At 48.0% G+C, this 72,089-nt stretch overlaps 1 long non-coding RNA gene across 1 annotated transcript; it reads left to right on the forward strand.

Annotated features, from left to right (window-relative positions):
* The first annotated feature begins 26,946 nt into the window (after nucleotides 1-26,946).
* On the forward strand, nucleotides 26,947-33,754 carry LOC134966825 (uncharacterized). Its single transcript, XR_010188718.1, has 2 exons — nucleotides 26,947-28,646; nucleotides 31,274-33,754. It is a non-coding gene; the product is annotated as an uncharacterized LOC134966825 (long non-coding RNA).
* The last annotated feature ends 38,335 nt before the right edge of the window (nucleotides 33,755-72,089 follow it).

A 72,089-nucleotide genomic window follows, 5' to 3' on the forward strand; every position in this document is an offset into this window, starting at 1 on the left:
CAGGTATCCCCATTTTATACAGTGCGGCAGGTATCCCCTTTTTATACAGTGCGGCAGGTGCCCCCGTTTTACACAGTGCGGCAGGTATCCCAATTTTATACAGTGCGGCAGGTATCCCCATTTTATACAGTACGGCAGGTATCCCCATTTTATACAGTGCGGCAGGTATCCCCATTTTATACAGTGCGGCAGGTATCCCCATTTTATACAGTGCGGCAGGTGCCCCCATTTTACACAGTGCGGCAGGTATCCCCATTTTACACAGTGCGGCAGGTGCCCCCATTTTACACAGTGCGGCAGGTATCCCCATTTTATACAGTGCGGCAGGTATCCCCATTTTATACAGTGCGGCAGGTATCCCCATTTTATACAGTGCGGCAGGTATCCCCATTTTACACAGTGCGGCAGGTGTCCCCATTTTACACAGTGCGGCAGGTGTCCCCATTTTACACAGTGCGGCAGGTGCCCCCATTTTACACAGTGCGGCAGGTGTCCCCATTTTACACAGTGCAGCAGGTATCCCCATTTTATACAGTGCGGCAGGTGCCCCCATTTTACACAGTGCGGCAGGTATCCCCATTTTATACAGTGCGGCAGGTGCCCCCATTTTACACAGTGCGGCAGGTGCCCCCATTTTACACAGTGCGGCAGGTATCCCTATTTTACACAGTGCGGCAGGTATCCCCATTTTACACAGTGCGGCAGGTGTCAAGTGGGGAGGGAGAGAGAGAGAGAGAGAGAGAGAGAGAGAATACTTACAACTTGCCGCTCTTCGGGTCCCGCGCGCCGGCCGCCTCCTCCGTCGATGGTTATCTTCTCCAGTCCTCTCCTCCCTCTCTCTTCCACCCGAGCGCTCCTGCTCGGGGGGCGGGGCTTCGCGGAATGACGCGCTTGCGTCGTGACGTCACGACGCAAACGCGTCATTCCGCGAAGCCACGCCCCCCGAGCAGGAGCGCTCGGGGGGAGAGAGAGGGAGGAGAGGAGTAGTCACGAAGTGCCGCGGCGGGAGCCCCGTTCGGTTGCACGGCTCGCCCGCCGCTAGAAACGGCACTGACCACCATGCCTCCTGCATCCTCAGTAAGGATCCAAGGGAAGAGCACTATCTACACCAGTAGAAATCTGGCCTAATGTCCTGACTTACCACACCACCACCATGCCTCCTCCATCCTCAGTAAGGATCCAAGGGAAGAGCCCTCCCTACATCAGTAGAAATCTGGCCCAATATCCTGACTTACCACACCACCACCATGCCTCCTCCATCCTCAGTAAGGATCCAAGGGAAGAGCACTACCTACATCAGTAGCATTCTGGCCTAATGTCCTGACTTACCACACCACCACCATGCCTCCTCCATCCACAGTAAGGATCCAAGGGAAGAGCACTCCCTACATCAGCAGCAATCTGGCCTAATGTCCCGAGTTACCACACCACCACCATGCCTCCTCCATCCTCAGTCAGGATCCAAGGGAAGAGCACTACCTACATCAGTAGCATTCTGGCCTAATGTCCTGACTTACCACACCACTACCATGCCTCCCCCATCCTCAGTAAGGATCCAAGGGAAGAGCACTACCTACATCAGCAGCAATCTGGCCTAATGTCCCGAGTTACCACACCACCACCATGCCTCCTCCATCCACAGTAAGGATCCAAGGGAAGAGCACTACCTACATCAGTAGCAATCTGGCCCAATGTCCTGACTTCCCACACCACCACCATGCCTCCTCCATCCACAGTAAGGATCCAAGGGAAGAGCACTACCTACATCAGTAGCAATCTGCCCCGATGTCCTGACTTCCCACACCACCACCATGCCTCCTGCATCCTCAGTAAGGATCCAAGAGAAGAGCACTACCTACATCAGTAGAAATCTGCCCCGATGTCCTGACTTATCACATCACCACCATGCCTCCTCCATCCTCAGTAAGGATCCAAGAGAAGAGCACTATCTACATCAGTAGAAATCTGCCCCGATGTCCTGACTTATCACACCACCACCATGCCTCCTCCATCCTCAGTAAGGATCCAAGGGAAGAGCACTACCTACATCAGTAGCAATCTGGCCTAATGTCCTGACTTACCACACCACCACCATGCCTCCTCCATCCTCAGTAAGGATCCAAGGGAAGAGCACTACCTACATCAGTAGCATTCTGGCCTAATGTCCTGACTTACCACAGCACCACCATGCCTCCTCCATCCACAGTAAGGATCCAAGGGAAGAGCACTACCTATATCAGTAGCAATCTGCCCCGATGTCCTGACTTACCACAGCACCACCATGCCTCCTCCATCCTCAGTCATTTGCAAATCATATTACTGCCTGGAAACAATAGTTATGAAGCCATGTTAAGGTTGTACTTTAAGGCACATTGGTTCCTCTGGGATAGGGCCCCTGTTGCTGCCGGGACATATGGCATAGACCGCTGTGGCTATAGTTAAATCATTGGGTACATTATAAAAGGCTTGTCTCCCCACAGCCAATAATAACCGAGGTGCTACATGGGAAACTGATGTAGTAGGTGCTGGCAGTAACGGATTGGACTGCCAACAACTATCCGCCAACATCCCCCAGCCATCACCCACTCAGATCATCCTGCCAGTCTGTGATGCCCGCTACGGGGAAATCTGTTGTCTGCCTCTAAGTCACCTCATAATGTGTCGCCTCACATGCAATGGCATCTGCCACATTAGACGGCAATGAGTGATACCTCCAATATACATGAACCAGGTCAACAAATTCCGCTGTGTGGAGCACTGCACAAAGTGTTCCTCTATCAGCCGCGCGACAATTCTACAATCAGCGATGGAACGCCCCTGTGAACGGAGGCATATACAGCACTGACCATCTAGCATCCCCGGTACACTGCCACACTTGTACTTATCTATTCCCTGTTCAAGACCTATTGGGTCTTTGTACAGTAAGAGGCAGACTCAGTAATGTTTTACAATACACGGACTGGACAAGACCTTATCATGTAAAGGTTTATAGTAACGTAGCCAGCAAGAACGCCCATACGTGGATTTCCAGCTCTTTACAGCAGCTTAGCACAAACAGGAAGCACTGTGGGGGTCATTCAGACCTGATCGCACACTAGGTGTTTTCGCTGCGCTGCGATCAGGTCACAACTGCGCATGCGTAAGCACCACAATGCGCAGGCGCATCACACGGGTACAAAGCGGATCGTTGCTGAGCGATGGATTTAAAGAAGAATCCATTCACACAGCCGAACGCTAGGAGAGTGACAGGAAGAAGGCGTTTGTGGGTGGCAACTGACCGTTTTCTGGGAGCGTTTGAGAAAACGCAGGCGTGTCCAAGCGTTTGCAGGGTGGGTGTCTCACGTGAATTCCGGCCACGAACAGGCTGATGTGATCGCAGCGGCTGAGTAAGTTTTGGGCAACTCAGAAAATACACTCCCCTATGGGCGGCGACTATCTGATCGCAGCGCTGAAAAAATAGCTAGCGAGCGATCAGTTCTGAAATAGAACCTTTGTTACTGATATAAACTGTGCAAAGAACCAAAAGGGGAATAGGAATAGTCAGCATCTAGAACACTGCGCAGGTACATCAGCAGGACACCTGTGAGAACACTGCGCAGGTACATCAGCAGGACACCTGTGAGGACACTGCGCAGGTACATCAGCAGGACACCTGTGAGAACACTGTGCAGGTACATCAGCAGGACACCTGTGAGAACACTGCGCAGGTACATCATCAGCAGGACACATGTGAGAACACTGCGCAGGTACATCAGCAGGACACATGTGAGAACACTGCGCAGGTACATCAGCAGGACACCTGTGAGAACACTGCGCAGGTACATCAGCAGGACACATGTGAGGACACTGCGCAGGTACATCAGCAGGACACCTGTGAGGACACTGCACAGGTACACCAGCAGGACACCTGTGAGAACACTGCGCAGGTACATCAGCAGGACACCTGTGAGAACACTGCGCAGGTACATCAGCAGGACACCTGTGAGGACACTGCGCAGGTACATCAGCAGCAGGACACCTGTGAGAACACTGCGCAGGTACATCAGCAGGACACCTGTGAGAACACTGCGCAGGTACATCAGCAGGACACCTGTGAGAACACTGCGCAGGTACATCAGCAGGACACCTGTGAGAACACTGCGCAGGTACATCAGCAGGACACCTGTGAGAACACTGCGCAGGTACATCAGCAGGACACCTGTGAGGACACTGCGCAGGTACATCATCAGCAGGACACCTGTGAGAACACTGCGCAGGTACATCAGCAGGACACCTGTGAGAACACTGCGCAGGTACATCAGCAGGACACCTGTGAGAACACTGCGCAGGTACATCAGCAGGACACCTGTGAGAACACTGCGCAGGTACATCAGCAGGACACATGTGAGAACACTGCGCAGGTACATCAGCAGGACACATGTGAGGACACTGCTCAGGTACATCAGCAGGACACCTGTGAGAACACTGCGCAGGTACATCAGCAGGACACATGTGAGAACACTGCGCAGGTACATCAGCAGGACACATGTGAGAACACTACGCAGGTACATCAGCAGGACACCTGTGAGGACACTGCGCAGGTACATCAGCAGGACACCTGTGAGGACACTGCGCAGGTACATCAGCAGGACACCTGTGAGAACACTGCTCAGGTACATCAGCAGGACACCTGTGAGGATACTGCGCAGGTACATCAGCAGCAGGACACCTGTGAGGACACTGCTCAGGTACATCAGCAGGACACATGTGAGAACACTGCGCAGGTACATCAGCAGCAGGACACCTGTGAGGACACTGCTCAGGTACATCAGCAGGACACATGTGAGAACACTGCGCAGGTACATCAGCAGGACACCTGTGAGAACACTGCGCAGGTACATCAGCAGGACACCTGTGAGAACACTGCGCAGGTACATCAGCAGGACACCTGTGAGGACACTGCGCAGGTACATCAGCAGGACACCTGTGAGAACACTGCGCAGGTACATCAGCAGGACACCTGTGAGAACACTGCGCAGGTACATCAGCAGGACACCTGTGAGGACACTGCGCAGGTACACCAGCAGGACACCTGTGAGAACACTGCGCAGGTACACCAGCAGGACACCTGTGAGGACACTGCGCAGGTACATCAGCAGGACACCTGTGAGGACACTGCGCAGGTACATCAGCAGGACACCTGTGAGAACACTGCGCAGGTACATCAGCAGGACACCTGTGAGAACACTGCGCAGGTACATCAGCAGGACACCTGTGAGAACACTGTGCAGGTACATCAGCAGGACACCTGTGAGAACACTGTGCAGGTACATCAGCAGGACACCTGTGAGAACACTGCGCAGGTACATCAGCAGGACACCTGTGAGAACACTGCGCAGGTACACCAGCAGGACACCTGTGAGAACACTGCGCAGGTACATCAGCAGGACACCTGTGAGAACACTGCGCAGGTACATCAGCAGCAGGACACCTGTGAGAACACTGCGCAGGTACATCAGCAGGACACCTGTGAGAACACTGCGCAGGTACACCAGCAGGACACCTGTGAGAACACTGCGCAGGTACACCAGCAGGACACCTGTGAGAACACTGTGCAGGTACATCAGCAGGACACCTGTGAGAACACTGCGCAGGTACATCAGCAGGACACCTGTGAGAACACTGCGCAGGTACATCAGCAGGACACCTGTGAGAACACTGCGCAGGTACATCAGCAGGACACCTGTGAGAACACTGTGCAGGTACATCAGCAGGACACCTGTGAGAACACTGCGCAGGTACATCAGCAGGACACCTGTGAGAACACTGCGCAGGTACACCAGCAGGACACCTGTGAGAACACTGTGCAGGTACATCAGCAGGACACCTGTGAGAACACTGCGCAGGTACACCAGCAGGACACCTGTGAGAACACTGCGCAGGTACACCAGCAGGACACCTGTGAGAACACTGTGCAGGTACATCAGCAGGACACCTGTGAGAACACTGCGCAGGTACACCAGCAGGACACCTGTGAGAACACTGTGCAGGTACATCAGCAGGACACCTGTGAGAACACTGCGCAGGTACATCAGCAGGACACCTGTGAGAACACTGCGCAGGTACATCAGCAGGACACCTGTGAGAACACTGCGCAGGTACACCAGCAGGACACCTGTGAGGACACTGCGCAGGTACATCAGCAGGACACCTGTGAGAACACTGTGCAGGTACATCAGCAGGACACCTGTGAGGACACTGCGCAGGTACATCAGCAGGACACCTGTGAGAACACTGCGCAGGTACATCAGCAGGACACCTGTGAGAACACTGCGCAGGTACATCAGCAGGACACCTGTGAGAACACAGTGCAGGTACATCAGCAGGACACCTGTGAGAACACTGTGCAGGTACACCAGCAGCAGGACACCTGTGAGAACACTGCGCAGGTACATCATCAGGACACCTGTGAGAACACTGCGCAGGTACACCAGCAGGACACCTGTGAGAACACTGCGCAGGTACATCAGCAGGACACATGTGAGAACACTGCACAGGTACATCAGCAGGACACCTGTGAGAACACTGCGCAGGTACATCAGCAGGACACCTGTGAGAACACTGCGCAGGTACATCAGCAGGACACCTGTGAGGACACTGCGCAGGTACATCAGCAGGACACCTGTGAGAACACTGCGCAGGTACATCAGCAGGACACCTGTGAGAACACTGCGCAGGTACATCAGCAGGACACCTCTGAGAACACTGCGCAGGTACATCAGCAGGACACCTGTGAGAACACTGCGCAGGTACATCAGCAGGACACCTGTGAGGACACTGCGCAGGTACATCAGCAGGACACCTGTGAGAACACTGGACACTGCGCAGGTACATCAGCAGGACACCTGTGAGAACACTGCGCAGTTACATCAGCAGGACACCTGTGAGGACACTGCGCAGGTACATCAGCAGGACACCTGTGAGAACACTGCGCAGGTACATCAGCAGGACACCTGTGAGAACACTGCGCAGGTACATCAGCAGGACACCTGTGAGAACACTTGCGCAGGTACATCAGCAGGACACCTGTGAGAACACTGGACACTGCGCAGGTACATCAGCAGGACACCTGTGAGAACACTGCGCAGTTACATCAGCAGGACACCTGTGAGGACACTGCGCAGGTACATCAGCAGGACACCTGTGAGAACACTGCGCAGGTACATCAGCAGGACACCTGTGAGAACACTGCGCAGGTACATCAGCAGGACACCTGTGAGAACACAGCGCAGGTACATCAGCAGGACACCTGTGAGAACACTGTGCAGGTACACCAGCAGCAGGACACCTGTGAGAACACTGCGCAGGTACATCAGCAGGACACCTGTGAGAACACTGCGCAGGTACATCAGCAGGACACCTGTGAGAACACTGCGCAGGTACATCAGCAGGACACCTGTGAGAACACTGCGCAGGTACATCAGCAGGGCACCTGTGAGGACACTGCGCAGGTACATCAGCAGGACACCTGTGAGAACACTGCGCAGGTACATCAGCAGGACACCTGTGAGAACACTGCGCAGGTACATCAGCAGGACACCTGTGAGAACACTGCGCAGGTACATCATCAGGACACCTGTGAGAACACTTGCGCAGGTACATCAGCAGGACACCTGTGAGAACACTGGACACTGCGCAGGTACATCAGCAGGACACCTGTGAGAACACTGCGCAGGTACATCAGCAGGACACATGTGAGAACACTGCGCAGGTACATCAGCAGGACACCTGTGAGAACACTTGCGCAGGTACATCAGCAGGACACCTGTGAGAACACTGGACACTGCGCAGGTACATCAGCAGGACACCTGTGAGAACACTGCGCAGGTACATCAGCAGGACACCTGTGAGAACACTGCGCAGGTACATCAGCAGGACACCTGTGAGAACACTGCGCAGGTACATCAGCAGGACACCTGTGAGAACACTGCGCAGGTACATCAGCAGGACACCTGTGAGAACACTGCGCAGGTACATCAGCAGGACACCTGTGAGAACACTGCGCAGTTACATCAGCAGGACACCTGTGAGGACACTGCGCAGGTACATCAGCAGGACACCTGTGAGAACACTGCGCAGGTACATCAGCAGGACACCTGTGAGGACACTGCGCAGGTACATCAGCAGGACACCTGTGAGAACACTGCGCAGGTACATCAGCAGGACACCTGTGAGAACACTGCGCAGGTACATCAGCAGGACACCTGTGAGGACACTGCGCAGGTACATCAGCAGGACACCTGTGAGAACACTGCGCAGGTACATCAGCAGGACACCTGTGAGAACACTGCGCAGGTACATCAGCAGGACACCTGTGAGGACACTGCGCAGGTACACCAGCAGGACACCTGTGAGAACACTGCGCAGGTACACCAGCAGGACACCTGTGAGGACACTGCGCAGGTACATCAGCAGGACACCTGTGAGAACACTGCGCAGGTACATCAGCAGGACACCTGTGAGAACACTGCGCAGGTACATCAGCAGGACACCTGTGAGGACACTGCGCAGGTACATCAGCAGGACACCTGTGAGAACACTGCGCAGGTACATCAGCAGGACACCTGTGAGAACACTGCGCAGGTACATCAGCAGGACACCTGTGAGAACACTGCGCAGGTACATCAGCAGGACACCTGTGAGAACACTGCGCAGGTACATCAGCAGCAGGACACCTGTGAGAACACTGCGCAGGTACATCAGCAGCAGGACACCTGTGAGAACACTGCGCAGGTAAATCAGCAGGACACCTGTGAGGACACTGCGCAGGTACATCAGCAGGACACCTGTGAGAACACTGCGCAGGTACACCAGCAGGACACCTGTGAGAACACTGCGCAGGTACACCAGCAGGACACCTGTGAGAACACTGCGCAGGTACATCAGCAGGACACCTGTGAGAACACTGCGCAGGTACATCAGCAGGACACCTGTGAGAACACTGCGCAGGTACATCAGCAGCAGGACACCTGTGAGAACACTGCGCAGGTACATCAGCAGGACACCTGTGAGAACACTGCGCAGGTACATCAGCAGGACACCTGTGAGAACACTGCGCAGGTACATCAGCAGGACACCTGTGAGGACACTGCGCAGGTACATCAGCAGGACACCTGTGAGAACACTGCGCAGGTACATCAGCAGGACACCTGTGAGGACACTGCGCAGGTACATCAGCAGGACACCTGTGAGAACACTGCGCAGGTACATCAGCAGGACACATGTAAGAACACTGCGCAGGTACATCAGCAGGACACCTGTGAGAACACTGCGCAGGTACATCAGCAGGACACCTGTGAGAACACTGCGCAGGTACATCAGCAGGACACATGTGAGAACACTGCGCAGGTACATCAGCAGGACACATGTGAGAACACTGCGCAGGTACATCAGCAGGACACCTGTGAGAACACTGCGCAGGTACATCAGCAGGACACCTGTGAGAACACTGCGCAGGTACATCAGCAGGACACCTGTAAGAACACTGCGCAGGTACATCAGCAGGACACCTGTGAGGACACTGCGCAGGTACATCAGCAGCAGGACACCTGTGAGAACACTGCGCAGGTAAATCAGCAGGACACCTGTGAGGACACTGCGCAGGTACATCAGCAGGACACCTGTGAGAACACTGCGCAGGTACACCAGCAGGACACCTGTGAGAACACTGCGCAGGTACACCAGCAGGACACCTGTGAGAACACTGCGCAGGTACATCAGCAGGACACCTGTGAGAACACTGCGCAGGTACATCAGCAGCAGGACACCTGTGAGAACACTGCGCAGGTAAATCAGCAGGACACCTGTGAGGACACTGCGCAGGTACATCAGCAGGACACCTGTGAGAACACTGCGCAGGTACACCAGCAGGACACCTGTGAGAACACTGCGCAGGTACACCAGCAGGACACCTGTGAGAACACTGCGCAGGTACATCAGCAGGACACCTGTGAGAACACTGCGCAGGTACATCAGCAGGACACCTGTGAGAACACTGCGCAGGTACATCAGCAGCAGGACACCTGTGAGAACACTGCGCAGGTACATCAGCAGGACACCTGTGAGAACACTGCGCAGGTACATCAGCAGGACACCTGTGAGAACACTGCGCAGGTACATCAGCAGGACACCTGTAAGAACACTGCGCAGGTACATCAGCAGGACACCTGTGAGGACACTGCGCAGGTACATCAGCAGCAGGACACCTGTGAGAACACTGCGCAGGTAAATCAGCAGGACACCTGTGAGGACACTGCGCAGGTACATCAGCAGGACACCTGTGAGAACACTGCGCAGGTACACCAGCAGGACACCTGTGAGAACACTGCGCAGGTACACCAGCAGGACACCTGTGAGAACACTGCGCAGGTACATCAGCAGGACACCTGTGAGAACACTGCGCAGGTACATCAGCAGCAGGACACCTGTGAGAACACTGCGCAGGTAAATCAGCAGGACACCTGTGAGGACACTGCGCAGGTACATCAGCAGGACACCTGTGAGAACACTGCGCAGGTACACCAGCAGGACACCTGTGAGAACACTGCGCAGGTACACCAGCAGGACACCTGTGAGAACACTGCGCAGGTACATCAGCAGGACACCTGTGAGAACACTGCGCAGGTACATCAGCAGCAGGACACCTGTGAGAACACTGCGCAGGTACATCAGCAGGACACCTGTGAGAACACTGCGCAGGTACATCAGCAGGACACCTGTGAGAACACTGCGCAGGTACATCAGCAGGACACCTGTGAGGACACTGCGCAGGTACATCAGCAGGACACCTGTGAGAACACTGCGCAGGTACATCAGCCGGACACCTGTGAGGACACTGCGCAGGTACATCAGCAGGACACCTGTGAGAACACTGCGCAGGTACATCAGCAGGACACCTGTGAGAACACTGCGCAGGTACATCAGCAGGACACATGTGAGAACACTGCGCAGGTACATCAGCAGCAGGACACCTGTGAGAACACTGCGCAGGTACATCAGCAGGACACCTGTGAGAACACTGCGCAGGTACATCAGCAGGACACCTGTGAGAACACAGCGCAGGTACATCATCAGCAGGACACCTGTGAGAACACTGCGCAGGTACATCAGCAGGACACCTGTGAGAACACTACGCAGGTACATCAGCAGGACACCTGTGAGGACACTGCGCAGGTACATCAGCAGGACACATGTGAGAACACTGCGCAGGTACATCAGCAGCAGGACACCTGTGAGAACACTGCGCAGGTACATCAGCAGGACACATGTGAGGACACTGCGCAGGTACATCAGCAGCAGGACACCTGTGAGAACACTGCGCAGGTACATCAGCAGGACACCTGTGAGAACACTGCGCAGGTACATCAGCAGGACACCTGTGAGAACACTGCGCAGGTACATCGGCAGGACACCTGTGAGAACACTGCGCAGGTACATCAGCAGGACACCTGTGAGAACACTGCGCAGGTACATCAGCAGGACACCTGTGAGAACACTGCGCAGGTACATCATCAGCAGGACACAAGTGAGAACACTGCGCAGGTACATCAGCAGGACACATGTGAGGACACTGCGCAGGTACATCAGCAGGACACCTGTGAGAACACTGCGCAGGTACATCAGCAGGACACCTGTGAGAACACTGCGCAGGTACATCAGCAGGACACCTGTGAGAACACTGCGCAGGTACATCAGCAGGACACCTGTGAGAACACTGCGCAGGTACATCAGCAGGACACCTGTGAGAACACTGCGCAGGTACATCAGCAGGACACCTGTGAGAACACTGCGCAGGTACATCAGCAGGACACCTGTGAGAACACTGCGCAGGTACATCAGCAGCAGGACACCTGTGAGAACACTGCGCAGGTACATCAGCAGGACACATGTGAGAACACTGCGCAGGTACATCAGCAGGACACCTGTGAGAACACTGCGCAGGTACATCAGCAGGACACCTGTGAGAACACTGCGCAGGTACATCAGCAGCAGGACACCTGTGAGAACACTGCGCAGGTACATCAGCAGCAGGACACATGTGAGAACACTGCGCAGGTACATCAGCAGGACACCTGTGAGAACACTGCGCAGGTACATCAGCAGGACACCTGTGAGAACACTGCGCAGGTACATCAGCAGGACACCTGTGAGAACACTGCGCAGGTACATCAGCAGGACACCTGTGAGAACACTGCGCAGGTACATCAGCAGCAGGACACCTGTGAGAACACAGCGCAGGTACATCAGCAGGACACCTGTGAGGACACTGCTCAGGTACATCAGCAGGACACCTGTGAGAACACTGCGCAGGTACATCAGCAGGACACCTGTGAGAACACTGCGCAGGTACACCAGCAGGACACCTGTGAGAACACTGCGCAGGTACACCAGCAGGACACCTGTGAGAACACTGCGCAGGTACATCAGCAGGACACCTGTGAGAACACTGCGCAGGTACATCAGCAGGACACCTGTGAGAACACTGCGCAGGTACATCAGCAGCAGGACACCTGTGAGAACACTGCGCAGGTACATCAGCAGGACACCTGTGAGAACACTGCGCAGGTACATCAGCAGGACACCTGTGAGAACACTGCGCAGGTACATCAGCAGGACACCTGTGAGGACACTGCGCAGGTACATCAGCAGGACACCTGTGAGAACACTGCGCAGGTACATCAGCAGGACACCTGTGAGGACACTGCGCAGGTACATCAGCAGGACACCTGTGAGAACACTGCGCAGGTACATCAGCAGGACACATGTGAGAACACTGCGCAGGTACATCAGCAGGACACCTGTGAGAACACTGCGCAGGTACAGCAGCAGGACACCTGTGAGAACACTGCGCAGGTACATCAGCAGGACACCTGTGAGAACACTGCGCAGGTACATCAGCAGGACACCTGTAAGAACACTGCGCAGGTACATCAGCAGGACACCTGTGAGGACACCTGCGCAGGTACATCAGCAGCAGGACACCTGTGAGAACACTGCGCAGGTAAATCAGCAGGACACCTGTGAGGACACTGCGCAGGTACATCAGCAGGACACCTGTGAGAACACTGCGCAGGTACACCAGCAGGACACCTGTGAGAACACTGCGCAGGTACACCAGCAGGACACCTGTGAGAACACTGCGCAGGTACATCAGCAGGACACCTGTGAGAACACTGCGCAGGTACATCAGCAGCAGGACACCTGTGAGAACACTGCGCAGGTAAATCAGCAGGACACCTGTGAGGACACTGCGCAGGTACATCAGCAGGACACCTGTGAGAACACTGCGCAGGTACACCAGCAGGACACCTGTGAGAACACTGCGCAGGTACACCAGCAGGACACCTGTGAGAACACTGCGCAGGTACATCAGCAGGACACCTGTGAGAACACTGCACAGGTACATCAGCAGGACACCTGTGAGAACACTGCGCAGGTACATCAGCAGCAGGACACCTGTGAGAACACTGCGCAGGTACATCAGCAGGACACCTGTGAGAACACTGCGCAGGTACATCAGCAGGACACCTGTGAGAACACTGCGCAGGTACATCAGCAGGACACCTGTAAGAACACTGCGCAGGTACATCAGCAGGACACCTGTGAGGACACTGCGCAGGTACATCAGCAGCAGGACACCTGTGAGAACACTGCGCAGGTAAATCAGCAGGACACCTGTGAGGACACTGCGCAGGTACATCAGCAGGACACCTGTGAGAACACTGCGCAGGTACACCAGCAGGACACCTGTGAGAACACTGCGCAGGTACACCAGCAGGACACCTGTGAGAACACTGCGCAGGTACATCAGCAGGACACCTGTGAGAACACTGCGCAGGTACATCAGCAGCAGGACACCTGTGAGAACACTGCGCAGGTAAATCAGCAGGACACCTGTGAGGACACTGCGCAGGTACATCAGCAGGACACCTGTGAGAACACTGCGCAGGTACACCAGCAGGACACCTGTGAGAACACTGCGCAGGTACACCAGCAGGACACCTGTGAGAACACTGCGCAGGTACATCAGCAGGACACCTGTGAGAACACTGCGCAGGTACATCAGCAGCAGGACACCTGTGAGAACACTGCGCAGGTACATCAGCAGGACACCTGTGAGAACACTGCGCAGGTACATCAGCAGGACACCTGTGAGAACACTGCGCAGGTACATCAGCAGGACACCTGTGAGGACACTGCGCAGGTACATCAGCAGGACACCTGTGAGAACACTGCGCAGGTACATCAGCCGGACACCTGTGAGGACACTGCGCAGGTACATCAGCAGGACACCTGTGAGAACACTGCGCAGGTACATCAGCAGGACACCTGTGAGAACACTGCGCAGGTACATCAGCAGGACACATGTGAGAACACTGCGCAGGTACATCAGCAGCAGGACACCTGTGAGAACACTGCGCAGGTACATCAGCAGGACACCTGTGAGAACACTGCCGCAGGTACATCAGCAGGACACCTGTGAGAACACAGCGCAGGTACATCATCAGCAGGACACCTGTGAGAACACTGCGCAGGTACATCAGCAGGACACCTGTGAGAACACTACGCAGGTACATCAGCAGGACACCTGTGAGAACACTGCGCAGGTACATCAGCAGCAGGACACCTGTGAGAACACTGCGCAGGTACATCAGCAGGACACATGTGAGGACACTGCGCAGGTACATCAGCAGCAGGACACCTGTGAGAACACTGCGCAGGTACATCAGCAGGACACCTGTGAGAACACTGCGCAGGTACATCAGCAGGACACCTGTGAGAACACTGCGCAGGTACATCGGCAGGACACCTGTGAGAACACTGCGCAGGTACATCAGCAGGACACCTGTGAGAACACTGCACAGGTACATCAGCAGGACACCTGTGAGAACACTGCGCAGGTACATCATCAGCAGGACACATGTGAGAACACTGCGCAGGTACATCAGCAGGACACATGTGAGGACACTGCGCAGGTACATCAGCAGGACACCTGTGAGAACACTGCGCAGGTACATCAGCAGGACACCTGTGAGAACACTGCGCAGGTACATCAGCAGGACACCTGTGAGAACACTGCGCAGGTACATCAGCAGGACACCTGTGAGAACACTGCGCAGGTACATCAGCAGGACACCTGTGAGAACACTGCGCAGGTACATCAGCAGGACACCTGTGAGAACACTGCGCAGGTACATCAGCAGGACACCTGTGAGAACACTGCGCAGGTACATCAGCAGGACACCTGTGAGAACACTGCGCAGGTACATCAGCAGCAGGACACCTGTGAGAACACTGCGCAGGTACATCAGCAGGACACATGTGAGAACACTGCGCAGGTACATCAGCAGGACACCTGTGAGAACACTGCGCAGGTACATCAGCAGGACACCTGTGAGAACACTGCGCAGGTACATCAGCAGCAGGACACCTGTGAGAACACTGCGCAGGTACATCAGCAGCAGGACACATGTGAGAACACTGCGCAGGTACATCAGCAGGACACCTGTGAGAACACTGCGCAGGTACATCAGCAGGACACCTGTGAGAACACTGCGCAGGTACATCAGCAGGACACCTGTGAGAACACTGCGCAGGTACATCAGCAGGACACCTGTGAGAACACTGCGCAGGTACATCAGCAGCAGGACACCTGTGAGAACACAGCGCAGGTACATCAGCAGGACACCTGTGAGGACACTGCTCAGGTACATCAGCAGGACACCTGTGAGAACACTGCGCAGGTACATCAGCAGGACACATGTGAGAACACTGCGCAGGTACATCAGCAGGACACCTGTGAGAACACAGCGCAGGTACATCAGCAGGACACCTGTGAGGACACTGCTCAGGTACATCAGCAGGACACCTGTGAGAACACTGCGCAGGTACATCAGCAGGACACATGTGAGGACACTGCTCAGGTACATCAGCAGGACACCTGTGAGAACACTGCGCAGGTACATCAGCAGGACACCTGTGAGAACACTGCGCAGGTACATCAGCAGGACCCCTGTGAGAACACTGCGCAAGTACATCAGCAGGACACCTGTGAGGACACTGCTCAGGTACATCAGCAGGACACCTGTGAGGACACTGCTCAGGTACATCAGCAGGACACCTGTGAGAACACTGCGCAGGTACATCAGCAGGACACCTGTGAGAACACTGCGCAGGTACATCAGCAGGACACCTGTGAGAACACTGCGCAGGTACATCAGCAGGACACCTGTGAGAACACTGCGCAGGTACATCAGCAGGACACCTGTGAGAACACTGCGCAGGTACATCAGCAGGACACCTGTGAGAACACTGCGCAGGTACATCAGCAGGACACCTGTGAGAACACTGCGCAGGTACATCAGGACACCTGTGAGAACACTGCGCAGGCACATCAGCAGGACACCTGTGAGAACACTGCGCAGGTACATCAGCAGGACACCTGTGAGAACACTGCGCAGGTACATCAGCAGGACACCTGTGAGAACACTGCGCAGGTACATCAGCAGGACACCTGTGAGAACACTGCGCAGGTACATCAGCAGGACACCTGTGAGAACACTGCGCAGGTACATCAGCAGGACACCTGTGAGAACACTGCGCAGGTACATCAGCAGGACACCTGTGAGAACACTGCGCAGGTACATCAGCAGGACACCTGTGAGAACACTGCGCAGGTACATCAGCAGGACACCTGTGAGAACACTGCGCAGGTACATCAGCAGCAGGACACCTGTGAGAACACTGCGCAGGTACATCAGCAGGACACATGTGAGAACACTGCGCAGGTACATCAGCAGGACACCTGTGAGAACACTGCGCAGGTACATCAGCAGGACACCTGTGAGAACACTGCGCAGGTACATCAGCAGGACACCTGTGAGAGTAATATCACCCAACAAAGAGCTAGCACATTAACTACACAGCAATACACTGTTCAACAAAGAAATACGTTTCATTTGTAGTGTTCCCGCTAGGTTTATAAGCGTGCAGGGAACAGGGATTGCGAGAGCAGTGCGTTCGTGCGATAAAAGGGGGCACAGCCCCAGCGGTATCACTATTGGAGGCAGGCAGGCCCCCTTGATGTCAGTCATGGGGATGTGCCCCAGCCGGCTGCGTCACTAATGGCAGCGTGGTGCTGGTGCTCTCCATTTAGTTGAATAGATGCCAGCTCTTCTGTTACCCAAGCCGCTATCTCATTATCCTGATATAATAGGCATTACAGAGACATGGTGGGACGATTCCCGCAACTGGGCGGCAAACATGGAGGTATACACCCTCTTCAACAGAGATAGGTCTAATAAAGAGGGGGTGTTTGTCTTTATGTTAAACCTTCCTTAAAACCGTATTTAAAAGAGGTCATTTACGAGGGGACTGGGGATAACGTGGAGTCATTATGGGTTGAGATTTCGAGTGGGGGGAAAGATACAAAAAAAAATCTAATAGGAACATGCTATAAACCGCCAGATATTAGTGTGTCTGACAAATTACTACTCTAGCGGCAAATCAAAAAAGCGGCCGGTATGGGGGACGTCATTATTGTTGGGGACTTTAATTACCCAGACATAAACTGGAACACCGAAACAGTAAATACAGCTAGGGGTAATAGGTTCTTAAACATGCTAAAAGATCATTACTTGTCCCAGGTAATCGAGGAACCAACTAGACTTAGGACTATACTTAGTACTAACTAATAATGAGGAGATAATATCAAATGCTAAAGTAGGGGAGACCCTAGGAAATAGTGATCATAATATGATCACATTCGATATCAGCTTCCAAAAACAACAATATAAGAGTCTAACTAAAACTTTTAACTCTAAAAAAGATAATTTCATATAGTTGAAACAAGCAATGAGGGACATCAATTGGGAAATTGTATTTTATGGTAAGAATACTCTGAAATGTGGGATGTTTTTACAGCTGCGCTCAATAAATACACTCATTTGTATATTCTCAAAGTCAACAAAAACAGAAGTAGGAAATCCAAACCAATGTGGCTTAATAAGAGGGTCGAGGAACAAATGGATAAAAAAAGGCGTGCTTTGAAAGCATTTAAGTCTGACGGAATGGTGGAATCATTCTAGTTCTACAAGGAATGTAACAAAAATGCAAAAAAGAAATCAGAGCAGAAAAAACAGAAAACGAAAAACAAATTGCAAAGGAGAGTATAACAAACCACAAAAAGTTATTTAAGTATATAAACGGTAAAAGGCTAAAAAGGGAGAATATTGGGCCTTTAAAGGGCGAGTTGGATGTCTTGATTAATGATGATAGGGAAAAAGCGGATTTATTTAATAAATTCTTTTCATCAATATTCATGAATGAGAAAAGGTTGACGAGAGTAGAGCATAACATAAGCCACAATAACGACCCGTTGCTAGGTACTTGGTTAAACGAGGAAGTAGTCCGGGAGAGACTAAATAAAATTAAGATAAATAAATCTCCTGGCCCGGATGGACTCCACCCCAGGGTTCTTATGGAACTTAATGTAGAGATATTGAGACCCCCATATTTGATTTTCAGAGAGTCAATTAGATCAGGAACGATACCAAAGGACTGGCGTATAGCAGAGGTAGTCCCAGTATTTAAAAAGGGTATCAAAACTCCCCCCGGTAACTATAGACTGGTAAGTTTGACATCTATAGTGGGGAAATTACTAGAAGGTATATTAAGGGGTAGCTTACTTGAGTACTTGGTTGCCTCCAAGGTTATTACTAGGAATCAACATGGTTTTGTGAAGGACAGGTCATGTCAAACTAACTTGATAAGCTTCTACGAGAAAGTGAGCGATAATATTGATCAGGGTCAAGCAGTGGATGTGATCTTTTGGGACTTCACTAAGGCCTTTAACAAAGTTCCACATAAGAGACTAATTCTCAAATTAAGGGAGCTTGGGGTAGGAGACACTATTTGTACTTGGGTGAATAATTGACTGTTCAATAGGAAACAGCGAGTGGGGATTGATGGGATGTACTCTGAATGGGCTTCAGTGCTCAGTGGAATACCACAGCATTTAATATATATATATATATATATATATATAATACAGGTTGAACTCAATGGACATTTGTCTTTTTTCAACCTCAACAACTATGTAACTATGTAACCTGGCGGAGTCGGTCGAAGTTTTCATCATTAAGAAGTTGGCGAATTTATGGACCTCCAAAGATTTCTTTCTTAACTTTAGCATCATTCAGAAGGTCAAATTTAAAAGTGGAGTTTTATGTATAAAGGGAGCGTAAGAATATTGCCAGGACTGTGATGGACAGAGTTTCCCCTGGTCACAGAGTTTCCGTTGAAGGCTAGACCTTTCTGTTGTAGTCTGATGACCTAGTCCCACTCACACAGGAAACAGCAGTACTTGGTGTATCCCAACTGCATGCCCATGCCCAGTAATGCAACCACCTTCAGGTCTCCACAGACCTGCCATTGGGGGACTATACAAGTAATATATTCGGATAAATTTCCTTCATATGGACAGCAAAGCCTATAGCAATCGAAGGGAGGGAATGCCATTGTGCAGGAACACCGCTTTTAAACTAAGCTCTGACGAGTCTATGAACAGCCTACAGTCCTGTGGGTTGTGCTCCATGTTCAATGCCAACATCAAACCATTGACATTACAGCAGGCAAAACGGTTATTTTCACTTTTAAAATGTGGAATCAAATCTTTTTGCCGACTCCTGTTACACAGACACTTTGACATCAGGTTGTAGAAGATTCCACATCTTGAGCCTTGATCCCAGAAGCTCTGCTTTGTGTTTCTTTAGGTCCAGGTCTCAAATTAGATGATTCAGCTCATCCTTGGGTGTTTCCTCCCTGACCCCATCTGCCTGCAGACCGTAATCTTCTGGAGGGTGAGATACAGGCACCATGTGGCACTAGTTGGATAGCTGACGGGATGTTGGGGTACTCCACATTCCCCCTCTTTTTCCATGACATTGCCATGCTAAAGAGGGCCTACTGTGCAGAAACAGCCGTTACCTATGTGACATGAAGGCTCCCTCCAAATCACTGGGACTCCAATAGACATTGAACATCCGTTTTTATTCAACCATCCACGTAGATCAGAACATGTACATAAGGTGCCTAGGGTTTGTCCTGTTCCCCTACCTTGCTGCCACAATAATTATAGCAGGCTGTCTTCACGAGTGGTGTAATTTGGTATTTCTGGGTGGAAAATGTCAGGGCCGAAGCTAGGATGGTCTGGCCAGTGCCGGCACACAGAGTGGAGGATGCTCTAGCGGTGGAAGCGGATACCGTTGCAATATACAGTTGCTGGCGCCGCCAGGATGTTGTTACAAGCAGTACGCCGCTAGTCTCCACTTCTCAGCACTCCAAGTCCAGAGGCTGGAGAGAACACCTGAACTCCACCTGTCTGTTGCAGCAATGTGTGTACAGAGCACGGAGGAGATGTTGGACAGCACAGCATGGAGGTAACTTGAAGCTTCTGCGGAGGAAGGGATGAAGATGACCAGGACCAGCAGTGAGTGACAGTGAGAAAGTGGCGGGCGGCCAGGTGAGTGACTGTGACTCACCCTACACAATCTACAAGCTTTCTGGAAACATTCAGCTCTGCTGAAATACAGAACATGATATATATGATGAAAAGCCTAAGTATTTTCTATTGGTGGGATATACTGCATTAACTTTCTCAGAAATGTATTTACATTTATGATAAACACATAACTTGTAGCAGCACCTGCCTCCTCAATTGGGAAACAAACAGCACATATGTTTAATTATGTAATGTATAATGTGCAAGGGGCATAATTTGTAAAGGATATGACTATGTGGCATAATGTGTAAGGGGCATAACTGTGTGGCATAATGTGTAAGGGGTATAACTGTGTGGCATAATGTGCAAGGGGCAAGAATGTGTGTTATAATGTGTAATAATGGGCACTACTACTGATTGGCATAATGTGTATAAGCGGTACTACTGTGTGGCGTAACATGTATAAGGGGCTCGACTGTGTGATGCAACGTGAATAAGGTAGCACTACTGTGTGGCTGAATTTGAACTGGTATTAACGTATGTCCACGCCCCTTTCCCGCAAGATCATGCCCCCTTTTTTTGAACACACGACTTTGTTTCTTGTGGTGTTCCTTCCTTAGAATATAGTGTTCCTTCTAGGATGATGAAGGGGCAGGGCGCCGGAGTTCGGGGGCACATTGGCACGCGCCGGAAACAGGGGCACGGCCATGCAAATTGGAGGGCTTGGCCACGCCGCCGTCATTTTAGTGGGGGGTGCGGCCCACAGACGCTGCTATAGAGGGCATCTGTGGCCGTCGACGTCACTGTTGGGGGCGTGCCCCGCACGCTTCCCCCAGCTCTCTCCCAATGCGTTAATGGAAGCTGCGCGCATGCGCACGGCATCTTTACACGCTGGGAGGGCAGGAAGCGGGCGGCTGTTCTAGCAGGGCGCCGCAAAAGGGGCAGGGCGGGTTTTGCCTTCTAAAAAACGGGCAGGGCGCGGCGCCCTGCTAAAACAGCCTACAGTGAACACTAGAATATAGGCGGAGGGGGGCACCAATGCATTTTATGGCACAGGACACCAAAATGTCTAGTTACAGCTCTGGAAAATGTCTCAACAGCACACATATAACAGATTGTCAGCAATGTGTTAACACATGTACGTGCCATGCCGGCTTTTAACATAAATTATAACCACAAATCTCAAACAAATGAGCAGAAAAACACATAAAACCTTCATCTGATGCAAGCTAGATGTGTCCTAAGAAATCTAGCCTCAATACGCCAGGTTGTGAGCTCACAGGTCCTGTGCAATATCGCTAGCGTCGTGCGTTTTTTCTTTGTAGAAAAAAACGCATCTTAGTCGCAACGCGATGCAGCAAGGATGCACCAGGATTCTATGCGTGACTGAGTCTGTGTGAGGAGAGCAACAAAACACAGAATGGGAAAAAATAGGATTTTAATACCTACCGGTAAATCCTTTTCTCTTAGTCCGTAGAGGATACTGGGGTCACTTCAAGAACCATGGGCTATAGACGGGATCCGGAATAAACATGGGCACTTTAAGACTTTCAAAGGGGTGTGAACTGGCTCCTCCCTCTATGCCCCTCCTCCAGACTCCAGTTATAGGAACTGTGCCCAGGGAGACGGACATTTTGAGGAAAAGGATTTGTTGTTAAAATAAGAATTTACTCACCGGTAATTCTATTTTTCATAGTCCGTAGTGGATGCTGGGGACTCCGTAAGGACCATGGGGATTAGCGGCTCCGCAGGAGACTGGGCACAACTATAAAGAAAGCTTTTAGACTACTGGTGTGCACTGGCTCCTCCCACTAAGACCCTCCTCCAGACCTCAGTTAGGATACTGTGCCCGGAAGAGCTGAAACAATTAGGAAGGATTTTGAATCCCGGGAAAGACTCATACCAGCCACACCAATCACACCGTATAACTCGTGATACAATACCCAGTTAACAGCATGATAACAACTGAGCCTCTCAACAGATAGCTCAACAATAACCCTTTAGTTAAGCAATAACTATATACAAGTATTGCAGACAATCCGCACTTGGGATGGGCGCCCAGCATCCACTACGGACTATGAGAAATAGAATTACTGGTGAGTAAATTCTTATTTTCTCTAACGTCCTAAGTGGATGCTGGGGACTCCGTAAGGACCATGGGGATTATACCAAAGCTCCCAAACGGGCGGGAGAGTGCGGATGACTCTGCAGCACCGAATGAGAGAACTCAAGGTACTCCTCAGCCAGGGTATCAAATTTGTAGAATTTTGCAAACGTGTTTGCCCCTGACCAAGTTGCAGCTCGGCAAAGTTGAAGAGCCGAGACCCCTCGGGCAGCTGCCCAAGAAGAGCCCACTTTCCTCGTGGAATGGGCTTTCACTGATTTAGGATGCGGCAGTCCAGCCGCAGAATGTGCAAGCTGAATCGTACTACAGATCCAGCGAGCAATAGTCTGCTTAGAAGCAGGTGCACCCAGCTTGTTGGGCGCATACAGGATAAAGAGCGAGTCAGTTTTCCTGACTCCAGCTGTCCTGAAAACATAGATTTTCAGGGCCCTGACTACATCCAACAACTTGGAAGCCTCCGAGTCATTTGTAGCCGCAGGCACCACGATAGGTTGGTTCAGATGAAAAGCTGATACCACTTTGGGGAGAAACTGGGGACGAGTCCTCAATTCTGCCCTATCCATATGGAAAATCAGATAAGGGCTTTTACATGACAAAGCCGCCAATCCTGAAACACGCCTGGCCGAAGCCAAGGCCAACAACATGACCACTTTCCACGTGAGATATTTCAAATCCACGGTTTTCAGTGGCTCAAACCAATGTGACTTTAGGAAATCCAACACCACGTTGAGATCCCAAGGTGCCACTGGAGGCACAAAAGGCGGCTGAATATGCAGCACTCCCTTAACAAAAGTCTGAACTTCAGGTAGTGAAGCCAATTCTCTCTGGAAGAAAATCGATAGAGCCGAAATCTGGACCTTAATGGAACTCAATTTAAGGCCCATAGTCACCCCTGACTGTAGGAAGTGCAGGAATCGGCCCAGCTGAAATTCTTCCGTTGGAGCCTTCCTGGCCTCACACCACGCAACATATTTTCGCCATATGCGGTGATAATGGTTTGCGGTTACTTCTTTCCTAGCTTTTATCAGCGTATGAATGACTACCTCCGGAATGCCCTTTTCCTTCAGGATCCAGTGTTCAACCGCCATGCCGTCAAACGCAGCCGTGGTAAGTCTTGGAACAGACAGGGCCCCTGCTGCAGCAGGTCCTGTCTGAGCGGTAGAGGCCATGGGTCCTCTGACATCATTTCTTGAAGTTCCGGATACCACGCTCTTCTTGGCCAATCCGGAACAATGAGTATAGTTCTTACTCCTCTTCTCCTTATTATCCTCAGTACCTTTGGTATGAGAGGAAGAGGAGGGAACACATAAACCGATCGGTACACCCACGGTGTTACCAGAGCGTCCACAGCTATCGCCTGCGGGTCTCTCGACCTGGCGCAATATTTTTCTAGCTTTTTGTTTAGGCGGGACGCCATCATGTCCACCTGTGGTTTTTCCCACTGGTTTACAATCATTTGAAAGACTTCTGGATGAAGTCCCCACTCTTCCGGGTGGAGGTCGTGCCTGCTGAGGAAGTCTGCTTCCCAGTTGTCCACTCCCGGAATGAACACTGCTGACAGTGCTAACACGTGATTTTCCGCCCATCGGAGAATCCTTGTGGCTTCTGCCATCGCCGTCCTGCTTCTCGTGCCGCCCTGTCGATTTACATGGACGACCGCCGTGATGTTGTCTGACTGGATCAGTACCGGCTGGTTTTGAAGCAGGGGTATTGCCTGACTTAGGGCATTGTAAATGGCCCTTAGTTCCAGAATATTTATGTGCAGGGAAGTCTCCTGACTTGACCATAGTCCTTGGAAGTTTCTTCCCTGTGTGACTGCTCCCCAGCCTCGAAGGCTGGCATCCGTGGTCACCAGGACCCAGTCCTGTATGCCGAATCTGCGGCCCTCCTGAAGATGAGCACTCTGCAGCCACCACAGCAGAGACACCCTTGTCCTTGGAGACAGGGTTATCAGACGATGCATCTGAAGATGCGATCCGTACCACTTGTCCAACAGGTCCCACTGAAAGGTTCTTGCATGAAACCTGCCGAATGGAATCGCTTCGTAGGAAGCTACCATTTTTCCCAGGATCCGCGTGCAATGATGCACCGACACCTGTTTTGGTTTTAGGAGGCCTCTGACTAGAGATGACAGCTCCTTGGCCTTTTCCTCCGGGAGAAACACTTTTCTCTGTTCTGTGTCCAGAACCATCCCCAGGAACAGTAGACGTGTCGTAGGGACCAGCTGTGACTTTGGAATGTTTAGAATCCAGCCGTGCTGTTGTAGCACTTCCCGAGATAGTGCTACCCCTACCAACAACTGCTCTCTGGACCTCGCCTTTATCAGGAGATCGTCCAAGTACGGGATAATTAAAACTCCCTTCCTTCGAAGGAGTATCATCATTTCCGCCATTACCTTGGTAAAGACCCTCGGAGCCGTGGAGAGACCGAACGGCAACGTCTGGTATTGGTAATGACAATCTTGTACCACAAACCTGAGGTACTCCTGATGAGGATGGTAAATGGGGACATGTAGGTAAGCATCCTTGATGTCCAGCGATACCATGTAATCTCCCTCGTCCAGGCTTGCAATAACCGCCCTGAGCGATTCCATCTTGAACTTGAATTTTTTTATATATGTGTTCAAGGATTTCAAATTTAAAATGGGTCTCACCGAACCGTCCGGTTTCGGTACCACAAACATTGTGGAATAGTAACCCCTTCCTTGTTGAAGTAGGGGCACCTTTACTATCACTTGTTGTGAATACAGCTTTTGAATTGCCTGTAACACTGCCTCCCTGCCTGAGGGAGTGGTTGGCAAGGCAGATTTGAGGAAACGGCGGGGGGGAGACGTCTCGAATTCCAGTTTGTACCCCTGAGATACTACTTGAAGGATCCAGGGATCCACCCGTGAGCGAGCCCACTGATTGCTGAAATGTTTGAGACTGGCCCCCACCGCACCTGGCTCCGCCTGTGGAGCCCCAGCGTCATGCTGTGGACTTAGAGGAAGCGGGGGAGGACTTTTGCTCCTGGGAACTGGCTGTATGCTGCAGCTTTTTCCCTCTACCTCTGCCTCTGGGCAGAAAGGACGCGCCTTTAACCCGCTTGCCCCTATTGGGCCGAAAGGACTGTACCTGATAATACGGTGCTTTCTTTGGTTGTGAGGGAACATGGGGTAAAAATGTAGACTTCCCAGCTGTTGCTGTGGAAACGAGGTCCGAGAGACCATCCCCGAACAATTCCTCACCCTTATAAGGCAGAACTTCCATGTGTCGTTTGGAATCTTCATCACCTGTCCACTGCCGAGTCCATAACCCTCTCCTGGCAGAAATGGACATTGCACTAATTTTGGATGCCAGCCGGCAAATATCCCTCTGTGCATCCCTCATGTATAAAAGTGCGTCTTTTATATGCTCTACGTTTAGCAAAATAGTGTCCCTGTCTAGGGTATCTATATTTTCTGACAGGGAATCTGACCACGCAGCAGCAGCACTGCACATCCAGGCTGAAGCTATAGCCAGTCTCAGTATAACACCTGTGTGTGTATATATAGATTTCAGGATAGCCTCCTGTTTTCTATCAGCAGATTCCTTCAGGGCGGCCGTATCCGGAGACGGTAGTGCCACCTTCTTTGACAAGCGTGTGAGCGCTTTATCCACCCTAGGGGATATTTCCCAGCGTGACCTATCCTCTGGCGGGAAAGGGTACGCCATTAGTAACCTCTTAGAAATTACCAGCTTTTTATCAGGGGAAGCCCACGCTTCTTCACACACTTCATTTAACTCTTCAGATGGAGGAAAAGCTACTGGTAGTTTTTTCTCTCCAAACATAATACCCTTTTTTGTGGTACCGGGGGTAACATCAGAAATGTGCAACACATTTTTCATTGCCTCAATCATGTAACGTGTGGCCCTACTGGAAGCTACATTAGTCTCATCGTCGTCGACACTGGAGTCAGTATCCGTGTCGACATCTGTGTCAACCATCTGAGGTAGCGGGCGTTTTAGAGCCCCTGATGGTTTTTGAGACGCCTGGGCAGGCACAGGCTGAGAAGCCGGCTGTCCCACATTTGGTATGTCGTCGAACCTTTTATGTAAGGAGTCGACACTATCACGTAATTCCTTCCACAGCACCATCCACTCAGGTGTCGACCCCGCAGGGGGTGACATCACATTTACAGGCATCTGCTCCGCCTCCACATAAGCCTCCTCATCAAACATGTCGACACAGCCGTACCGACACACCGCAAACACACAGGGAATGCTCTGACAGAGGACAGGACCCCACAAAGCCCTTTGGGGAGTGAAGGGTTACCTCTTCTGTCTTTGTACATATTACTTTTTATATGATCAGTTTCCTTATAATAATTACAGTGTAAAAGTGAATATTTCTATTTCCCTAGTGAAGGGTTAAAACATGCTTTATGAACTCTTATGTGTTTGCAATGGATGCTGCTGCCCTGTGTTAGATGCCTTTGTCTCTCATACAGATACCAGGCTTGTGTGGGTCTGGCATCCAAGGTCAGCTCTCTACTAGATGAAACCTGCTTTTTCTACTTCTGTGTGTTACTAAAAGATCCTTTGTTAAGTTTCGTCTGATGCAACATATATAACATCTGCCTGGCAACTGCTATATCCAATTATGTTATGTCAAGTATTAACCACCCCTACGTACCCCACCCAGGAACCTACCCCTAAGCCAATGAGCCCTTTTACACTTGTCAGTTCCACCCATATGCATTGTCTTATATACTCTTGTTAACTTTATAATAAACAGTGTGAATTTTAACTGCTTGTGTGTGCATGTACCTTGTGGTTAAAAGTTTACACTCCAGACGTCTGTAAGGCCATCACATCGAGGGTTAAAGAAAATAAGGTCAAATCCTTTCAGCTGGGGGTTATGTCCGGGATTCAGTGATCGTCCCCGAATAATAAAGATAGAAGATTTATTGTCTGTCTTTGCTATGCGGGATTGCGGTCATACACTGAAGCTGAATCCGTGTCAGTGTTCCGGGAACACGTGACAAGGTAATATTTAAGTCCGGGACTTAATATTACGAAGTTTTTAAAACAGGTATCAGGGATACCATAGAATCTTTAATGTCTGGGACTTAAAGATACGTCTGAGAAGGGACCAGGGGTCCGAGCGCACTTCTCCAAAGACGTTAGTATCTGGGATACTTAAAATAGACCTGGGAGTCTATACGTAACGTAGAGAATACCCCGATTTGATCGCCTATATATTTTTGTATGTTTGTAGTGAGATAAGTTCTTATATTTGGTCCAGACGGCTGGTAAGTTTTCGTCTGCCAGATATCTTTACTCAAACACTTTTCTTGCTTCCTGTCTAAAACGCTGTATTTTTTCTGACATCTTGTACGAAGGTAAGCGTACCCGTCAAAAGATTTCATGTTCTCATTATACAGATAATATTGTGATATTGTCAATGACTAATTAACTGGTGTTAGCTAATGCATGCATAGAAAGTTTTTGTAAATTGCATTTTTTTTGTTGTGAAATTTCATAGAAAGTCTTTTTGTTGTGAAATTGCATAGAAGGTTTTTTTTGTAAACTGCATTTTTGTTGTGATATTGCATAGACAGTTGTTGTGGGTTGTTGTGGAAATTGCGTAGAAAGCTGGTGTAGATTGCATTTTTACTATGGGAGGGACCTATGTATAAGTAGAGTGTCGTATATTTTAGATAATTTTCTTTTAAAAGTTGTACTGTTGATTTATATTACTGTCTGACAATGGGCTCTAGTCAGAGTAAAAAAACTGCATATCCCCCGCCCCTCCCTGGTGAGACATGCAGGATGTATGTTGCCCGTAACTCTACCTCAGAGTATTATTTAGTTAACCCATGGGTGGATAATTTAGCGGGATGGACAGAGAAAGCAGGACGGGACCCATTCCTACGGGAAGGCAGTAATTACCTTTTCTATATGGAGATTTAAGAAAAAATGTCAGTTTCCAATAGCACAGAAGCGAAGCTGCAGAGGAATTGTAAGTCTTTGAAATCCCTCTCGCCCCCCCCCCCCCCCCTTTTGCATTCCAATGTATCCTGCGCTCAGAGACACAAATTTCTTGGCAGCAGTAACCCTTTCACACTAAATGGGATCGCTTCCAACTTCACTGCTGGAGGGTGCGTCCACTAGCTCTATCCCTAACGCACCAATAACCCAGAGTTTAGATAATAGTAAAACACTGTCCCAAGCCCACCATTACCCTCGATGGCTGTATATCTTATTTACGCAAAACTTGCAAAGGACGCAGCTATACACATATGAAGGAAGTTTTTTTTTTTTTGCCTGTGTTTTTTTGCCTGTCGCTGTAGCTTGTAAAAAGAAACCTGCGCCCACTCATAACTATCAGAGCTCCAGACGCTTTGACAGACAGAACCAACCCCGCAGTCAGGGAACATTCCAAAGACCCCGCGCACTGACGGGGCCCGGAGGAGGGTATCCCAGCCTTTATTCAACTCTCCCGTCATAGTGAGATTCACCTCTGCTGCCACTTATTATAAATGGAAGTAAAATTCCCTTTTTAGTGGACAGCGGTGCAGCAGCCAGTGTTTTGTGTTCTGACTTATGCAATACCCCCTCTCACCAGAAAAGATAGAAGGTCTCCGCCCCATGATACAGCAATTCTTACAACAGGGTATTCTCAGACATGGTGTATCACCATACTGTACTCCTGTGAACCCTGTTGCCAAAGCTGATGGTAGTTTGGGATTTGTACAGGATCTCAGAGCGATCAATCAGTTAATTGTCCCAGTTGCACCAATTGTTCCAGATGTAAACTCACTCATTTCTGCAATCCCTGCAGATGCTGTGTTCTTCTCTGAAATTGATTTGAAGAATGCCTTTTTTTTCAGCATATCTGTAGATTCACAGACACAATTACTTTTTGCCTTTTCTTTTGAGGGTAAACAACTTACCTGGTGCAGATTATTGACGCACCTGTTGTCTCCAGGCCACATTGAGGCCCTGGCAACCTCACCATGGTTCAGTCCTGCTACAGTATGCAGATGATCTGCTGCTCTGTAGTAAAACTGAGGAGGCCTGCCGAGAGGATGGTGTTTCATTACTAAACTGGCTTTGTGAATGTGGACACAAGGTGTCCAAAATAAAAATGCAATGGTGTAAAAAGCATGTTGATTACTTAGGTTTTGTGCTCACTCAGGGAGAGAGAAAAGTCAGTCCACAATGCATACAGTCTGTATTGGGCCTGGTCACCCCAACTACCCAGAAGGAACTACTGTCCTTCCTGGGTATGGTAAATTACTGCAGACAGTGGATATCTGATTGCTCTTATTGTGATAACATTTTGAGACAAGCCACACTGAAGGACAAACCTAAAACTGTACAATGGTCACAAGAAATGTTAACTGCATATGAAAGTTTAAAATGTATGTTGATGAAAAGTCCGGCACTTGGCCTCCCCAGTTATGTACTACCTTTCCATCTATATGCAAGGGACAATTGTAAAACCATGGCGGGGGTGCTCACACAGTTTCATGGAGGGAAGTTGCGCCCCGTGGCATTTTTTTTCCAAAGTCATGCCAGTGTCTGTACAAGGTATGCCTGCCTGCCTCAGGGCTTTGGCAGCCTGTGCAATGGTTGCAGAAATGGCCACTACCCTCACTTTAGGCCACATCACAGTACTCCACACCACACATGATGTCCTGGCAATACTTAAAGGCTTACACACAGCACATGTCAGCACAACGCCTTAGTGGATATGAAGTACTCCTTTTGAGTAACCCTACCCTTACCATTAAGTACACTGCTGGTTCTTCTGGCCCTGCACCCATTCTCAATGCCCTTTTAGGCTTGAAAGGTCCCGAGGATGAACCACCCGACCTACATGACTGTGCTGCTTCCATTGAAGCTGAAACTTCTCCCAGACTTGACATGTCTCCCGTTCCCATACCAGGCGCAGACATTGTTTTTGTTGACGGCTCCTGTAGTAGGCCCAATGACAATACATACCAGGCTGGCTATGCCATTGTCACCCTCCCTGATACTGTGTTGGAAACCCTACCAATACCTTATCAGTCCGCGCAAGCTGCAGAACTCATTGCACTCACTAGAGCATGTCCCTCCCTTGACAACGTCCATCTGCTCACTCAACTTCAAGCTGCTGCGACTAATGCTGATCTCTCCGACTGGACTTACCCAATTCTGCAGAAAAAATCCTAAATCAGGATTAATCTGCAAAGAGGGGAAACCCTGTATACCCCAGTCCAGTGCCCCTTTGCTCGTTGCCCAGTGCCGTGGTGTTGGTCACCGTGGTGAAGCCACAACACTCCTCCTACTAACCAGTGATTTTTATGTTACTAATGCCAAATCACTTGTGGACCAGTATGTTAGCAGATGCATCACTTGCCTCAGGAACAACCCTAATAAAGCTAAACACCAGCATCTTGAATACCCCACAGAAAACTCTAGGTTACTCCCCATTTAAAATACTAATGGGCAGGCCTTTTCCCACACCCTGGGCTAAGAAACCACTAGTAATACAGGAAGGAGATCTAGAACTCATCAGAGAAGAGTATGTCAGGTCCCTGATAACAAAACTGAATGAAATTGAACATGAGGTTGTTTGTAAAAACCCTTTTGAATCCACAGGAACCTACACACCCCTTTAAAGTCGGAGACAGAGTCGTGGTGAAGGTGCTCCCCAGGAACAAGAGCCCAGGAGACTTCACCTATGGTCCAGAGACAGAGGTCGTAGCAGTTACCCGAACAGCAGTCCTGACAGAGGAAAGTCCTACCTGGATCCATGCATCCCGAGTAAAAAAAAAGGTTCCTAGACCAGACCTAGAGAGGGAAGCAAGTGATTCCAGTGAGGTACGAACCGGGGCAGACAGCCCTGACCTCCCACCTAGCGAAGAAAGAAGAACAGAAGAAGATGAGGAACCTGTCCCCTATCTTTATCCTGGGGACTACCTTGATAGCCCTACTGGCCCTCACTCACCACACAATATGTGAGGTTGATATTACACAGACTAATGGGATCCCCACCTTGTGGTACAATTCCTCCAATACACACGTAGCCACATATATCCTTGACTATTTTATGTTCCCCAAAATTGCTGATGACAAATATTATATACAACAAAGGAGGAAATCAGGAATGTCTGAGACAGTATATATTTGTGTTACTGACGAATGGTACTATGACAATAGATATTATGGATCTAATTGTAATTCCTGGGAAGCTGTGGGGTGGAATACAGGAGTAGATTGGAAATATGGCCCATCGTTTGCAAAGAATAGATGGAGCAAATATGGAGTACCCCTACTTTCTAGACTATCCATTCATAAGATGGATGAAGGCCCAAATTCATACAGGTTTAGACTAAACATAGTGAACCCTAGCAGAAGCGACAATGAGACTTATGTACTTGGTATATGGTGGCAAGCAGGGTATTATAGTGCAAGGCAAATGTTTTATTTATGGGATATGTATAAAAACCCAAAATACCAGCCTAAAATTGCTCCCCAAAACAAACCTTTAAAGCCCCATATTGCCACTTTTAAAGATATGGTGGCTATTACTAACCCTACCTTTGAAGACACCCTAGCTATTGAAACTGGTTTCTCTGACATTAATTTTTGGTTGGAATGGATGAAGTATAGTGCTAACAAACACAATAAAAGCAACTGTTATGTCTGTGGCAAATCTAGGCCCCACCTAGGTACAGTGCCCCTTAATATACCCCTAGAACAAGAAAATTGTTTTTTTTCAGCCTTTTTAATGACACCAAAACAAATGACAGTCAGTGCGAAATGTGGAAAAGGGAATATCCCATATTGTCGAAAAATCCCAACCCAGGAAGCACCATAACCATATATCCTGGAAACTACACTTGTTATACATCTAACACCACAACAGGGAGAAATTTAAAAACCTTCCCACCAGGGTATTGTGCAAATAAAAGAACAACTGTTTTAGTCAACCAAACTAGATCATTAGGCGACATTTATTACATATGTGGGAAACTGTAAATAAAAACGTAGCCTGGATTAATTATATATATTATAATCAACAAAGATTTGTTAATGATACCAAAGATGCTCTTAAAGGTATAGCTGAACAGCTAGAAGCCACTTCCCAAATGACATTCCAAAATAGAATGGCCCTTGACATGATCCTAGCAGAAAAAGGCGGTACATGTGTTTACATTAGTAAGGTGGAAGGCTGTTGTACATATATTCCTGACAACACTGGTCCCAATGGTAAGGTTACTTTAGCCATAAACAAGTTAGAAACCTTATCCATAGAACTTAAGAAAAATTCAGGTATTGATAACCCATGGAGCCAATATTTTGGATGGTTTGAAAATTGGAAACTGGCTCTTGTGCAAATAAGCATATTCATACTTGTAACTTTAATTCTTGTAGGCATTATAGTTTATTGTGTAATTCCCTGTGGAAAGAAACTTACCTCCAAAGGCATTGATAAGGCCCTGATGTATTATGACATAACCACCAGTCCTGTCACCTCCTCTGATAGTAAGGGACCCGACGATTATGTCCAATATCTCAAGAACTGGAGAAACAAGAAAGGAGCCTCACTCAAGAATCATGTCATATAATAATCATGATTCTAAGAGGGGATTGAAGGGTTACCTCTTCTGTCTTTGTACATATTACTTTTTATATGATCAGTTTCCTTATAATAATTACAGTGTAAAAGTGAATATTTCTATTTCCCTAGTGAAGGGTTAAAACATGCTTTATGAACTCTTATGTGTTTGCAATGGATGCTGCTGCCCTGTGTTAGATGCCTTTGTCTCTCATACAGATACCAGGCTTGTGTGGGTCTGGCATCCAAGGTCAGCTCTCTACTAGATGAAACCTGCTTTTTCTACTTCTGTGTGTTACTAAAAGATCCTTTGTTAAGTTTCGTCTGATGCAACATATATAACATCTGCCTGGCAACTGCTATATCCAATTATGTTATGTCAAGTATTAACCACCCCTACGTACCCCACCCAGGAACCTACCCCTAAGCCAATGAGCCCTTTTACACTTGTCAGTTCCACCCATATGCATTGTCTTATATACTCTTGTTAACTTTATAATAAACAGTGTGAATTTTAACTGCTTGTGTGTGCATGTACCTTGTGGTTAAAAGTTTACACTCCAGACGTCTGTAAGGCCATCACATCGAGGGTTAAAGAAAATAAGGTCAAATCCTTTCAGGGAGACAGAGAGAGAGTATGCCAGCACACACCAGAGCGCTATATAACACTGGGATCCCACTATCAATGAGTGTTTTCCCTATAGCTGCTTTTTTATATATATTATATATATATATATCTATACTACGCCTAAATTTAGTGCCCCCCCCCCTCTCTTTTTTACCCTTCTGTAGTATTCAGACTGCAGGGGAGAGCCAGGGAGCTTCCTTCCAGCGGAACTGTGAGGGAAAAATGGCGCCAGTGTGCTGAGGGAGAAGCCCCGCCCCCTTTTCGGCTGACTTTCTCCCGCTTTTTCTGTAATACTGTCAGGGGTAATTTTACATCTATATAGCCTCTAGGACTATATATGATGTATATTTTGCCAGCCAAGGTGTTATCTATTGCCCTCAGGGCGCCCCCCCCCCCCCCCCAGCGCCCTGCACCCATCAGTGACCGAAGTGTGAGGTGTACATGAGGAGCAATGGCGCACAGCTGCAGTGCTGTGCGCTACCTTGGTGAAGACTGAAGTCTTCTGCCGCCGATTTTCCGGACCTTCTTCGTGCTTCTGGCTCTGTAAGGGGGGCGGCGGCGCGGCTCCGGGAACGAACACCAAGGTCGGGTCCTGCGGTCGATCCCTCTGGAGCTAATGGTGTCCAGTAGCCTAAGAAGCCCAAACTACCACCTGTTAGGTAGGTTCGCTTCTTCTCCCCTTAGTCCCTCGCTGCAGTGAGTCTGTTGCCAGCAGATCTCACTGAAAATAAAAAACCTAAATATACTTTCTTTCTAGGTGCTTAGGAGAGCCCCTAGTGTGCATCCAGCTCAGCCGGGCACAAGAATCTAACTGAGGTCTGGAGGAGGGTCTTAGTGGGAGGAGCCAGTGCACACCAGTAGTCTAAAAGCTTTCTTTATAGTTGTGCCCAGTCTCCTGCGGAGCCGCTAATCCCCATGGTCCTTACGGAGTCCCCAGCATCCACTTAGGACGTTAGAGAAACTAAGGTGAGATACATACCAGCTCACACCACAAACATGCCGTACAACATGGCATTCAACACAACGCAAGTCAACAGCATGAACAACATCAGCAACAGGCTGACTATAAACACAACACAACAAGTGTGTAACCATAACTAATGACTGCAGATACAGTACGCACTGGGACGGGCTCCCAGCATCCTCTACGGACTAAGAGAAAAGGATTTACCGGTAGGTATTAAAATCCTATTTTCTCATACGTCCTAGAGAATGCTGGGGTCACTTCAAGAACCATGGGGTTTATACCAAAGCTCTAGAACGGGCAGGAGAGTGCGGATGACTCTGCAGCACCGATTGACCAAACATGAGGTCCTCATCAGCCAGGGTATCAAACTTGTAGAACTTCGCAAAGGTGTTTGAACCTGACCAAGTAGCCGCTCGGCAAAGTTGTAATGCCGAGACCCCCCGGGAAGCCGCCCAGGACGAGCCCACCTTTCTAGTAGAATGGGCCTTTACCGATTTCGGTAATGGCAATCCAGCCGTAGAATGAGCCTGCTGAATCGTATGACAGATCCAGCGAGCAATAGTCTGCTTGGAAGCAGGAGCCCCAATTTTGTTGTGAGCCTACAGGACAAACAGAGCCTCCATTTTCCTAAAATGAGCCGTTCTGGCCACGTAAATTTTCAAAGCTCTGACTACGTCGAGAAACTTCGATTCCAGCAAGGCGTCAGTAGCAACTGGCACCACAATAGGCTGGTTCAAGTGGAACGACGAAACCACTTTCGGCAGAAGCTGCTGACGAGTCCTCAACTCTGCTCTATCTTCATGGAAGATCAAAAAGGGCTCTTGTGAGACAAGGCCGCCAATTCAGACACCCGCCTGGCGGATGCCAAGGCCAACAGCATGACCACTTTCCAAGTGAGGAATTTCAACTCCACCTTTTGTAAAGGTTCAAACCAATGAGATTGAAGGAATTGCAACACCACGTTAAGATCCCACGGTGCCACAGGGGGCACAAAGGGAGGTTGTATGTGCAACACGCCTTTCACAAAAGTCTGAACTTCTGGAAGGGAGGCCAATTGTTTTTGGAAGAAAACCGATAAGGCTGAAATTTGTACTTTAATGGAGCCCAACTTTAGGCCCGCATCCACACCGGCTTGTAGAAAATGGAGAAAACGTCCTAACTGAAATTCTTCCTTAGGAGCCTTCTTGGATTCACACCAAGACACGTATTTTCTCCAAATACGGTGGTAATGTTTAGACGTTACTCCTTTCCTGGCATGAATAAGAGTGGGGATGACTTCCCTGGGAATACCCTTTCGGGCTAGGATCCAGCGTTCAACCTCCAAGCCGTCAAACGAAGTCGCGGTAAGTCTTGAAACACGCACGGCCCCTGCTCTAACAGATCCTCCCTCAGAGGAAGAGGCCAGGGATCTCCTATGAGTAATTCATGAAGATCTGGATACCAAGCCCTCCTTGGCCAGTCTGGAACAATGGGGATCACTTGAACCTTTGTTCTTCTTATGATCTTTATCACTTTTGGAATGAGTGGAACCGGAGCCAACACGTACACCGACTGAAACACCCACTGTGTCAATAGGGCATCCACTGCTATTGCTTGAGGGTCTCTGGACCTGGAACAATATCTCTGAAGCTTCTTGTTGAGGCAAGATGCCATCATGTCTATTTGAGGAATTCCCCAAAGACTTGTCACCTCTGCAAAGACCTCTTGATGAAGACCCCACTATCCTGGAAGGAGATCGTGTCTGCTGAGGAAGTCTGCTTCCCAGTTGTCCACTCCTGGAATGAAGATCACTGACAGAGCGCTTATATGCCTTTCCGCCCAATGGAGAACCTTTGTGGCCTCTGCCATAGCCGCTCTGCTCTTTGTTCCGCCCTGGTGGTTTACAGTATGTACGCTACTGCTGTTATGTTGTCCGACTGAATCAAGACGGACTGATTGCAAAGAAGATGTTCCGCTTGCAGAAGGCCATTGTGAATGGCCCTTAACTCCAGAACGTTTATGTGTAGACACATTTCCTGGCTTGACCATCTTCTCTGGAAGCTTTCCCCCTGTGTGACTGCTCCCCAGCCTTGGAGACTCGCATCCGTGGTCACTAAGATCCAGTCCTGGATCCCGAACCTGCGTCCCTCTAGGAGGTGAGAGCTGTGCAGTCACCATAGGAGTGAAATTCTAGTCTTGGAAGACAGGGTTATCCTTCGGTGCATGTGCAGATGGGACCCGGACCACTTGTCCAACAGGTCCCACTGAAACACTCTGGCATGGAATCTGCCAAACTGAATGGCCTCGTAGGCCGTCACCATCTTCCCCAGCAACCGAGTGCATTGATGGATCGATACTCTTGACGGTTTTCGGATTTGTTTGACCAGGTTCTGAATTTCCAGAGCCTTTTCCACTGGAAGAAAAACTCTCTGTAATTCTGTGTCCGGAATCATTCCCAAAAACGACAGCCGTCTCGTCGGAACCAACTGTGATTTTGGCAAGTTTAGGAGCCAACCATGTTGCTGCAGAATTGTCAGGGAGAGTGTAATGTTCTGCAGCAATTGTTCCCTGGATCTCGCCTTTATCAGGAGATCATCCAAGTACGGGATAATTGTGACTCCTTGCTTGCGCAGGAGAACCATCATTTCGGCCATTACTTTGGTGAAAACCCTCGGAGCCATGGACAGACCAAACGGCAACGTCTGGAATTGGTAATGACAATCCTGTACTGCAAACCTCAGGTAAGCCTGATGTGGAGGATAAATGAGAACATGTAAGTAGGCATCCTTTATGTCTACCGACACCATAAAATCCCCCTCCTCCAGACTGGAGATCACTGCCCGGAAAGATTCCATCTTGAATTTGAATTTCTTTAGGTGGAAATTGAGGGATTTGAGGTTCAGGATTGGTCTGACTTAGCCGTCTGGCTTCGGGACCAAGAACAGGATCGAATAAAAGCCTTCTCCCTGTTGCGACGGGGGAACCCTGACAATGACTTGATTGAGACACAATTTTTGTATTGCGGTGCATACCACCTCCCTGTCCGGAAGAGAAGCTGGTAAGGCCGATTTTAAAAATCGGCGAGGGGGAACGTCTTGAAACTCCAGTTTGTACCCCTAGGACACTATTTCTAAAACCCATGGGTCCAGGGCCGAATGAGCCCAGAACTGACTGGTGAACCTGAGACGTGCCCCCACCGGTGCGGACTCCCGCAGAGGAGCCCCAGCGTCATGCGGTGGACTTGGCAGAAGCCGGGGAGGACTTCTGCTCCTGGGAACCGGCCACGGCCGGTGATCGTTTATCTTTTCCCTTTCCTCTAGTAGCAAGGAAGGAAGACCCTCTGCGTTTTCTGTATTTATTGGTCCGAAAGGACTGCATCTGATAGTGGTGTGCTTTCTTTTGTGGTGCAGGCACATAAGGTAAAAATGATGACTTACCTGCGGTAGCCGTAGACAGTGTATGACTGGGGCATGTAGGGCCCACCGGGGGAATGCAGTGGTAGGGGCCCATGTTTAAGGGTGTGGTCATTCTGCAGAGGGGGTGTGGCCTGCCACCTTATTGGTTTGACTAACCATTAGAGAGTGCAACATCTGGGCCCCTTCATAAATATATACAGTAAATTCAGCTGCTGCATGCATGATAATGTACCAGATTAATAACAGATTAATAACAGCAATGCACTGTAGAGAATACACCATAGTCCAGTATAAGGTAACATACGTATAATGTATAATTCAAGTGCACAGTCTAGAACCTGATCCTTAGAGCAGGAGGTGGGGCCCCAGGCAGTGGGGCCCATCGGTGGTTTCCCCTGTACCCCTATGGGCCAGTCCAAGCCTGGCCGTAGATACCAACTCAGCGAGGCCGTCACTAAACAATACACCACATTTATACGGTAGAGACTCCATATTTTTCTTAGAGTCAGCATCAGCATTCCATTGATGAATCCACAATACCCTCCTAGCTGAGACTGCTATGGCATTGGCCCTTGATCCCAAGAGGCCAATATCCCTCGCAGCTTCCTTTAGGTAGACTGCAGCGTCCCTGATATGACATAGTGTCAAAAGAATGCTATCCCTATCCAGGGTATCTATTTCAGATGACAAGTTATCTGCCCATCTTTCGATAGCACTACTCACCCACGCAGACGCAATGGCTGGTCTGAGTAGCGTACACGTGGAGATATAAATGGATTTCAATGTATTTTCCTGCCTACGATCCGCAGGATCCTTTAGGGCTGCCGTGTCAGGAGACGGGACAGCCACCTTTTTGGACAGCCGTGATAGAGCTTTGTCCACAATGGGGGGTGACTCCCATTTTTCCCTATCCCCAGAGGGAAACGCATACGCCACTGGAATACTTTTGGGAATCTGAAACTTTTTGTCAGGATTTTCCCAAACCTTTTCACAAAGTGCGTTCAGTTCATGAGAGGGAGGAAATGTTACCTCAGGTTTCTTCCCTTTATACATACAGACCGTAGTATCGGGAACAGCAGGGTCCTCCGTGATATGTAATATGTCTTTTATTGTCACAATCATGTACTGAATGCTCTTTGCCAGTTTTGGATCTAATCTGGCATCACTATAGTCGACACTTGAGTCAGTGTCCGTGTCGGTATCCGTGTCTGCCAGCTGGGTAAATGAACGTTTTTGTGACCCCGAGGGGGTCTGGACTTGTAACAACACATCCTCTACGGATTTCTTCCAAGCCTGGTTCTGAGACTCAGATTTATCCAGTCTCTTATTTATCAGAGCCACATTAGCATTCAGAGCACTCAAAACATTCACCCAATCAGGTGTCGGCGGTGCCGACAGGGTCACTCCCACAGCCGTTTGTGTCCCTAAAATCGTCTCCTCCTGGGAAGAGCCTTCAGCCTCAGACATGCCGACACACGTGCACGCAGCACACACAGACACACTGGGCATATGCCATATAGGGGACAGACCCACAGTAAAGCCTGTCAGAGAGACACAGAGGGAGTTTGCCAGCTCACACCCAGCGCTTAAACCCGGTTCTGACACAGTTACAGAATGTCCCAGACCTGCAGCGCTTTTATAATGACTTATATCACACCAAAAATCACTGTGCCCCCCCGTTTTGCACCCTGTTACTTGTACAGTAGTGTGAGGAAGGACCAGCGTCTCTGCAGCTTCTGTGAAGAGAAAATGGCGCTGATGTGAGCTGTGAGGACTAAGCCCCGCCCCCATAATAGCGCGCTTCAGCCCCGCTATATTTCAAAAATCTTTATACTGGCGGGGGTCTGGACAGATGTTTGGCACCTTGTCCCCTCTTGCCAGTCACTTTTTTAGAGGTTAATATGCTGCCCAGGGCGCCCCCTCCCCCCCCGCCCTGCACCTTGTAGTGCCGCTGAGTGGGAGCATGGCGCGCAGCGCGGCCGCTGTGCGGTACCTCTGAAGCCGTCACTGAAGTCTTCTGTCTTCTTCTACTCACCTGTCTTCTGGCTCTGCAAGGGGGGTGACGGCCGGCTCTGGGAACGAGCATCTAGGCGTACCTAGCGATCAGACCCTCAGGAGCTAATGGTGTCCTGTAGGCTAAGAAGCAGAGCCTTTAACTCACAGAAGTAGGTCTGCTTCTCTCCCCTCAGTCCCACGAAGCAGAGAGCCTGTTGCCAGCAGCCTCCCTGAAAATAATAAACCTAACATAAGTCTTCTCAGAGAAACTCTGGAGAGCTCCTCAGTGTGCAACCAGTCTCCCTGGGCACAATTCTAAAACTGGAGTCTGGAGGAGGGGCATAGAGGGAGGAGCCAGTTCACACCCCTTTGAAAGTCTTAAAGTGCCCATGTCTCCTGCGGATCCCCTCTTTACCCCATGGTTCTTGAAGTGACCCCAGCATCCTCTAGGACGTATGAGAAAAAGGCAACGGATGCTGCATTGTAGCACTTTGGTGTTCAGAGACTCAGCGCACACAGATATTAGAGATGAGCGGGTTCGGGTTCTCTGAATCCGAACCCGCCCGAACTTCATGTTTTTTTACACGGGTCCGAGCGACTCGGATCTTCCCGCCTTGCTCGGTTAACCCGAGCGCGCCCGAACGTCATCATCACGCTGTCGGATTCTCGCAAGGCTCGGATTCTATCGCGAGACTCGGATTCTATATAAGGAGCCGCGCGTCGCGGCCATTTTCACACGTGCATTGAGATTGATAGGGAGAGGACGTGGCTGGCGTCCTCTCCGTTTAGAAATTAAAATAGATAGGAGAGTGAGAGTGAGACACTTCATTTACTTACTGGAGCTTAGGAGGAGTTATACTAGTGACTGATGACCAGTGACCTGACCACCAGTGCAGTTTTATAATTTATTATTATTTAATAATCCGTTCTGTTCTTGTTCTCTGCCTGAAAAAAACGATACACAGTGACTCAGTCACACTCACATACCATATCTGTGCTCAGCCCAGTGTGCTGCATCATCTATGTATAATATCTGACTGTGCTCACACAGCTTAATTGTGGGGGAGACTGGGGAGCAGTTATAGGTTATAGCAGGAGCCAGGAGTACATATTAAACAGTGCACACTTTTGCTGCCAGAGTGCCACTGCCAGTGTGACTGACCACTGACCACTGTGACCAGTGACCTGACCACACTGACCACCAGTATAGTATATTGTGATTGAATGTCTGCCTGAAAAAGTACACTCGTCGTGTGACTTGTGTGGTGTTTTTTTATTCTATAAAAATTAAAAAAACTCATTCTGCTGACAGACAGTGTCCACTCCAGCAGGTCCGTCATTATATAATATATACCTGTCCGGCTGCAGTAGTGATATATATATATTTTTTATATCATTATTTATCATCCAGTCTACTAGCAGCAGACACAGTACGGTAGTTCACGGCTGTAGCTACCTCTGTGTCGGCACTCGGCAGTCCATCCATAATTGTATACCACCTACCCGTGGTTTTTTTTTTCTTTCTTCTTTATACATACTACATCTCATTATCATCCAGTCTATATTAGCAGCAGACACAGTACAGTACGGTAGTCCACGGCTGTAGCTACCTCTGTGTCGGCACTCGGCAGTCCATCCATAATTGTATACCACCTACCCGTGGTTTTTTTTTTCTTTCTTCTTTATACATACTACATCTCATTATCAACCAGTCTATATTAGCAGCAGACACAGTACGGTAGTTCACGGCTGTAGCTACCTCTGTGTCGGCACTCGGCAGTCCATCCACAATTGTATACCACCTACCCGTGGTTTTTTTTTTCTTTCTTCTTTATACATACATACTACATCTCATTATCATCCAGTCTATATTAGCAGCAGACACAGTACAGTATGGTAGTCCACGGCTGTAGCTACCTCTGTGTCGGCACTCGGCAGTCCATCCATAATTGTATACCACCTACCCGTGGTTTTTTTTTTCTTTCTTCTTTATACATACTACATCTCATTATCATCCAGTCTATATTAGCAGCAGACACAGTACAGTACGGTAGTCCACGGCTGTAGCTACCTCTGTGTCGGCACTCGGCAGTCCATCCATAATTGTATACCACCTACCCGTGGTTTTTTTTTCTTTCTTCTTTATACATACTACATCTCATTATCAACCAGTCTATATTAGCAGCAGACACAGTACAGTACGGTAGTCCACGGCTGTAGCTACCTCTGTGTCGGCACTCGGCAGTCCATCCATAATTGTATACCACCTACCCGTGGTTTTTTTTTTCTTTCTTCTTTATACATACTACATCTCATTATCATCCAGTCTATATTAGCAGCAGACACAGTACAGTACGGTAGTCCACGGCTGTAGCTACCTCTGTGTCGGCACTCGGCAGTCCATCCATAATTGTATACCACCTACCCGTGGTTTTTTTTTTTCTTTCTTCTTTATACATACTACATCTCATTATCATCCAGTCTATATTAGCAGCAGACACAGTACAGTACGGTAGTCCACGGCTGTAGCTACCTCTGTGTCGGCACTCGGCAGTCCATCCATAATTGTATACCACCTACCCGTGGTTTTTTTTTTCTTTCTTCTTTATACATACTACATCTCATTATCATCCAGTCTATATTAGCAGCAGACACAGTACAGTACGGTAGTCCACGGCTGTAGCTACCTCTGTGTTGGCACTCGGCAGTCCATCCATAATTGTATACCACCTACCCGTGGTTTTTTTTTTCTTTCTTCTTTATACATACTACATCTCATTATCAACCAGTCTATATTAGCAGCAGACACAGTACAGTACGGTAGTCCACGGCTGTAGCTACCTCTGTGTCGGCACTCGGCAGTCCATCCATAAGTATACTAGTATCCATCCATCTCCATTGTTTACCTGAGGTGCCTTTTAGTTGTGCCTATTAAAATATGGAGAACAAAAATGTTGAGGTTCCAAAATTAGGGAAAGATCAAGATCCACTTCCACCTCGTGCTGAAGCTGCTGCCACTAGTCATGGCCGAGACGATGAAATGCCAGCAACGTCGTCTGCCAAGGCCGATGCCCAATGTCATAGTACAGAGCATGTCAAATCCAAAACACCAAATATCAGTAAAAAAAGGACTCCAAAACCTAAAATAAAATTGTCGGAGGAGAAGCGTAAACTTGCCAATATGCCATTTACCACACGGAGTGGCAAGGAACGGCTGAGGCCCTGGCCTATGTTCATGGCTAGTGGTTCAGCTTCACATGAGGATGGAAGCACTCAGCCTCTCGCTAGAAAACTGAAAAGACTCAAGCTGGCAAAAGCACCGCAAAGAACTGTGCGTTCTTCGAAATCCCAAATCCACAAGGAGAGTCCAATTGTGTCGGTTGCGATGCCTGACCTTCCCAACACTGGACGTGAAGAGCATGCGCCTTCCACCATTTGCACGCCCCCTGCAAGTGCTGGAAGGAGCACCCGCAGTCCAGTTCCTGATAGTCAGATTGAAGATGTCAGTGTTGAAGTACACCAGGATGAGGAGGATATGGGTGTTGCTGGCGCTGGGGAGGAAATTGACCAGGAGGATTCTGATGGTGAGGTGGTTTGTTTAAGTCAGGCACCCGGGGAGACACCTGTTGTCCGTGGGAGGAATATGGCCGTTGACATGCCTGGTGAAAATACCAAAAAAATCAGCTCTTCAGTGTGGAGGTATTTCAACAGAAAAGCGGACAACAGGTGTCAAGCCGTGTGTTGCCTTTGTCAAGCTGTAATAAGTAGGGGTAAGGACGTTAACCACCTCGGAACATCCTCCCTTATACGTCACCTGCAGCGCATTCATAATAAGTCAGTGACAAGTTCAAAAACTTTGGGCGACAGCGGAAGCAGTCCACTGACCAGTAAATCCCTTCCTCTTGTAACCAAGCTCACGCAAACCACCCCACCAACTCCCTCAGTGTCAATTTCCTCCTTCCCCAGGAATGCCAATAGTCCTGCAGGCCATGTCACTGGCAATTCTGACGAGTCCTCTCCTGCCTGGGATTCCTCCGATGCATCCTTGCGTGTAACGCCTACTGCTGCTGGCGCTGCTGTTGTTGCTGCTGGGAGTCGATGGTCATCCCAGAGGGGAAGTCGTAAGCCCACTTGTACTACTTCCAGTAAGCAATTGACTGTCCAACAGTCCTTTGCGAGGAAGATGAAATATCACAGCAGTCATCCTGCTGCAAAGCGGATAACTGAGGCCTTGACAACTATGTTGGTGTTAGACGTGCGTCCGGTATCTGAAAGGATTTGCCCTTATACCTTAACCCTCGATGTGATGGCCTCTTAGACGTCTGGAGTGTAAACTCTTAGCCACAAGGTACATGCACAACACAAGCAGTAAGAATTCACACTGTTTTATTGAATGTTTAACATTGGTATAAAAAGAGAACACATAAGGGTGTAACTGATAAGTGTAAAAGGGCTCATTGGCTTAGGGGTAGGTGCCTGGGTGGGGTACGTAGGGGTGGTTAATACTTGACATAACATAATTGGATATAGCAGTTGCTAGGCAGATGTTATATACGTTGCATCAGACGGAACTTAACAAAGGATCTTTTAGTAACACACAGAAGTAGAAAAAGCAGGTTTCATCTAGTATAGAGCTGACCTTGGATGCCAGACCCACACAAGCCTGGTATCTGTATGAGAGACAAAGGCATCTAACACAGGGCAGCACGCATCCATTGCAAACACATAAGAGTTCATAAAGCATGTTTTAACCCTTCACTAGGGAAATAGAAATATTCACTTTTACACTGTAACCACCACAAGGAAACTGATCATATAAAAAGTAATATGTACAAAGACAGAAGAGGTAACCCTTCAATCCCCTCTTAGAATCATGATTATTATATGACATGATTCTTGAGTGAGGCTCCTTTCTTGTTTCTCCAGTTCTTGAGATATTGGACATAATCGTCGGGTCCCTTACTATCAGAGGAGGTGACAGGACTGGTGGTTATGTCATAATACATCAGGGCCTTATCAATGCCTTTGGAGGTAAGTTTCTTTCCACAGGGAATTATACAATAAACTATAATGCCTAAAAGAATTAAAGTTATGAGTATAAATATGCTTATTTGCACAAGAGCCTGTTTCCAATTTTCAAACCACCCAAAATATTGGCTCCATGGGTTATCAATACCTGAATTTTTTTTAAGTTCTATGGATAAGGTTTCTAACTTGTTTATGGCTAAAGTAACCTTACCATTGGGACCAGTGTTGTCAGGAATATATGTACAACAGCCTTCCACCTTACTAATGTAAACACATGTACCGCCTTTTTCTGCTAGGATCATGTCAAGGGCCATTCTATTTTGGAATGTCATTTGGGAAGTGGCTTCTAGCTGTTCAGCTATACCTTTAAGAGCATCTTTGGTATCATTAACAAATCTTTGTTGATTATAATATATATAATTAATCCAGGCTACGTTTTTATTTACAGTTACTATAGGGAACAATGACTCAAAACCCGCAGCCACCTCATCTCTAGCTTTGAACTCATTTGGAACACCTCTTGGGACCCCTATAGCATCAATGTATACGTGGGGGTCAAAGCTACCTCCTGGGAGTGCTCTTTTCTTTCGATTAACAGGAGTATTAGAGGGAGGAGTGGGGTCATCGGTGATCATTAAAAAGGCTGAAAAAAAACAATTTTCTTGTTCTAGGGGTATATTAAGGGGCACTGTACCTAGGTGGGGCCTAGATTTGCCACAGACATAACAGTTGCTTTTATTGTGTTTGTTAGCACTATACTTCATCCATTCTAACCAAAAATTAATGGACAATCTTTGAAGTAAGTTCAGATGTTGACCATATCTGTTTCTGGCAGCTGATGGGCGATATCCCCAATCTGTTCCTGTATTCCACCCCACAGCTTCCCAGGAATTACAATTAGATCCATAATATCTAATGTCATAGTACCATTCGTCAGTAACACAAATATATACTGTCTCAGACATTCCTGATTTCCTTTTCTGCTGTATGAAATGTTTGTTGTCAGCAAGTTTAGGGAACATGAAATAATCAAGGATATATGTGGCTACGTGTGTGTTGGAGGAATTGTACCACAAGGTGGGGATCCCATTTGTTTGTGTGATGTCGACTTCACATATTGTGAGGTGAATGAGGGCCAGTAGGGCTATCGAGATAGTCCCCAGGATAGAGATAGGGGACAGGTTCCTCATCTTCTTCTGTTCTTCTTTCTTCGCTAGGTGGGAGGTCAGGGCTGTCTGCCCCGGTTCGTACCTCACTGGAATCACTTGCTTCCCTCTCTAGGTCTGGTCTAGGAACCTTTTTTACTCGGGATGCATGGATCCAGGCAGGATTTTCCTCTGTCAGGACTGCTGTCCGGGTAACTGCTACGACCTCTGTCTCTGGACCATAGGTGAAGTCTCCTGGGCTCTTGTTCCTGGGGAGCACCTTCACCACGACTCTGTCTCCGACTTTAAAGGGGTGTGTAGGTTCCTGTGGATTCAAAAGGGTTTTTACAAACAACCTCATGTTCAATTTCATTCAGTTTTGTTATCAGGGACCTGACATACTCTTCTCTGATGAGTTCTAGATCTCCTTCCTGTATTACTAGTGGTTTCTTAGCCCAGGGTGTAGGAAAAGGGTCTACCCATTAGTATTTCAAAGGGTGAGTAACCTAGAGTTTTCTGTGGGGTATTCAAGATGCTGGTGTTTAGCTTTATTAGGGTTGTTCCTGAGGCAAGTGATGCATCTGCTAACATACTGGTCCACAAGTGATTTGGCATTAGTAACATAAAAATCATTGGTTAGTAGGAGGAGTGTTGTGGCTTCACCACGGTGACCAACACCACGGCACTGGGCAACGAGCAAAGGGGCACTGGACTGGGGTATACAGGGTTTCCCCTCTTTGCAGATTAATCCTGATTTAGGATTTTTTCTGCAGAATTGGGTAAGTCCAGTCGGAGAGATCAGTATTAGTCGCAGCAGCTTGAAGTTGAGTGAGCAGATGGACGTTGTAAAGGGAGGGACATGCTCTAGTGAGTGCAATGAGTTCTGCAGCTTGCGCGGACTGATAAGGTATTGGCAGGGTTTCCAACACAGTGTCAGGGAGGGTGACAATGGCATAGCCAGCCTGGTATGCACTGTCATTGGGCCTACTACAGGAGCCGTCAACAAAAACTATGTCTGCGCCTGGTATGGGAACGGGAGACATGTCAAGTCTGGGAGAAGTTTCAGCTTCAATAGAAGCAGCACAGTCATGTAGGTCGGGTGGTTCATCCTCGGGACCTTTCAAGCCTAAAAGGGTATTGAGAATGGGTGCAGGGCCAGAAGAACTAGCAGTGTACTTGATGGTAAGGGTAGGGTTACTCAAAAGGAGTACTTCATATCCACTAAGGCGTTGTGCTGACATTTGCTGTGTGTAAGCCTTTAAGTATTGCCAGGACATCATGTGTGGTGTGGAGTACTGTGATGTGGCCTAAAGTGAGGGTAGTGGCCATTTCTGCAACCATTGCACAGGCTGCCAAAGCCCTGAGGCAGGCAGGCACACCTTGCACAGACACTGGCATGACTTTGGGAAAAAAATGCCACGGGGCGCAACTTCCCTCCATGAAACTGTGTGAGCACCCCCGCCATGGTTTTACAATTGTCCCTTGCATATAGATGGAAAGGTAGTACATAATTGGGGAGGCCAAGTGCCGGACTTTTCATCAACATACATTTTAAACTTTCATATGCAGTTAACATTTCTTGTGACCATTGTACAGTTTTAGGTTTGTCCTTCAGTGTGGCTTGTCTCAAAATGTTATCACAATAAGAGCAATCAGATATCCACTGTCTGCAGTAATTTACCATACCCAGGAAGGACAGTAGTTCCCTCTGGGTAGTTGGGGTGACCAGGCCCAATACAGACTGTATGCGTTGTGGACTGACTTTCCTCTCTCCCTGAGTGAGCACAAAACCTAAGTAATCAACATGCTTTTTACACCATTGCATTTTTATTTTGGACACCTTGTGTCCACATTCACAAAGCCAGTTTAGTAATGAAACACCATCCTCTCGGCAGGCCTCCTCAGTTTTACTACAGAGCAGCAGATCATCTGCATACTGTAGCAGGACTGAACCATGGTGAGGTTGCCAGGGCCTCAATGTGGCCTGGAGACAACAGGTGCGTCAATAATCTGCACCAGGTAAGTTGTTTACCCTCAAAAGAAAAGGCAAAAGTAATTGTGTCTGTGAATCTACAGGTATGCTGAAAAAAAAGGCATTCTTCAAATCAATTACAGAGAACGCAGCATCTGCAGGGATTGCAGAAATGAGTGAGTTTACATCTGGAACAATTGGTGCAATTGGGACAATTAGCTGATTGATTGCCCTGAGATTCTGTACAAATCTTATACTACCATCAGCTTTGGCAACAGGGTTCACAGGAGTACAGTATGGTGATACAATATGTCTGAGAATACCCTGTTGTAAGAATTGCTGTATCACGGGGCGGAGACCTTCTATCTTTTCTGGTGAGAGGGGATACTGCATAGGTCAGAACACAAAACACTGGTTGTTGCACCGCTGTCCACTAAAAAGGGAATTTTACTTCCATTTATAATAAGTGGCAGCAGAGGTGAATCTTTACTATGACGGGTGAGTTGAATAAAGGCTGGGATACCCTCCTCCGGGCCCCGTCAGTGCACGGGGTCTTTGGAATCTTCCCTGACTGCGGGGTTGGTTCTGTCTGTCAAAGCGTCTGGGGTTCTGATAGTTATGAGTGAGTGGGGAAGTGAGTAAGCTTTCTGAGTTAAGCAAAGGTAAGCCAGCGTCATCTGTCCAGCAGTCCTTAAACCTTTTTCAAAACGCAGTAACAGACTATGAAGGTTTCTGTTTACAAGCTACAGCGACAGGCAAAAAAACACAGGCAAAAAAAACTTCCTTCATATGTGTATAGCTGCGTCCTTTGCAAGCTTTGCGCAAATAAGATATACAGCCATCGAGGGTAATAGTGGGCTTGGGACAGTGTTTTACTATTATCTAAACTCTGGGTTATTGGTGCTAGGGATAGAGCTAGTGGACGCACCCTCCAGCAGTGGAGCTGGAGGCAATCCCATCTAGTGTGAAAGGGTTACTGCTGCCAAGAGATTTGTGTCTCTGAGCGCAGGATACATTGGAATGCAAAGGGGGGAGGCGAGAGGGATCTCTCTGCAGCCTCGCTTCTGTGCTGTTGGGAACTGACATTTTTTCTTAAATCTCCATATAGAAAAGGTAATTACTGCCTTCCCGTAGGAATGGGTCCTGTCCTGCTTTCTCTGTCCATCCCGCTAAATTATCCACCCATGGGTTAACTAAATAATACTCTGAGGTAGAGTTACGGGCAACATACATCTTGCATGTCTCACCAGGGAGGGGCGGGGGATATGCAGTTTTTTACTCTGACTAGAGCCCATTGTCAGACAGTAATATAAATCAACAGTACAACTTTAAAGGAAAATATCTAAAATTTACAACTCTACTATACATGCATCAGCTAACCAGTTAATTAGTCATTGACAATATCACAATATTATCTGTATAATGAGAACATGAAATCTTTTGACGGGTACGCTTACCTTCGTACAAGATGTCAGAAAAATACAGCGTTTTAGACAGGAAGCAAGAAAAGTGTTTGAGCATAGATATCTGGCAGACGAAAACTTACCAGCCGTCTGAACCAAATATAAGAACTTATCTCACTACAACATACAAGAATATATAGGCGATCAAATCGGGGTATTCTCTACGTTACGTATAGACCCCAGGTCTATGTTTTTTTTTAAGTATCCCAGATACTGACGTCTTTGGAGAATTGCGCTTGGACCCCAGGTCCTTTCTCAGACGTATTCTTTAAGTCCCAGACATTAAAGATTCTATGGTATCCCTGATACCTGTTTTATGCTTTTACATAAAACTTCGTAATATTAAGTCCCGGACTTAAATATTACCTTGTCACGTGTTCCCGGAACACTGACACGGATTCAGCTTCAGTGTATGACCGCAATCCTGTATGGCAAAGACAGACAATAAATTCTCTATTTTTACCATTCAGGGACGATCACTGAATCGCGGACGTAGCCCCCAGCTGAAAGGATTTGCCCTTATACCTTAACCCTCGATGTGATGGCCTCTTAGACGTCTGGAGTGTAAACTCTTAGCCACAAGGTACATGCACAACACAAGCAGTAAGAATTCACACTGTTTTATTGAATGTTTAACATTGGTATAAAAAGAGAACACATAAGGGTGTAACTGATAAGTGTAAAAGGGCTCATTGGCTTAGGGGTAGGTGCCTGGGTGGGGTACGTAGGGGTGGTTAATACTTGACATAACATAATTGGATATAGCAGTTGCTAGGCAGATGTTATATACGTTGCATCAGACGGAACTTAACAAAGGATCTTTTAGTAACACACAGAAGTAGAAAAAGCAGGTTTCATCTAGTATAGAGCTGACCTTGGATGCCAGACCCACACAAGCCTGGTATCTGTATGAGAGACAAAGGCATCTAACACAGGGCAGCACGCATCCATTGCAAACACATAAGAGTTCATAAAGCATGTTTTAACCCTTCACTAGGGAAATAGAAATATTCACTTTTACACTGTAACCACCACAAGGAAACTGATCATATAAAAAGTAATATGTACAAAGACAGAAGAGGTAACCCTTCAGTATCCGCCGTTAGTTCACAGGGAACTAGACAATTTATTGAGGCAGTGTGCCCCCGTTACCAAATACCATCTAGGTTCCACTTCTCTAGGCAGGCGATACCGAGAATGTACACGGACGTCAGAAAAAGACTCTCCAGTGTCCTAAAAAATGCAGTTGTACCCAATGTCCACTTAACCACGGACATGTGGACAAGTGGAGCAGGGCAGGGTCAGGACTATATGACTGTGACAGCCCACTGGGTAGATGTATGGACTCCCGCTGCAAGAACAGCAGCGGCGGCACCAGTAGCAGCATCTCGCAAACGCCAACTCTTTCCTAGGCAGGCTACGCTTTGTATCACCGCTTTCCAGAATACGCACACAGCTGAAAACCTCTTACGGCAACTGAGGAAGATCATCGCGGAATGGCTTACCCCAATTGGACTCTCCTGTGGATTTGTGGCATCGGACAACGCCAGCAATATTGTGTGTGCATTAAATATGGGCAAATTCCAGCACGTCCCATGTTTTGCACATACCTTGAATTTGGTGGTGCAGAATTTTTTAAAAAACGACAGGGGCGTGCAAGAGATGCTGTCGGTGGCCAGAAGAATTGCGGGACACTTTCGGCGTACAGGCACCACGTACAGAAGACTGGAGCACCACCAAAAACTACTGAACCTGCCCTGCCATCATCTGAAGCAAGAAGTGGTAACGAGGTGGAATTCAACCCTCTATATGCTTCAGAGGTTGGAGGAGCAGCAAAAGGCCATTCAATCCTATACAATTGAGCACGATATAGGAGGTGGAATGCACCTGTCTCAAGCGCAGTGGAGAATGATTTCAACGTTGTGCAAGGTTCTGATGCCCTTTGAACTTGCCACACGTGAAGTCAGTTCAGACACTGCCAGCCTGAGTCAGGTCATTCCCCTCATCAGGCTTTTGCAGAAGAAGCTGGAGACATTGAAGGAGGAGCTAACACGGAGCGATTCCGCTAGGCATGTGGGACTTGTGGATGGAGCCCTTAATTCGCTTAACAAGGATTCACGGGTGGTCAATCTGTTGAAATCAGAGCACTACATTTTGGCCACCGTGCTCGATCCTAGATTTAAAGCCTACCTTGGATCTCTCTTTCCGGCAGACACAAGTCTGCTGGGGTTGAAAGACCTGCTGGTGAGAAAATTGTCAAGTCAAGCGGAACGCGACCTGTCAACATCTCCTCCTTCACATTCTCCCGCAACTGGGGGTGCGAGGAAAAGGCTCAGAATTCCGAGCCCACCCGCTGGCGGTGATGCAGGGCAGTCTGGAGCGACTGCTGATGCTGACATCTGGTCTGGACTGAAGGACCTGACAACGATTACGGACATGTCGTCTACTGTCACTGCATATGATTCTCTCACCATTGAAAGAATGGTGGAGGATTATATGAGTGACCGCATCCAAGTAGGCACGTCACACAGTCCGTACTTATACTGGCAGGAAAAAGAGTCAATTTGGAGGCCCTTGCACAAACTGGCTTTATTCTACCTAAGTTGCCCTCCCACAAGTGTGTACTCCGAAAGAGTGTTTAGTGCCGCCGCTCACCTTGTCAGCAATCGGCGTACGAGGTTACATCCAGAAAATGTGGAGAAGATGATGTTCATTAAAATGAATTATAATCAATTCCTCCGTGGAGACATTGACCAGCAGCAATTGCCTCCACAAAGTACACAGGGAGCTGAGATGGTGGATTCCAGTGGGGACGAATTGATAATCTGTGAGGAGGGGGATGTACACGGTGATATATCGGAGGATGATGATGAGGTGGACATCTTGCCTCTGTAGAGCCAGTTTGTGCAAGGAGAGATTAATTGCTTCTTTTTTGGTGGGGGTCCAAACCAACCCGTCATTTCAGTCACAGTCGTGTGGCAGACCCTGTCACTGAAATGATGGGTTGGTTAAAGTGTGCATGTCCTGTTTATACAACATAAGGGTGGGTGGGAGGGCCCAAGGACAATTCCATCTTGCACCTCTTTTTTCTTTAATTTTTCTTTGCGTCATGTGCTGTTTGGGGAGGGTTTTTTGGAAGGGACATCCTGCGTGACACTGCAGTGCCACTCCAAAATGGGCCCGGTGTTTGTGTCGGCCACTAGGGTCGCTTATCTTACTCACACAGCTACCTCATTGCGCCTCTTTTTTTCTTTGCGTCATGTGCTGTTTGGGGAGGGTTTTTTGGAAGGGACATCCTGCGTGACACTGCAGTGCCACTCCTAGATGGGCCCGGTGTTTGTGTCGGCCACTAGGGTTCGCTTATCTTACTCACACAGCTACCTCATTGCGCCTTTTTTTTTCTTTGCGTCATGTGCTGTTTGGGGAGGGTTTTTTGGAAGGGACATCCTGCGTGACACTGCAGTGACACTCCTAGATGGGCCCGGTGTTTGTGTCGGCCACTAGGGTCGCTTAGCTTAGTCATCCAGCGACCTAGGTGCAAATTTTAGGACTAAAAATAATATTGTGAGGTGTGAGGTATTCAGAATAGACTGAAAATGAGTGTAAATTATGGTTTTTGAGGTTAATAATACTTTGGGATCAAAATGACCCCCAAATTCTATGATTTAAGCTGTTTTTTAGTGTTTTTTGAAAAAAACACCCGAATCCAAAACACACCCGAATCCGACAAAAAAAATTCGGTGAGGTTTTGCCAAAACGCGGTCGAACCCAAAACACGGCCGCGGAACCGAACCCAAAACCAAAACACAAAACCCGAAAAATTTCCGGCGCTCATCTCTAACAGATATACAAGTGCTACATATCAAAATAATCAGCACAGTCTCCCGGCACATTGTATAGCGACTAAGATGCATTTTCTGCAAAAAAGATGCAGAATACTAGTATAGACTCACGCACTGCAGCAAAGATGTATAAGGACACATATGTGTTTTCACGTCAGAAACATGTTCACTGTTACGAAGTGATTATCACTGTAACACAGTATATACTGGAACATACTCAGCAGCTGATACACCAATGACCAAACAGAGAGCAGTATTACCAGGATCACATTTCTTCACCGACAGATACTGTTTTCTCATTGGGCATTGCTTGGCATTTAATCCGAGGGTAATACACAGGGCATATACAGTAATAATGGCATGAACTGGTATATACTGTATTAGATTTGGCATTGCTTGGTATTTAATCTGCTGAGTAATACATTTAATATGGGCACAGACTGCCATATACTGTAGACTGGGCACTGCTTGGTATGTAATACGTTGGTCCCCTGCAGGTACTATATGGGCACTGGTTGGTGTATAGGTGTTAGGCATCTCCAGGTACAGTATATAATGTTCAGGGTTCAGGTCGGTAATGAATGCGTTGGGCATTGTTCAGCAATAAATATTGGTATATACAATAACACATTGCTGGGTATTTTTGTACTCCAGCATATATAATATAGGCCCTGACTGGTACATACACTGTTGGCTCTGGGCATACATACAATACAGACGCATCCTGTTCTTCCATATGTGCACGGTTATCTCATCTATAATGACCTTCTCTAGAAAGCTACTGCATGTCCACTGGGCGCAGGTGGCTGCAATGACCGGTTTAGCTCTCTGTGCAATATTGTCGTATGCAACCTCTACCACTTAGATAATGGCTGTCTACAGCTGCCATACGTGACTACAGTAATACAACTGCCACGTCTGCTAGATCCAGTCATCATCCGCCTGCAGCAGTCTGCCGCGCACACCATACTGTCCGGACACACGTTACCCCGCTTGTCTGTAGTGGTTTCCGGACCACCCCACCTGCAGCAAGAACTAACCTCATATTTCTCACCTCCGAAGCCAGCAGACAGCAATGCACGAGACAGGGACGAGGCCAAGAAATATAACGTATGCTTATAAACAGCCCAGCGCAAGACCTTTGAACGTTTTTCTTTAATTAGGTCTAGTGACCCTTGTGGAATGAAGCCATCTATAGATTCATTTAGAGAATAAGATGGCTCCTCCGCCTTCCATAAAACACTATTATGAACCCTCCAATACACACGTTTAATTAGAGAAAATATCCATTCTAGCAATTTAAATGATTTTGGCAATTTCAGGAGGGCACATGTAATATTCAAATTACTTTCACTCTGCACTGTCTTGTCTGCCTGGCTTCTCATCCCAGGTGGATTAGCTCTCTCTGCAATGCTCTAATTTCCCTTACAAGCCATGTCAAATATAATTTTGGTGCAAAGTTAGTAATTATACGTAACATCAGTCTGATGTTAAAAACACTGAAAAATTTAGCATGAACAGACACAGGAAAGAAACTACTCTGAAACACAAGAAAAAGCGGAGCAGTCAGTTTTTTCCTTCTCTCCCGCATTCTCAATCTTTAATTAATAATAACATGTTTTCAAGAACTCAGCTACTGTATTTTTGAACTCTGTGGAATTCACTTATGTTCTAATTACTTTGTCTTAGGCAGCAGCGGGAAGGTCTGTTCTATTACATAAACACGCAGCCGCGCTTCGGAGAGAGGCTCGGACACTAGTTAGACTTTAGCAGGTACCTGTTAGATGGAATATTTGAGGCATTAGGTCTACAATCAGCCTTCGCTATAGATGATCTACAAAGTGAGAGATTTCACAATCCAATGTCATTTATGAGGAAGTTTTCTCTAAAGAAGCAAAGAAAAGACATCATTACTGAAATCAAAGCTGTCTATAGGGATTCAGTATGATATCTAGGCGGTCAGGAGACCGACGCCAGGATCCCGACAGCCAGAATACCATCGGCGAGCGCAGCGTGTCCCCTCGTGGGCACTCTGCACTCGCCACGCTTTGAGCCCTGTGGCGACTTATATGCCCCCTTGGGTGGTGGCGTGGACCACCACCCGAGTGGGGATTCTGGGCGGCGGTTGGTATTTCACCGAATGTCGGGATTCCGGTGTTGGTATCCTGATCGAGGGTATCCCGACAGCCGGCAACGTGATTGCCTCCCATCTAAGGAACACAATAAAACATTTATTAACAAACTGGGCACCATACTACAAAAAGGATATCCTGGAACTAGAAAAGGTTCAAAAACGGCGACCAGATTGATTAAGGGCATGGAGACGCTGGAATACGAGGAAAGGATTGCTAAGCTAGGCATATTTACACTGGAAAAAGGAGATTAAGAGGGGACATGATTAACATTTACAAATATGTAAGGCGTCAATACACAGAGCTAGTGGGGGATTTGTTTTTGGTAAGATCACTTAGATCAGCACAGAGGACACGTGGACACCCACTTAGGTTAGAGGAGAGATTTCGCACACTGAGACGGAAAGGTTTCTTCACAGTAAGGACAATACGTACTTGAATTCCCTGCCTGAGAGAGTAGTAATGGCGGACTTGGTCATTACTTTTAGGAATGGTCTAGATAAATTCCTAATGGATAAGGATATACAGGGTTATGGTGGGTAAATCATGCACTACAGTAATAAAATAAAATAATTTTTTTTAAAAAAAAGAGGGATTCACATAATGGCTAACCATTCACCACAGTTAAAATTAGTCTTAAAAATATTACAGTGTAGGAGATCACTAACAGGTTGAACTCGATGGACAAATTGTCTTTTTTTTAAACCTCAAAAACTACTGTATGTTACTTTGTTACTGAAATGACAAAAACAGAGGTAGGCATTTTTGGGCAATATCAGATCTCAACTGAGGCAGCGTCCATTTTTGGCATCTCCCATTCCTAGGTTCACCCTCATATTTGTGGTGATGCTGTTATTTAAGCGTCCTCACTTGAGACACTGACCATTAACATCATCACGTCTCCCCAGCGTACAGAATACAGCACTTTACACCAGTAATGTGCACAGAAACGTAATGCACCCACAAGAACCTACGGGACTCTAAATATGGCACAATAATGAAAACATTGCGTGACAACACCTGATTGGACAAGTTCCAAGACCAACCAGAAAGGGTAGTGGACAAGTGGAATAGCCTCCCATCAGAGGTGGTTGAGGCTAAGACAGTAGAGCAATTTAAACATGCATGAGATAGACATAATGATATCCTTACACAGAAATAAGGATCAAACAAGGTTAGAGATAAAAATAATGTAAAAAAAAATAAAAAAAAGGCAGACTAGATGGGCCAAGTGGTTCTTATCTGCCGTCAAATTCTATGTTTCTATGTTTCTAACCAATCAGTCGCTCCCTTCACAGCTAACCAACATAACTATATCATATTCTGTGGGCAATGTGGGATGTATTGAAAAAAGAAAGATAAAAATGTAAAAAGAAAAAATTGTCAAAGGATAAAAAAAATGCAACTTGAATAAAATCACAGAGGGAAATCATCAAAGACAAGTAACAGAGGCACCGTGGTCATTACAGCCTAATTAGGATAATTATGGCGGTAATACAGTTGTCACTGATAATATTTATCCTGAAACCAGAAGTTCAGAATGGTTTCTGACAAGTAACTATGTATAAGAAAACCAGTGGTAGTGTACTATAACCCTAAGGATGGACCTCATCCTGACATGTCCTCTGTTGTGTCTCCTAAGGGTCTGTTCTTTACCACTGTCTCTTCTCCATTGGAGATCTCATCAGTTACTCCAGCCTCCAATACCTGCTATACGCTTCTGACACCAAAATCTACCTCTCCTCCACTATCCATTCCCCCTCCGTCCTCTCTCATCTCTCTAAGCCAGAGGTTCTCAAACTCGGTCCTCGGGGGCCCACACAGTGCATGTTTTGCAGGTCTCCTCACAGAATCGCAAGTGAAATAATTAGCTCCACCTGTGGACCTTTTGAAATGTGTCAGTGAGTAATTAATACACCTGTGCACCTGCTGGGTTACTTGCAAAACATGCACTGTGTGGGCCCCCGAGGACCGAGTTTGAGAACCTCTGCTCTAAGCGTTTCTGTCACCTCATCTTGGATGTCCCAGTCTTTACTGAAACTCAATCTATAAGCAAACTCACGTTATCCCCAATACAGGACAATTATTTATTTATTATCAGTTTCTTATACAGAGCAGCAATATCTATTGCGCTTTACAATTGGAAACAACAGTCATAGAGGTAGGAAGGCCCTGCTCGCAAGCTTACAATCTATAGGGAAATAGGCATGGATACACAATGATAGATGCTACCTATTGCATAACGGTCCACCAGATTGCAAAGGTTCTTGGTGGGCTGTATGATATGGTCACACAGTGATGTTGGCTTGGAGCCAGGAGGATGGGAAAGTGACAGAAGAGAAAATATGTGAAAAAATATCCCGGGATTGGCCACCCTAGCTTGAAGGTATGGAGACTAGAGGAGAGTCTTAGGAGGATATTCAAATGTTTGAAAAGTTGTTTGAGTGTCTGTTCTTCCTGTCTATTAGATAGGAAAAAACAGACACCCAACTGACTTTTCACACAATTGAATATCTCCCTTATTGTGCGTGGGAGGGCATTCCACAGAGTGGGTGCAGCCCAAAGAAAGTCCTGCAATCATGAGTAATGAGTGTAGATAAGAGATGTAGATCTTGTGAAGAGCGGAGAGGTCGGGTTGGGAGATATTATGAGATAAGAGAAGAGATGTATGTTGGTGTATTTGGTTAATGGCCATGTGTGTGAGTAACAGTATTTTATATTGAATACGGTAGAATACAGGTAACCATTAGAAGGACTATCATAGTGGATCTGCAGATAAGGAACGTCTATTGACAACTCACCTCCCCCTTGTGCACGATATTGTTGACAGGCCCACACTCATAGAAACATAGAAACATAGAATTTGTCGGCAGATAAGAACCACTTGGCCCATCTAGTCTGCCCCTTATTTTTTTTTTTTTTATATTATTTTTTATCACTAACCTTATTTGATCCTTATTTCTTTGTAAGGATATCCTTATGTCTATCCCATGCATGTTTAAATTGCTCTACTGTCTTAGCCTCTACCACCTCTGATGGGAGGCTATTCCACTTGTCCACTACCCTTTCTGTGAAATAATTTTTCCGCAAATTTCCCCTGAACCTCCCCCCCTCCAGTCTCAGTGCATGTCCTCGTGTCCTATTGCTTCTCTTCATTTGGAGAATGTTTCCCTCCTGGACTTTGTTAAAACCCTTCATATATTTGAAAGTTTCTATCATGTCTCCCCTTTCCCTTCTCTGCTCCAAACTATACATATTGAGATTTCTTAGTCTTTCTGGGTATGTTTTGTGACGTAGGCCATGCACCATTTTAGTTGCCCTCCTTTGTACAGTTTCTAATGTATTAATATCCTTTAGAAGATATGGCCTCCAGAACTGAATACAGTATTCTAGATGAGGCCGTACCAATGACCTATACAGTGGCATTATTACTTCTTTCTTTCTGCTGCTGATTCCTCTCCCAATGCAGCCAAGCATCTGACTAGCCTTCCTCATTGCCTTGTTACATTGCTTACCTGCCTTTAAGTCATCTGAAATAGTGACTCCTAGATCCCTTTCCTCCTCAGTAGTCCCCAGTATAGTGCCATTAATACTATATTTATCCTTTATGTCACCTGAACTAGTGACTCCTAGATCCCTTTCCTCCTCAGTAGTCCCCAGTATAGTGCCATTAATACTATATTTATCCTTTATGTCACCTGAAATAGTGACTCCTAGATCCCTTTCCTCCTCAGTAGTTTCCAGTATAGTGCCATTATACTATATTTATCCTTTATGTCACCTGAAATAGTGACTCCTAGATCCCTTTCCTCCTCAGTAGTTTCCAGTATAGTGCCATTAATACTGTATTTAGCTTTAGGATTTTTGAGACCCAAGTGCATCTCTTAAATGAGACCCTTTCTAACCTTGGATGTCATCAAAACTCTCTTCCATGCACTTATTTCCTGCCTGGACTACTGCAACCCCTGTCAGCTTTCCACTTTGCAATAAGCCTCACTGGCTCCCCATCCACCACAGAGGACAGCCCTCAATCACCCCACCCCCTCCTACATCTCCAACCTCAATTCTGTTCATACTCCGTCCTGTCCTCTCAGCTGCCAAACTCAATCCACGATTTCTCCTGCACCTGCCCACTGCTCTGCAACTCACTCCCTCACCATATGAGAATTCTACCAGCATCCATACATTCTGGTGTGCCCTTAGAACCCAATGCCCTAAAAGCCTAAAGCCTACATCATAACTCCATCACTTGTGCCCCCTGACCTCCCACCTACTTTCTATACTGGGTCACTCTCCCTAATAATCCCCTCCCTCTTAGACTGTAGTCACTCTTCCCTCCTCCTAGCACTATCCCCGTCATCAGTGCGCCTAGTTCCTCTGGCTCCCTATTCCCCACCGGAGACTCTAATCTGTCTGTGAACCCAATTAGTGGGTGTAGGCTCATGGAATGTAGTCATGCTTCCTACTCCCCCAAATACACATAAATATATCCTACTACAACCATAGTGAGTCACTCTACTCACTACTCCACTGCAACTGTACACTCTTTGGTCATGTTTAAGCCCAGGATTCTACTTTTAGTTTTTTAGATCCTAAAATTCAGGGGCCTAGTCATGTTATTGTTTATAGTTATTGTATGTATATTGTTATGCTTCTCACCAGACACTTTGCAGTACCACAGAAAAAAAAATAATAATAAATAAGATTTTAAACCTACCGGTAAATCTTTTTCTCCTAGTCCGTAGAGGATGCTGGGGACTCCGTAAGGACCATGGGGTATAGACGGGCTCCGCAGGAGACATGGGCACTATAAAGAACTTTAGATGGGTGTGCACTGGCTCCTCCCTCTATGCCCCTCCTCCAGACCTCAGTTAGAGAAACTGTGCCCAGAGGAGACGGACAGTACGAGGAAAGGATTTTGTTAATCTAAGGGCAAGATACATACCAGCCCACACCATCCACACCGTATAACATGGAATATACGCAACCAGTTAACAGTAAGAACAAAACAGCATCAGCCAAAGACTGATCTTAACTGTAACATAACCCTTATGTAAGCAACAACTATATACAAGCCTTGCAGAAATATGTCCGCACTGGGACGGGCGCCCAGCATCCTCTACGGACTAGGAGAAAAAGATTTACCGGTAGGTTTAAAATCTTATTTTCTCTTACGTCCTAGAGGATGCTGGGGACTCCGTAAGGACCATGGGGATTATACCAAAGCTCCAGACCGGGCGGGAGAGTGCGGATGACTCTGCAGCACCGATTGAGCAAACATGAGGTCCTCCTCAGCCAGGGTATCAAACTTGTAGAATTTAGCAAAAGTGTTTGAACCCGACCGAGTCGCCACTCAGCAAAGCTGTAATGCCGAGACGCCTCGGGCAGCCGCCCAAGAAGAGCCCACCTTCCTAGTGGAATGGGCCTTTACCGAATTTGGTAACGGCAATCCAGCCTTAGAATGAGCCTGCTGAATCGTATTACAGATCCAGCGAGCAATAGTCTGCTTAGAAGCAGAAGCGACAACCTTGTTGGCTGCATACAGGACAAACAGTGCCTCTGTTTTCCTAACCCGAGCCGTCCTGGCTACATAAATTTTTAAGGCCCTGACTACATCAAGGGACTTGGAATCCTCCAAGTCACACGTAGCAACAGGCACCACAATAGGTTGGTTCATATGAAACGATGAAATCACCTTAGGCAAAAATTGAGGACGAGTCCTTAATTCTGCTCTATCCACATGAAAAATCAGATAGGGGCTTTTGTGAGACAAAGCTGCCAATTCTGACACCCGCCTTGCAGATGCCAAGGCCAATAACATGACCACCTTCCAAGTGAGAAATTTTAATTCAACCATTTGAAGAGGTTCAAACCAGTGAGATTTCAGGAACTGCAACACCACGTTGAGGTCCCATGGTGCCACTGGAGGCACAAAAGGAGGTTGGATGTGCAGCACTCCCTTTACAAAAGTCTGGACTTCTGGGAGAGAAGCCAATTCCTTCTGAAAGAAAATTGATAGGGCCGAAATCTGTACCTTAATGGAGCCTAATTTTAGTCCCACATCCACTCCTGTCTGTAGAAAGTGGAGAAAACGGCCCAGATGGAAAACTTTGGTAGGAGCATTCTTGGATTCACACCAAGATACCTTCTTTCTCCAGATTCGGTGATAACGTTTCGCTGTCACCTCCTTTCTAGCCTTCATCAGAGTAGGGATGACTTCTTCCGGAATGCCTTTCCCAGCTAGGATTCGGTGTTCAACCGCCATGCCGTCAAACGTAACCGCGGTAAGTCTTGGAACATGCAGGGCCCCTGTTGCAACAGGTCCTCTCTGAGAGGAAGAGGCCACGGATCTTCTGTGAGCATCTCCTGAAGATCGGAATACCAGGCCCTCCGAGGCCAATCTGGAAAAATTAGTATTGTCTGCACTCTTTTTCGTCTTATGATTCTCAATATCTTTGAGATGACTGGAAGAGGAGGGAACACATAGACCGACTGAATCACCCACGGTGTCACCAGGGCGTCCACTGCTACTGCCTGAGGGTCCCTTGACCTGGCACAATACCTCCGAAGCTTCTTGTTGAGGCGTGACGCCATCATGTCTATTTGAGGAAGTCCCCAAATGACTTGTTATCTCTGCAAAAACTTCTTGATGAAGTCCCCATTCTCCTGGATGGAGATCGTGTCTGCTGAGGAAGTCTGCTTCCCAGTTGTCCACTCCCGGAATGAAGACTGCTGCCAAAGCGCTTATGTGATTTTCCGCCCAGCGCAGAATCCTGGTGGCTTCCGCCATTGCCACTCTGCTCCTTGTTCCGCCTTGGCGGTTTACATGAGCCACGGCTGTGACGTTGTCTGATTGAATCAGAACCGGTAGGTCGCGAAGAAGATTCTCCGCTTGACGTAGGCCGTTGTATATGGCCTCAATTCCAGTACATTGATGTGTAGACAAGCCTCCTGGCTTGACCATATCCCCTGAAAGTTTCTTCGCTGTGTGACTGCTCCCCATCCTCGGAGGCTCGCGTCCGTGGTCACCAGAACCCAGTCTTGAATGCCGAACCTGCAACCCTCTAGAAGGTGAGCACTCTGCAGCCACCACAGGAGAGACACCCTGGCCTTGGGGGACAGGCTTATTTTCTGATGAATGTGAAGATGGGACCCGGACCACTTGTCCAGAAGGTCCCACTGAAACGTCCTCGCATGAAACCTGCCGAAGGGGATGGCCTCGTAGGTCGCCACCATTTTCCCCAGTACTCGAGTGCATTGATGGACTGACACTCTTTTCGGTTTTAACAGGTCTCTGACCATGTTCTGGAGTTCCTGGGCCTTTTCCATTGGGAGAAAAACCCTCTATTGTTTCGTGTCCAGAATCATGCTAAGAAAGATAACCGAGTTGTTGGAACCAACTGTGACTTTGGTAGATTCAGAATCCAGCCATTTTGCCGCAGCACACTCAGGGAGAGCGCCACGCTTTTCAGCAACTGATCTCTCGATCTCGCCTTTAACAGGAGATCGTCCAAGGACGGGATAATTGTGACTCCCTGCCGGCGCGGGAGCACCATCATTTCCGCCATTACCTTGGTGAAAATCCTCGGGGCCGTGGAAAGTCCAAACGGCAACGTCTGAAACTGGTAATGACAATCCTGTACAGCGAATCTCAGGTACTCCTGATGAGAGGGATATATGGGGACATGAAGGTTAGCATCCTTTATGTCCAGTGACACCAGAAATTCCCCCCCTTCCAGGCTGGAGATCACAGCCCGGAGCGATTTCATCTTGAATTTGAACTTTTTCAAGTACAGGTTTAGGGATTTTAAATTTAGAATGGATCTGACCGAGCCATCCGGTTTCGGGAACCTCGACAACCACTTGTTGTTGACACAGTTTTCGAATTGCAGCTAAAGCTATCTCCCTCTCTGGGGGAGAAGCTGGTAGAGCCGATTTGAAAAACCGGCGAGGAGGCACGTCTTCGAATTCCAGCTTGTAACCCTGGGAAACAATTTCCCTTGCCCAAGGATCCACGTCTGACTGAACCCAGACGTGGCTGAAGAGTCGAAGACGTGCCCCCACCGGCGCAGACTCCCTCAGTGGAGCCCCAGCGTCATGCGGTAGATTTAGTAGAAGCCGGGGAGGACTACTGCTCCTGGGAACTAGCCGTAGCAGGCAGTTTTTTCCCTCTTCCCTTACCTCTGGCGAGGAAGGAAGAGCCCCGACCTCTTCTGGACTTATGCGACCGAAAGGACTGCATCTGATATTGCAGCGTTTTCTTTTGCTGTGGGGAAACATAAGGTAAAAAAGTAGATTTACCCGCGGTAGCTGTGGAAACCAGGTCCGCGAGACCTTCCCCAAATAAATCCTCACTTTCGTAAGGTAAAACTTCCATATGCTTCTTTGAGTCGGCATCACCCGTCCATTGGCGGGTCCACAGGGCTCGCCTAGCAGAAATCGCCATGGCGTTGGCTCTCGAACCTAGCAGACCAACGTCTCTCTGAGCGTCTCTCATATATAATACTGCGTCTTTAATGTGACCTAAGGTCAATAAAACGGTATCCCTATCCAGGGTATCAATGCCAGCTGACAAAGTATCCGTCCAAGCCGCAACAGCGCTACAAACCCAAGCCGACGCTATTGCCGGTCCAAGCAAGGCCCCCGTATGTGTATAAATAGATTTTAAGGTAGTTTCCTGTCTGCGATCAGCAGGATCCTTGAGGGCTGCCGTGTCTGGAGACGGTAGCGCCACCTTTTTGGACAAGCGCGTTAACGCCTTGTCCACCCTGGGTGATTATTCCCACCGTAACCTGTCCTGCGCAGGGAAAGGATACGCCATAAGAATTCTCTTGGGAATCTGCAGTTTTTTGTCTGGAGTTTCCCAAGCCTTTTCAAATAACGCGTTCAGCTCATGAGATGGGGGAAAGGTTACCTCAGGCTTCTTTTCCTTATACATGCAATGCATACCCTCGTGTCAGGGACAGAGGGGTCATCTGTGATATGTAAAACATCCTTAATTGCAATAATCATATAATGAATACTTTTGGCCACCCTTGGGTGCAACCTCGCATCATCGTAGTCGACACTGGAGTCAGAATCCGTGTCGGTATCAGTGTCTGCTACTTGGGACAGGGGGCGTTTCTGAGACCCTGAAGGGCCCTGTGACACAGCCAAAGCCATGGATTGACTCCCTGTTCTATCCCTGGACTCTGCTTTGTACAACCTCTGATGTAATAAAGACACATTTGCATTTAAAACATTCAGCATATCCATCCAATCATGTGTCGGCGTCGCAGACGGAGACACCACAATCATCTGCTCTACCTCCTCCTTAGATGAGCCTTCCGCTTCAGACATGCCGACACACGCGTACCGACACCCCCACACACTCAGGGATATATCTATATGGAGACAGTTCCCCAATAAGGCCCTTAGGAGAGACAGAAAGAGAGAGTATGCTAGCACACACCCAGCGCCAACTGACACTGTAAACAATTTCCCAGATAAAACAGCGCTTTTATATCAATATATATATATATATATATATATATATACACACACACTCACTGCGCCAATTAAAAATGCCCCCCCCCTCTTTTTTGCCCTCTATCACCGTGTTCAGCAGGGGAGAGTCCGGGGAGCCAGCTTCTCTGCAGTGTGCTGTGTAGAAAATGGCGCTGGTTAGTGCTGGAGGATCAAGCTCCGCCCCCTCAGCGGCGGGCTTCGGTCCCGCTCAAATTTCCAATACTGGTGGGGGATTATAATATATACTGCCTCCGCAGCCTATATATATATACATATGCCAGTACCTAGAGGTTTATTATTGCTGCCCAGGGCACCCCCCCCCCCCTGTGCCCTGCACCCTTCAGTGCCCGCTGTGTGTGTAGCGTGTGGGAGCAATGGCGCGCAGCATTACTGCTGCGCGTTACCTCAGAGAAGATCTGAAGTCTTCTGCCGCCTTTGAAGTCTTCTTTCTTCTTATACTCACCCGGCTTTTATCTTCCGGCTCTGTGAGGAGGACGGCGGCGCGGCTCCGGGACGAACGGTGAGGGTGAGACCTGCGTTCCGACCCTCTGGAGCTAATGGTGTCCAGTAGCCTAAGAAGCAGAGCCTATCATTTAAGTAGGTCTGCTTCTCTCCCCTCAGTCCCACGATGCAGGGAGTCTGTTGCCAGCAGTGCTCCCTGAAAATAAAAAACCTAACAGAATTCTTTTTCAGAGAAACTAAGGAGAGCTCCCTGTAATGCACCCAGTCTCCTCTGGGCACAGGATCTAACTGAGGTCTGGAGGAGGGGCATAGAGGGAGGAGCCAGTGCACACCCATCTAAAGTTCTTTATAGGGCCCATGTCTCCTGCGGAGCCCATCTATACCCCCATGGTCCTTACGGAGTCCCCAGCATCCTCTAGGACGTAAGAGAAATAATAATAATAATATTTAAAGGCAATATTAGATATTAGATACTTCTAGCACTTTATATCTAATATTGCACTTTAAATGTTCAAATTCTTAAGATGTTTATAATCATAGCATGTTACTCATTATCAAGTTAACAGCACGGTTCTAACAGTTTTTTTATCTTTCATTGAAGCCATTTTCAATCGAATATACAGAAAAACACGGGGTTTTTGGAACACCGTATGATAAAGTAAACTACTAAACGCCATGTGAACAGCTTTAAATCTAAAAGCTTATTCCGAGTTGTAAGAACAGTACAGTGTCCGACGCTTGTGCCGGGTTGCCATGGAGACCGGCACGCGCGTCACAGGAAGTGACGTGACGCGGTCCGACACGGCCACTGAGGAGAATAAGACACGCTGCTCGGGACACAGCATGAAGGGGAGGGAGCGCTGCCATGGAAACCAACCAAACATCATTTCCGGGAGAATCTTCATTATCCCGTGTATTATTTACATCTGGTCACCAGGGTAACATGGCCAAACGTCACCGGAAGTGACGAAATTACGGGAACTATGGGAATTAGTTTCCATGGTGAATAGGATTATGTTTATGGACACAGCCAATAGGGAGGGGCACAGCAGAGGCCAAAGGACTTATTAGGAAGTTGATGTTTAGGGTCCACCTGTGCTCCTTGGCATGTGATTGGACAATTCTCACATAAATATTTTCAAGTGATAGGAAACCAACACACACCAGGAACCTTGATAAAGACTCCAGTTTAGGAGTGGAAACGCGTTGGGAGCATCTGGGACTACAAGTAGTGCAAGGTCGCTTGCCGGTGACCAGCGTGGATATTGATGCAACTTGTTCCAGCTTTCATCATTTATTCAAGCGCAATTTGGAACTGTTTGGCCACGGTTCCATTGGCTTCCGGTAATTAGCCTGCATTTTTTTATCACCAGGAGCTGTTGGTGTAGTGTTTGATAAAAGCATGTGTTTTTATCCATTGTTTTGTATTGTTATTGTTCTCTGTGTTTATTAAACAAGCTTCACTATTGCAACTCTGTTTCATTTCCCTATGGTGAAACCGAATACTATGCAAATGGAAGTTTGACGCTACAATCTGATGAGAACCACATTCTAACAGCGCCGGCTAAGTCATTTTCTCCAGTTTTTATTTTTGCATTGTATCGCTTTGGAGCAGTTATACCGCTGGATTTGGATAGCGGTGCAGGATCATTCTGGAAACGCTTTGGAGCAGGTATATCGTGGGATTCGGATAGCTGTGTAGGATCACGCTGGAAACGCTTTGGAGCAGGTATATCGCGGGATTCGGATAGCGGTGTAGAATCACGCTGGAAACGCTTTGGAGCAGTTATACCGCTGGATTCGGATAGTGGTGTAGGATCACTCTGGAAATGCTTTGGAGCAGTTATACCGCTGGATTCGGATAGCTGTGTAGGATCACTCTGGAAATGCTTTGGAGCATGTATATTGCGGGATTCGGATAGTGGTGTAGAATCACTCTGGAAATGCTTTGGAGCAGGTATATCGCAGGATTTGGATAGCGGTGTAGAATCACTCTGGAAACGCTTTGGAGCAGGTATATCGTGGGATTCGGATAGTGGTGTAGGATCATGCTGGAAACGCTTTGGAGCAGGTATATCGTGGGATTCGGATAGCGGTGTAGACTCACTCTGGAAATGCTTTGGAGCAGGTATATCGTGGGATTCGGATAGTGGTGTAGGATCATGCTGGAAACGCTTTGGAGCAGGTATATCGTGGGATTCGGATAGCGGTGTAGACTCACTCTGGAAACGCTTTGGAGCAGGTATATCGTGGGATTCGGATAGTGGTGTAGGATCATGCAGGAAACGCTTTGGAGCAGGTATATCGTGGGATTCGGATAGCGGTGTAGACTCACTCTGGAAATGCTTTGGAGCAGGTATATCGCGGGATTCGGATAGCGGTGTAGAATCACTCTGGAAACGTTTTGGAGCAGTTATACCGCTGGATTCGGATAGTGGTGTAGGATCACGCTGGAAACGCTTTGGAGCAGGTATATTGCGGGATTCGGATAGTGGTGTAGAATCACTCTGGAAACGCTTTGGAGCAGGTATATTGCGGGATTCGGATAGCGGTGTAGAATCACTCTGGAAATGCTTTGGAGCATGTATATTGCGGGATTCGGATAGTGGTGTAGAATCACTCTGGAAATGCTTTGGAGCAGGTATATCGTGGGATTTGGATAGCGGTGCAGGATCACTCTGGAAACGCTTTGGAGCAGGTATATCGCAGGATTTGGATAGCGGTGTAGAATCACTCTGGAAAACGCTTTGGAGCAGGTATATTGTGGGATTTGGATAGTGGTGTAGAATCACTCTGGAAACGCTTTGGAGCAGGTATATCGCGGGATTCGGATAGTGGTGTAGGATCACGCTGGAAACGCTTTGGAGCAGGTATATCGCGGGATTTGGATAGCGGTGCAGGATCACGCTGGAAACGCTTTGGAGCAGGTATATCGTGGGATTCGGATAGCGGTGTAGAATCACTCTGGAAACGCTTTGGAGCAGGTATATCGCGGGATTCGGATAGTGGTGTAGGATCACGCTGGAAACGCTTTGGAGCAGGTATATCGTGGGATTCGGATAGCGGTGTAGACTCACTCTGGAAATGCTTTGGAGCAGGTATATCACGGGATTCGGATAGCGGTGTAGAATCACTCTGGAAATGCTTTGGAGCAGGTATATCGCAGGATTCGGATAGCGGTGTAGAATCACTCTGGAAATGCTTTGGAGCAGGTATATCGCGAGATTCGGATAGCGGTGTAGAATCACTCTGGAAATGCTTTGGAGCAGGTATATCGCGGGATTCGGATAGCTGTGTAGGATCACTCTGGAAATGCTTTGGAGCAGGTATATCGTGGGATTCGATTAGCGGTGTAGGATCACGCTGGAAACGCTTTGGAGCAGGTATATCGTGGGATTCGGATAGCGGTGTAGACTCACTCTGGAAATGCTTTGGAGCAGGTATATCGCGGGATTCGGATAGCGGTGTAGAATCACTCTGGAAACGTTTTGGAGCAGTTATTCCGCTGGATTCGGATAGTGGTGTAGGATCACGCTGGAAACTCTTTGGAGCAGGTATATTGCGGGATTCGGATAGTGGTGTAGAATCACTCTGGAAACGCTTTGGAGCAGGTATATTGCGGGATTCGGATAGCGGTGTAGAATCACTCTGGAAATGCTTTGGAGCATGTATATTGCGGGATTCGGATAGTGGTGTAGAATCACTCTGGAAATGCTTTGGAGCAGGTATATCGTGGGATTTGGATAGCGGTGTATAATCACTCTGGAAACGCTTTGGAGCAGGTATATCGCAGGATTTGGATAGCGGTGCAGGATCACTCTGGAAACGCTTTGGAGCAGGTATATCGCAGGATTTGGATAGCGGTGTAGAATCACTCTGGAAACGCTTTGGAGCAGGTATATCGTGGTATTTGGATAGAGATGAGCGCCTGAAATTTTTCGGGTTTTGTGTTTTGGTTTTGGGTTCGGTTCCGCGGCCGTGTTTTGGGTTCGAACGCGTTTTGGCAAAACCTCACCGAATTTTTTTTGTCGGATTCGGGTGTGTTTTGGATTCGGGTGTTTTTTTCAAAAAACACTAAAAAACAGCTTAAATCATAGAATTTGGGGGTCATTTTGATCCCAAAGTATTATTAACCTCAAAAACCATAATTTACACTCATTTTCAGTCTATTCTGAATACCTCACACCTCACAATATTATTTTTAGTCCTAAAATTTGCACCGAGGTCGCTGTGTGAGTAAGATAAGCGACCCTAGTGGCCGACACAAACACCGGGCCCATCTAGGAGTGGCACTGCAGTGTCACGCAGGATGTCCCTTCCAAAAAACCCTCCCCAAACAGCACATGACGCAAAGAAAAAAAGAGGCGCAATGAGGTAGCTGTGTGAGTAAGATTAGCGACCCTAGTGGCCGACACAAACACCGGGCACATCTAGGAGTGGCACTGCAGTGTCACGCAGGATGTCCCTTCCAAAAAACCCTCCCCAAACAGCACATGACGCAAAGAAAAAAAGAGGCGCAATGAGGTAGCTGACTGTGTGAGTAAGATTAGCGACCCTAGTGGCCGACACAAACACCGGGCCCATCTAGGAGTGGCACTGCAGTGTCACGCAGGATGTCCCTTCCAAAAAACCCTCCCCAATCAGCACATGATGCAAAGAAAAAGAAAAGAAAAAAGAGGTGCAAGATGGAATTGTCCTTGGGCCCTCCCACCCACCCTTATGTTGTATAAACAAAACAGGACATGCACACTTTAACCAACCCATCATTTCAGTGACAGGGTCTGCCACACGACTGTGACTGATATGACGGGTTGGTTTGGACCCCCCCCAAAAAAGAAGCAATTAATCTCTCCTTGCACAAACTGGCTCTACAGAGGCAAGATGTCCACCTCATCTTCACCCTCCGATATATCACCGTGTACATCCCCCTCCTCACAGATTATCAATTCGTCCCCACTGGAATCCACCATCTCAGCTCCCTGTGTACTTTGTGGAGGCAATTGCTGCTGGTCAATGTCTCCGCGGAGGAATTGATTATAATTCATTTTAATGAACATCATCTTCTCCACATTTTCTGGATGTAACCTCGTACGCCGATTGCTGACAAGGTGAGCGGCGGCACTAAACACTCTTTCGGAGTACACACTTGTGGGAGGGCAACTTAGGTAGAATAAAGCCAGTTTGTGCAAGGGCCTCCAAATTGCCTCTTTTTCCTGCCAGTATAAGTACGGACTGTGTGACGTGCCTACTTGGATGCGGTCACTCATATAATCCTCCACCATTCTATCAATGTTGAGAGAATCATATGCAGTGACAGTAGACGACATGTCCGTAATCGTTGTCAGGTCCTTCAGTCCGGACCAGATGTCAGCATCAGCAGTCGCTCCAGACTGCCCTGCATCACCGCCAGCGGGTGGGCTCGGAATTCTGAGCCTTTTCCTCGCACCCCCAGTTGCGGGAGAATGTGAAGGAGGAGATGTTGACAGGTCGCGTTCCGCTTGACTTGACAATTTTGTCACCAGCAGGTCTTTCAACCCCAGCAGACCTGTGTCTGCCGGAAAGAGAGATCCAAGGTAGGCTTTAAATCTAGGATCGAGCACGGTGGCCAAAATGTAGTGCTCTGATTTCAACAGATTGACCACCCGTGAATCCTTGTTAAGCGAATTAAGGGCTGCATCCACAAGTCCCACATGCCTAGCGGAATCGCTCCCTTTTAGCTCCTTCTTCAATGCCTCCAGCTTCTTCTGCAAAAGCCTGATGAGGGGAATGACCTGACTCAGGCTGGCAGTGTCTGAACTGACTTCACGTGTGGCAAGTTCAAAGGGCATCAGAACCTTGCACAACGTTGAAATCATTCTCCACTGCACTTGAGACAGGTGCATTCCACCTCCTATATCGTGCTCAATTGTATAGGCTTGAATGGCCTTTTGCTGCTCCTCCAACCTCTGAAGCATATAGAGGGTTGAATTCCACCTCGTTACCACTTCTTGCTTCAGATGATGGCAGGGCAGGTTCAGTAGTTTTTGGTGGTGCTCCAGTCTTCTGTACGTGGTGCCTGTACGCCGAAAGTGTCCCGCAATTTTTCTGGCCACCGACAGCATCTCTTGCACGCCCCTGTCGTTTTTTAAAAAATTCTGCACCACCAAATTCAAGGTATGTGCAAAACATGGGACGTGCTGGAATTTGCCCATATTTAATGCACACACAATATTGCTGGCGTTGTCCGATGCCACAAATCCACAGGAGAGTCCAATTGGGGTAAGCCATTCCGCGATGATCTTCCTCAGTTGCCGTAAGAGGTTTTCAGCTGTGTGCGT

This window comes from Pseudophryne corroboree, chromosome 10, assembly GCF_028390025.1.
Source record: "Pseudophryne corroboree isolate aPseCor3 chromosome 10, aPseCor3.hap2, whole genome shotgun sequence".
NCBI lineage: Eukaryota > Metazoa > Chordata > Amphibia > Anura > Myobatrachidae > Pseudophryne > Pseudophryne corroboree.